This window comes from Abramis brama, assembly GCF_963993115.1.
Source record: "Abramis brama genome assembly, chromosome: 2".
Classification (NCBI taxonomy): Eukaryota; Metazoa; Chordata; class Actinopteri; order Cypriniformes; family Leuciscidae; genus Abramis; species Abramis brama.
Window position 1 is genome coordinate 287341 of NC_139964.1, and position 72089 is coordinate 359429.

General features: G+C 41.8%; 3 protein-coding genes across 7 annotated transcripts in view; all 3 read left to right on the forward strand.

The window, feature by feature from the left end:
• LOC311069693 (integrin alpha-M-like) overlaps positions 1 to 13869 on the forward strand; it is a gene marked incomplete at its 5' end in the record, with an annotated part of 19821 nt that extends 5952 nt beyond the window's left edge. Inside the window, 11 exons of the mRNA XM_084093049.1 lie at positions 4559 to 4657; positions 7221 to 7303; positions 7750 to 7830; positions 11754 to 11832; positions 11927 to 12031; positions 12112 to 12144; positions 12544 to 12657; positions 12734 to 12835; positions 13029 to 13049; positions 13130 to 13240; positions 13330 to 13869. Coding sequence (XP_083949175.1) covers positions 4559 to 4657; positions 7221 to 7303; positions 7750 to 7830; positions 11754 to 11832; positions 11927 to 12031; positions 12112 to 12144; positions 12544 to 12657; positions 12734 to 12835; positions 13029 to 13049; positions 13130 to 13240; positions 13330 to 13455 — 954 coding nt within the window. The 3' untranslated portion in view covers positions 13456 to 13869. The remainder of the gene's footprint in view (positions 1 to 4558; positions 4658 to 7220; positions 7304 to 7749; positions 7831 to 11753; positions 11833 to 11926; positions 12032 to 12111; positions 12145 to 12543; positions 12658 to 12733; positions 12836 to 13028; positions 13050 to 13129; positions 13241 to 13329) is intronic.
• A 13959-nt stretch (positions 13870 to 27828) lies between these two features.
• Positions 27829 to 32251, forward strand: wfikkn1 (WAP, follistatin/kazal, immunoglobulin, kunitz and netrin domain containing 1). The gene is made up of 2 exons (XM_084107006.1): positions 27829 to 28327; positions 29461 to 32251. Exons 1-2 carry the CDS (start codon positions 27956 to 27958, stop codon positions 30961 to 30963), a joined length of 1875 nt encoding a protein of 624 aa, XP_083963132.1. The 5' UTR covers positions 27829 to 27955; the 3' UTR covers positions 30964 to 32251.
• Positions 32252 to 33641: 1390 nt separating this feature from the next.
• Positions 33642 to 60054, forward strand: LOC311077440 (integrin alpha-M-like). Of its 5 annotated transcripts, XM_084105914.1 has the most exons (32): positions 33642 to 33745; positions 33780 to 33923; positions 34691 to 34823; positions 35011 to 35105; positions 35526 to 35593; positions 40713 to 40827; positions 41096 to 41226; positions 41336 to 41478; positions 41716 to 41866; positions 42318 to 42453; positions 42556 to 42629; positions 50509 to 50638; positions 50716 to 50858; positions 51617 to 51793; positions 52185 to 52376; positions 52565 to 52695; positions 52951 to 53099; positions 53179 to 53345; positions 53420 to 53542; positions 53698 to 53768; positions 53907 to 54048; positions 55993 to 56091; positions 57380 to 57462; positions 57609 to 57689; positions 57913 to 57991; positions 58086 to 58190; positions 58271 to 58303; positions 58712 to 58831; positions 58908 to 59009; positions 59197 to 59217; positions 59298 to 59408; positions 59498 to 60054. In XM_084105914.1, exons 2-32 carry the CDS (start codon positions 33890 to 33892, stop codon positions 59801 to 59803), a joined length of 3645 nt encoding a protein of 1214 aa, XP_083962040.1. In that variant the 5' UTR covers positions 33642 to 33745; positions 33780 to 33889; the 3' UTR covers positions 59804 to 60054. The 5 variants fall into 5 exon arrangements, with proteins under 5 accessions (XP_083962040.1, XP_083962039.1, XP_083962041.1 ...); XM_084105913.1 differs by lacking the exon at positions 33642 to 33745 and having other exon boundaries at positions 33763 to 33923; XM_084105915.1 differs by lacking the exon at positions 33642 to 33745 and having other exon boundaries at positions 33763 to 33923; positions 34709 to 34823.
• The last annotated feature ends 12035 nt before the right edge of the window (positions 60055 to 72089 follow it).

The window sequence follows — 72089 nt, forward strand, 5'->3', positions numbered from 1 at the left end:
AATATAGTTTTTGTGGATATTTGGTAGTTTCTTATCTATTTACTGCACAATTACTTAACTACGCCATAAATTGGCTCATGAATTTTTTTTCTCGCTTTTTTCTTATCACATTTACATTTTTACATTTAGTCATTTAGCAGACGCTTTTGTCCAAAGCGACTTAATATTTAGGACTAAATTAAGCGAGTCATCGTGAAGAGGCAAAAACAACACAAGGAGTGCTCAAAATACGAAGTTCAGGCATTGCTCAGAGTAGCATAAGCCAGACAATGGAGGATTAAAGGAAAAGGAAAGATTTTTAAAAAAAATGTATGAGGTTAAGTGCTCACGGAAGAGATGGGTTTTCAGCTGTCTTTTGAATGTTGTCAGGGATTCTGCATTCCGGATGAGGGAGGGGAGAGCATTCCTCCAGCATGGAACTGTGAATGAGAATGTTCTGGAGAGTGATTTTGTGGCTTTCTGTGATGGAACCACGAGACGTCGCTCTTTGACCGATCGTAGGCTTCTGGTAGAGATGTAGACTCGTAGGAGTGAGTGAAAGTAGGAGGAGCTGAGCCTGTGATAGATCTGTAAGCAAGCGTCAATGCCTTGAACTTGATGCGAGCAGCGAGAGGTAGCCAGTGCAGAGAGATGAACAGAGGAGTGACGTGGGCCCTCTTGGGCTCGTTGAAGACAAGACGAGCTGCAGCATTCTGGATCATTTGTAGAGGTTTGGTTGCACATGTTGGAAGTCCGGCCAGAAGAGCATTGCAGTGATCAAGCCTAGAGATGACCAGGGCCTGGACGAGAAGTTGTGTTGCATGCTCAGTTAGGAAAGACCTGATCTTCCTGATGTTGTGCAGTGCAAACCTGCATGATCGAGCTGTCTTTGAAATGTGATCTGTGAAGGTCAGCTGGTCATCAAACGTTACTCCAAGATTTCTGACCGACCTTGATGGGGTGATTGATGATGAATCTAGCTGGATAGTGAAGTCGTGCTGTAGAGACGGATTGGCAGGGAGGACGAGAAGCTCAGTCTTTGCCAGGTTGAGCTGCAGGTGATGTTCCTTCATCCATGTCGAGATGTCCGCCAGACAGCTTGAGATCCGTGCAGCTACTGTGGGATCATCTGGTGGAAATGAGAGGAAGAGCTGTGTGTCATCAGCATAGCAGTGGTAGGAGAAACCATGTGCCTGTATGATGTGTCCCAGTGATGTGGTGTAGATGGAGAAGAGGAGCGGTCCCAGCACTGAGCCGGGTTAGTTTGGGTTTTGGGTTAGTTCACCCAAAAATGAAAATTCTGTCAGTAATTACTCTCCCTCATATTGTTCCAACCCCGTAAGACCTTCGTTCATCTTCTGAACACAAATTAAGATATTTTTGATTAAATCTGAGAGCTGGATCACTCCTCCATAGGCTTCTAAGGGACTGAAACTTGCTGGCCCAGAAAATGTATTAAAGACGTCGTTAATATAGTCCAAGTGACTCCAGTGGCTCAATCTTAAGTTTATAAAGCGACGAGAATACTTTTTGTGCGCAAAAAACAAACAAAAATAACAACTTTATTCCACTTTTCATTTCCTTCTCTCTGGACCTTGAGTCTTTTCACATAGTGTTTTAGCGCAGCGCTTCTATGTTGCACGTCACCACGTAGGCTCACTATTGGCCGACGCTGGTCATGTGTGTGATGAGTGTGATGTGCAACACAGACGCGCTGCGCTAAAACACTACGTGAAAAAACTCGAGGCCCAGAGAGAAGGAAATGAATAGTGGAATAAAGTCGTTATTTTTGTTTTGTTTTTTTCCGCACAAAAAGTATTCTCGTCGCTTTATAAACTTAAGATTGAGCCACTGGAGTCACTTGGACTATATTAACAATGTCTTTAATACATTTTCTGGGCCAGCAAGTTATAGGGCCCTATTTTAACGATCTGAAACGCAAGTGTCAAAGCGCAAGTAACTTTGTGGGCGGGTCTTGGCGCTGTTGCTATTTTCCCGGCGGGATAAATGACTCTTGCGCCAGGCGCAAATCTAAAATGGGTTGGTCTGAAGAGCTTCATTACTCATAGGTGTGGTTTGGGCGTAACGTGAAATAAACCAATCAGAGCGTCATCTCACATTCCCTTTAAGAGCAGGCGCGCTTGTTCTAAAGCGGATTCCTATCATAACGGTGGATTTGCCAGGCGCGCGCCAGGAGCGGTTCACAGCCGAGGAGAGCAACGCTCTCGTCAAGGACGTTGGGGATGGAGAAACCCACCCAAATTAACTTCGGTTAAAAGGCGTATGATAATTTGGGTAAATGTGTAAGCTAGATGTATGCTTTTATAATAAATTATCTATCTATCTATCTATCTATCTATCTATCTATCTATCTATCTATCTATCTATCTATCTATCTATCTATCTATCGTAATAATGTATGATTTGCAAAAATGAAAACTGCTGCTTCTGTGTAGATGAGAGAATCAAAGTGCGCGTTGTGCACACGCTACATTGATTATGGCCAAGCATGCGCCCTTAATATAGCATATGAATAACATGCGCAACGCGCCACTGACTTTAAACAATGGGCCCTATTTTAACGATCTGAAAAGCAAGTGTCAAAGCGCAAAGCGCAAGTAACTTTGTGGGCGGGTCTTGGCGCTGTTGCTATTTTCCCGGCGGGATAAATGACTCTTGCGCCAGGCGCAAATCTAAAATGGGTTGGTCTGAAGAGCTTCATTATTCATAGGTGTGGTTTGGGCGTAACGTGAACTAACCCTTTAAATATGAATTGCGTGTCTGTGTGTGAATGAATGAATGGTACAGATGTTTACTTCAGCTGTAGTAAACAACAGCGCACATCTGTGCCGTTCATTCACACTTGCACTTACAATAGTAAACGTTATTTTAACATGAACACATGTACTAGTTTAGCTTTTACCAAACTATATTGCTATACTGAGATGAGTAAAAATCGACTGAAATATGTTGAAATAAAATGTCTTTGTATAAGCAACGTATTAAACTGCAAATTAACATTTATATGCAAATATATCATAAAAACGATATGTTGCAGACGAAATATAAATGTTTAGACAATATTTTGTTGATTAGTTTTGGATAGATTATAAAGTTTTTACTGTAAAAAAGATTACTGTCACATCAAATAAGCTTTTGTTCGCCAATTTCTGCTCGTATGTTAAATACATAGTATGGGATGTTTTGTCAAAAATAAAGTAAATATATTGAATTATCAACTAAGATGTTATTATAGTGTTTGTTCCAATATTCAAACTAATGAATCCTTATCTTTGAAATACGTATGGTAAAATGTATGTTTTTTACAAAGAAAGACACTTGAAATATTGTTAAAATTGTTGTTGTAATTGTAACTTTTTTAATAAAATAGCAAAAAATATATTTACAATGTAAATCTAAACAAAACAAAATCTAAATCGGTCAATATAAGCCTTCTCATTAAATTATTTTTATTGTGTTTTATTAGTGACAAATTTGGGGAGAGGATATATTCCAAAACTTTCTGAATTAACTGCACAATTATTAGAAATGTTTACCTTTGATATTATACAATTTGCATGCATACAAAATTTGTGGAAAAAGACACATTTTTTTCAAGATGTTTCCAACTCTAACTTTGAACCAATTCTGTAGAATATATATATATATATATATATATATATAAATATATATATATATATATATATATATATATATATATATATATATATATATATATATATACTCTCAGTGACACACCTGAATGAAAGGCTCATTATGCAGCTCATTGTCTTCTTAGGTGTGAATCACATAATTATTCATGATAATTCACGGCCCCACGCATATTGTCTTTCCAAACAAAAAGTGTCTTACAAAATTTAAATCAATGTATTGTGTTATGTGAATGATTAGGCAGGATGATTTTCAGATCATTTTGAAGCAAAAACTCTAGGCGACAACACCCATTAGTCAAAAGTCTTGTGGACACATATTGAGTATGTGTTTTGTGGCCTTATTTCAGAAACTTTAATTTTTAGTTTTTTTCAATAACCATGCATAAACATTATTCTCTCAAAAATACAAACATGTACATACATATTGCTCACATATTATGGTAGCCCTGTTTGTGCTAAATAGAGTGTAATTACTCCTTGTTTATAAGCAATGGAAAAAAGCACAAATGTCAGGGCATGTCAAAATAATCTCAAGGACCCCAAAAACACCTTAGACCCCAGAGGGTTAACCAGCAAGCCAAACAAACTACACATACCTGCAAGGCGGAAGGGAGGCAAAAACCTGGAGGGGTGGTCCACAGTATCCCCACTAAAGACATGTGATTGGACGACTTGCGCACCTTTGGCTTGTTAGAAAGCAAACACCACACTCAATGCACCGTTTTCCCACTACACTGTCATTTCTACTTCCTGTGAGATGTGGCCAGTTCAAATTCCAAAAGGAAGGCAAATCTATTATTAAGATACTTGTCAAAGAATAAAAATATGAAATATAGAGACTCTAAAGAGACTTCTCTGAATATCTTATGTTGTTTTAAGGATTTTATAAATGTGTGTGTGTTCAGCCCAGCCGGACTCGAAGCAGCTGTGGTGATCATGACAGCGGTGCTATGAACAGAACCACCTGCAGTATCAATCTACCAGTGTACCGCAGCGGCACCACGGTAAAACACACACACACACACACACACACACACACACACACACACACACACACACACACACACACACACACACACACACACAGAGAGAGAGAGACACAGAGTCAGACAGACACACTGAATAGACAGATAGACACACTAACAGACAAACAAACTGACACACAGACACGCTCATTGTACATATAAAATATCAGAAGTTTGTTTCAGTAGTCCCATATTCATAATTGTGACCAGTCTGTTTACAATGTCCAACCAACTGCCAATGTAACGTGTACATCTACAAATGTCTTTATACAGTGTTTACATACAGTATACACTGAACAAAATTATAAATGCAACACTTTTGTTTTTGCTCCCATTTTTCATGAGCTAAACTCAAAGATCTAAGACTTTTTCTATGTACACAAAATGCCTATTTCTCTCAAATATTGTTCACAAATCTGTCTAAATCTGTGTTAGTGAGCACTTCTCCTTTGCCGAGATAATCCTCCTCACAGGTGTGGCATATCAAGATGCTGATTCGACAGCATGATTATTGCACAGGTGTGCTTTAGGCTGTCCACCAGGGTGGGAATTATACCGCGGCCACGCGGCCATGGCCGCCGTTGCCCTACACTTTGGCCTTCATGCCCCGTGAAAAAAAAATCATCGTACGGCCACAGTGGCCTGTGTGCCCTGGCCCTGTCCAAGTTCCATGTATACAGCGCCAGTGCGGCATAGAGCGCTTGCTTTGAATTACAGTGAGCAGGGATCTGATTGTTTCACACGGACCGTTGGTCAATGTTCAGGAAGCACACCATATCGCGTGATACATTTTGAATTTAGTTGGCGCGATGGCGGAGAGTAAAGATGTCCATAAACGGCAGAGAATGTCTAAAGTTTGGGATTGCTTCCTTTCAGCGTCGCTGAAACAAGGTAACGATTCTGTCCCTCGCATTTTTTTTTTAACCCAGAGCCAATATTTCCGCCCGTGCCGAAGCCTACATTGATGTTCGCTGATTTTAATCCCATACTGTATTTGTAGTGATGTCGTGATGCGGTTTGTTTGACTAGATATGATGTTTAGCTTTGATGTTTTTAAGTAGTAAACGAACGTATTCACGTTAAATTGCAAGAGAGTATAGCCTAAAAAAAGAACCCATTCTCACACTCACACACACCCTCGTCTCTCTCACGCGCCAGTCAGACCAATTGCAGCAATATCACATATGCTTAAACTTTTATGTAGCCACGCAACAATAATTTCAGCATGCATTCACTGTATACACCGGGACGTGATGGAGGAACAAATATTGTATTGCAGTCTTTGCGAGACCTTGTTTGTAGGCTATGTCACAAAAAACAACAAAAAATTAAACTCCCCAGCCTGCTTCTCCAAATCCACTCGTACTTTTGGGGAAGACATAATCGGCTATAGCAAAGTAATTGAGCATAGAACATTTTCAATTAACAAAAAAAATATAATACTACAAAACGTGCTAATATACTTCAACTAGCCTAAGTGAGAAACAAAATGCTGTTCTTTTTCTATTTAACAAAATGCATATTTGCAATAAAACATTCCCCTTTTCAAAGCTACACTTATTTTATTTTTTTATAAATTGTATACATTGTGTACCTGTTTGGCTTGATATTTTATATTCATTTCATTTATTTTTGTTCTCCGGTGGGTAATTTGCAGAAGGTGCAATCCTTTTTTTGTAATGTTGTATTAAGAAGACAAAACTAAGGCCAAATGGCCTTTACTATTTAAGTTTGTATTCATAGTTTTACATGTTATACATGTTTTACAATATAAAGTTGACTTAACTGTATTGTTATATAATTGTTGGCACTGGCACTTATAAACACTAAATGGGTAAAAATTACAATAAATAGGCTTAGTTTTGGAACCAAATGTTGGAGTTGTAATAAATACCTCTGTTTTTTTTTTTTTTTTTTGAGAAATAAAAGCCAAATGCTTGATCATTTTACAGCCACATAATTTTCGTTATGCATTATTTGTTTTGGTTGTTTAAAAACACACTCATTTTCTTTTATCCGATTATCCACCTTCTGGATGAAATGGTTCTCTCTCTCACACTCACATTCTCACATGATATAGAGGACTGAATGAATATTTTGAATGCTTTTAATGGCATTTGTGTTGTTTCTGAATGCTTTTATTGGCATTTATGTTGTTTCTATTGTTGTGTGAGGGTGTATACCTTCTGGATGTAATGGCGCTCTCTCTCTCTCTCATTAAAAAATGTTTTTTTTTATTAAAAAAGTCATAATCCATGTCTTATTCCAAATTAGGATGTTATAGTATCAATCTGAATGGGAAAACCATCGAATTGTACTCAATGGCCTTTGTGCCCTGTCATATGGCCTTGGTGCCCCTAAAAAAAAAGAAAAGGTGGAGGCCAAATGGCCTTGCCCCTAAAATTACATAATTCCCACCCTGCTGTCCACTATAAAAAGGCCACTCTAAAATGTGCAAATGAACAAATAATTTTGTTCAGTGTATAAAATAAATTTTCTCAATCATTCTCTTGCCAATGCTACCAACATCTGTGTCTTCTAGACTCAGTTTCTGGCAACCTTTCGTATGGCGAAATGGGATTACGACTGGTCCGACAGGATGGAGATGATGATCACCGCTAACAGGTGAATGAGGCTGAATTTGACAGATTTGTTTGTTTTCAGGGCTGTTTCATATCAGTAATGTTCAGCAGAGATGTGCGCTCACAATATGAAGTTTTATGTAACAAAGTTCGGGAGGAGCATGTTCAGGTAATCATCCAATCAGCACAAGAAGAAGCCAGTATAAATAAAGCCTTCCCTTACCTCCTGTCTCATGACAAATTTCTCAGCATCCCGCCACCACCCCATCACCTCACATTCAGATGGGCCTGCTCATAGATACCTATGATCTATACATTCATAGGGGGGAGTACTCTGGGGTCGGGCCGAATTCCGAGCTCGGAGCCCTCCCCCCGGACAGCAAGCCAAATACGCATTATAATATTACATCAGATTTCATTAACATGTGAACTCGTGAAACACGTGACTTCATGTTCAATCATGAGTAAATCCTGTATGTTTGTTCACAGTGATAATAATGGAAACATCAACGGTGCGGAGGTGAGGAGGAGTGTCCCGGTTCTGTTCGCTGTTGATCTGGTGATCAGTCTGTGAGTGGCATTTGTTTAACTTTTCTCTTCTTCTGTTCACAGAACTCAACAAAGGACATTTAATGAATTTTTTTTGGCTTTGTCTGTTCATTTTTTCTCTCACTCGTTTTCTGTTTTAATGGATTTATTGGAAAGACAAACAATGTTATTACCAGAAACCGGTTGTATTATCAGCAGTTATTACGCGGCTCTGCGGAATACTTGATTCTGATGGGTCAATCACACATCCAGCAGTATCTTATTCCTCGATAACAACTGCTGAAAATAGAAACACAGGCTCATCCGGGTCACTGAAGTCAGTAGTGCTATACGCAAGTTTTGCTTTTGGTGAGCTAATAAAATATTAAAACTCAGTCAAATCAATTTTTTTGTATACAGTTATTTAATTATGCCATCCAGTATCGTGGACTCGCTCTCTCTTGTTTCTGTCACGTACCCACACAGGAAACAGGGGATCCAATCACTGTATGTTTATTAGGGAAAATCCGTACTCACAACTAGTCCAGGCAAGGGTCAAAATCCAAATGAGGCAATCCAAAAACACAAAACAATAAACAAGCAAAAACAGAGCAAAGAAGTGGTGTAACAATAACAAGGACTCCGTAACACATACTAAAACAGACAGGGTTATATACACAGGGAAAACAAGCTAAACAAGATAACAAGGGGGTGTGGTTAAACTGAAACACCTGGGAAGACTAATCAACATAACGGGGAACAGTTGAACATGGGACAAGACACATGGCAGGATCACATGACAAGCAGGGAATTACATGACAGACAAGAAAAAGGAACAAGACACAAAACCCAAACCGTGACATAACCCCCCCCTCTACGGAGTGGCTACCAGACACTCCAAGACTACAAACCCAAAACACAAAACAAGAGTCCAGGGTGGGAGGTGGACTGGTGAAGGATCAGGGGGAGGGAAGGGGGGCCAGGTCCATGGAGGGAAACGGGGACAGGGAGTGACAGTTCCTCTGGCGGCCTGGGTGGAGCAGACAGTCCATCGGGCGGCCAGGGTGGAGCAGACAGTCCATCGGGCGGCCAGGGCGGAGCAGACTTTCCCTCGGGTGGCCAGGGTGGAGCAGACAGTCCATCGGGAAGCCAGGGTGGAGCAGACAGTCCATCGGGCGGCCAGGGCGGAGCAGACAGTCCATCGGGCGGCCAGGGCGGAGACTTTCCCTCGGGCGGCCAGGGCGGAGACTTTCCCTCGGGCGGCCAGAGCACAGGAACAGACACCACCGGCTCAGGAACTGGAACACACACCACCGGCTCAGGAACAGACGACACCGGCTCAGAAACAGGAACAGACACCACCGGCTCAGGAACTGGAACACACACCACCGGCTCAGGAACAGACGACACCGGCTCAGAAACAGGAACAGACACCACCGGCTCAGGAACTGGAACACACACCACCGGCTCAGGAACAGACGACACCGGCTCAGAAACAGGAACAGACACCACCGGCTCAGGAACTGGAACAGGCACCACCGGCTCAGGAACTGGAACAGACACCACTGGCTCAGGAACTGGAACAGACACCACCGGCTCAGGAACTGGAACAGACACCACCGGCTCAGGAACTGGAACAGACACCACCGGCTCAGGAACTGGAACAGACCCCAACGGCTCAGGAACTGGAACAGACACCACCGGCTCAGGAACTGGAACAGACCCCAACGGCTCAGGAACTGGAACAGACCCCAACGGCTCAGGCACAGACACCACCGGCTCAGGAACTGGAACAGACACCACCGGCTCAGGAACTGGAACAGACTCCACGGGCTCAGGCACAGACACCACCGGCTCAGGCACAGACACCACCGGCTCAGGCACAGACACAGGCACCGGCTCAGGAACAGACACAGGCACCGGCTCAGGAACAGACACAGGCACCGGCTCAGGAACAGACACAGGCACCGGCCCAGCGGCCATCTTGTCCGGAGACACAGGCTCGGCAGCGGCCATCTTGTCCGAAGACGCAGGCTCGACGACGGCCATCTTGTCCAGAGACACAGGCTCGGCGGCTACCATCTTGCCCTGAAACACAGGCTCGGTGGCGGCCATCCTGTCCGGAAACACAGACTCGGCGGTGGCCATCTTGTCTGAAGACACAGGCTCGGCAGTCGTGACGTGAACAGGCTCGGTGGCGGCCATCTTGTCCGAAGACACAGGCTTGGCAGGCGTGACGTGAACAGGCTCGGCGGCGGCCATCTTGTCTGAAGACACAGGCTCGGCAGACGTGACGTGAACATTCCTGGGAATTTCTAGGATCTTGAATAGCGTCGAAAAATAATCCAACAACGTTTCAGCAGGCATCTTGTCAGGGGACACAGGCTCTGCGGCGGCCATCTTGTCCGGTGACACAGGCTCGGCAGACGTGACGTGAACAGTCTCTGGATCGGCAGACGTGACTTGAACAGTTACGGAGGGAGCCTTTCTCCTCCTCCTGTGTTTAGGAGCCACTGGACTCTGGACCACCGGCACTGGGACCACCGGCACTGGGACCACTGGACTCTGGACCACCGGAACTGTGACCACCGGATTCGGGACCACCGGAACAGTCACGGAGGAGGTCTTCCTTCTCCTCCTCCGATGGCGATGTGCAGGCTCTGGGCTGGGCGAAATCAGTGGCAGATGGAGCTCTGGACTGGACATCACCAGCCCAAGGTTGAAGAGGGGCCAGAGTGGAGAATGGTGTCGGGATTCCTCTCGACCACCTCCTCCACTGCGGCCTCCACGGGTCCCACGAAACTTGACCAACCGGGTCCCCTCAAAAAACTGTCTTCTCTCCTGCTCGGTGGTTGGGGAAGAGATATTGAGAAACATACCGCTGGATCCTGTTTGTGATGGTGTCCTTCTGTCACGACCCACACACACAAAAAAGGAAAAGGGAAAATCCAAGTGCAGTATGTACTGTTTATTTTAAGGGATAATCCAAATCATAAACGTCCAGGCAGGGGTCAAAAATCCAAAAAGCAGACCAAAACATAAAACAATAACCAGGAACAAAGCAGAACAGACCTCACGAGTGGTGTGATGAGTAACAAGGACACCGTAACACATACTAAACAGACAGGGTTATATACACAGGGAAAACAAGCTAAACAAGATAACAAGGGGGTGTGGTAAACTGAAACACCTGTGAAGACTAATCAGCATAACGGGGAAAAACTGAACATGACAAGACACATGGCAGGATCACATGAGAAGCAGGGAATAATTTGACAGACACTAACAAGGAACAAGACACAAAACCCACACTGTGACAGTTTCAGACAAACGCTGTGTAATAAGTGGTATGACTGTATACCGTATCTCTTAAATGTCCATCTAGTTTGAACTTCCTGCTGAAACTGCTCTCTCCGTAGAAGCTTTGCGTTTAAAGACCTAATAAAATATTTAGACTCAGATCAATATTTCGTGTCTAATTATTTACTTATGTGTGTGTGTTACAGAGTGTGTGTGGAATAAGCAGAGTGGAATAAGCAGAGTGTGTCTTTAATAGGCAAAGTGTGTGTGTAATAAGCAGAGTGTACTCGTGTTGTGGACCCGCCACATAAAAAAAATAATATTGGCATTGACTTTAGAGCAGGTTTCAGTCGGTCAATGGCTCAGTCTATTTCAGTTCCTCAAAATAGCAACGCTCCAACAATGCGCCAGAACACACCTCATTCTCAGACCAGCAGCCCATGGGCCACAGATGGATGCAAATGCATTTGCTATTTAAACAACGTAGCGCAGGACGTGAAAATGATAACTGCGTCTGGCTGAAACTAGCAGAAAACACTTGCGTCACGCTTGGTGCTGCATTGCGCCGGGTGTATGATAGGGCCCTAAGACAGTAACATTATATTAAAATGACAGAAAACCATATGATTGACTGAGAAGTTATTGAGTTATTGTGTGTTTGTCAGAGTGGCTGAAGAATCTGTGACGTATCTGAACTTCTCTCTGGAGGACAGAGGTCCAAAACCTCTCAACATCGTCTACAAGGTCAGAGAGTCAAACACACATCTGCAGCTTCACCGTGTTGTTTTTGGGCTTCTCGTGATCAGATTGCTGTGTGTCTGTGTGTTTGTGTCCACAGGTGGAGAATCTGGGTCTTAAAGGTCTGCCGGTGTCGCTCAAGCTCACCCTGCCCTGTCAAACTACACATGTGATTTTAACTCCTCAGAACTTCAGCATGCAGGAGGTGCGTCACTCGTTCATCAGCTCATACCATCAGACCAGCATGTGTTCTGCTGAATAAACATCTTCTGTTCTTCTCTACAGAACTCAGTGCCGTGTGAATTCATCAAACCGCAGGTAAGAGATCATAGACCCTTTTACAGCTGCTGTTGAAGTGATCGTTCTCACAAAACATGACCGTTCTGTCATTTACTCACTCTCATGTCATTCAAACCTGTATGACTTTCTTTCTTATGTTGAGCACAAATGGGATGTTTTGAACTTGTGTTTAAACAACAGTGCAGCCCAAAAACACATTTCTTAAAATATCTTCTATGTTCCACTGAAGAAAGAAAGAAAGGTTTCGAACAACATCAGGCTGAATAAACAAAGGTGAACGAGCCCTTTAAGATTCGATCTCAAGCAGTCACAGTAAACGCATCTTCTGTCTGCTGGATTCATCTCTGTTTAGTTCAGTTGATTCTCTGGTTTATTGGTGTCAGTGTTTCAGTTCTCAGTGTTGTGTCGATGTTTCAGGACGGTCACTGCGGGAAGTTCGAGTGTGGTCAGTTTGATCTGCAGAAAGCTTCAGCAGTTCACTTCATCCTGACGGCAGACGCAGCTCTCCAGAACGTGAAGGAATACGAGAGCGTGAGTGACGAACACAGACAAACACCAGTTTAAGATGGAATAACTCTGAAATCAGACTCTGTTTCTTCTGCTGTAGAAACACTCCTTCCACGAGTTCAGAGAGGATTCTGTCTTGGACATCAGCGCCGAGCTCCACTACAACAGAAGCCGCTACAAACAGACATCGACCGGCCTGAAGGTGATGAGTGAAAGCAATCTGTCCCTTTGCCATAACTGATGTTGTGCTTGTGCTGATCAGCGCGTGATCGTCAGTGTCGGTCTGAACTCACACCACAGACCTGCAGGAGTCCATGACTGACCTCACTCTTACAGTATTACAGATACAGACACTGTTCCGTCATATTTCTAACTATTTCTTCTTCACTCTGCAGGACGACCCTCACACATCACAGGTATCTCATTCCTTCATCCATCATTCAAAGATGATCAACGTTTGTACAGTTGGTGATGACTTTCTCTCTGTTCCTCTCAGATTGCAGTGAAGGCGGAGTTTGTCGTTCCACCCAGTGAAATGCATATTGTCGGCTCTATCGTAGGGGGCGGGGTCATCCCGCTCATTATCATATTGATCCTGCTGCTGAAGGTAAGAACCAATCAGATCACCTCACACCTGATGTCATCATTCACCTCTAAAAGTCTCAAGCCAATCTGTTCATCTGTGTTTGTGTGTAGAGTGGGTTTTATGAGCGAATGCGTCCCAAAGATTTTTTCGAAGAGGATAAACTGCAGTTGAAAACACACTTTCGTCTCATGAGCACGAATGCTAACGAAACGGAGGAGTCAGTGAAAATGGAGTGAGAGAGACGAATCCCAGACCTGAACTTCCAAACATTTACTTTTGATCATTTACTTTTGTTGTGCTGAAAATAAAGATGTTTGTTTGGAAGGAGCTGAAGATTCTTTCATTGTTAACGATGTGTGCTCTGTTGAATGATAATGTTTGCTTGAGGCTCATTGGGTGTTTAGTATGTTTAGTTTAATGATCTTCAGCTTGTGTTGTAATAGCTGGTCCTCATCTTGTTATTTTGAATATTAATATTTTTAAAAGAAAGCAATGAATAATCAATCAGAGAACAAATAAATTATGATTAAAATGTGATTTTAGTGACTTTCATAAGCTTCAATAGGTTCCTATTAAAGACACCTACATTTTAGACACTTCTTTGTTGATTCCTTTGTTATACCCATTAAAATCCAAGAACATTAAGTTGATCATGGTTTGTTTATTTATCTTGAATGTTACAATCATCAAAACAAACTGATGTAAATAAATATTTAAAATAAAAATACAAATCAATTCAAACTGTAAATTATAAGAGCATTAAATGCGCTAAAAGGGAGAAAGAAGGTAGAGGTCTGCAATCCTCTACTTTACGGGACAAGTTTTGAATTGCTGAGTGCGGATGTGGGAGGGAAGATACTGATATGTCCCAGAGCCAAGCCAGGCATCACCTCACACCACGGACACAACGTCAGAGCCCACAGCAGACAGGGAGTTAATGCCTGCCTGTGAGTAGGACAGCACAGACCATTGCCCGGGAGCCTAAACCCCAAAAAAAGTCTGACCAGGTATGTAAGCTGGCTACATCCGTACCAGTGGGGGATCTGGTGGAGCTGGAAACTGAGGAGGAAGGGCTTATGGATTGGGAAACAGAGCTAGTGGTCCCCACCCCATCCTACTTCAACCAGTATCTTCTGTGTTAACAACAACATTCTGGTCCTGCCCAGCCTTGAATCATCTGTGCCTTCTTCGCCGCTGCTCCTTCCCAGCTTAGAGCCTGTTTCATTATCCTGAACAGAGTCTGGGTTGTCTTCACTGATCCCGCCCAGCCTCCCTCTCCAGCATCATCAAGATTCAGCCAGTCCTTCCCTTGTGGACAAGCCTCTGGTCTTACGGTAGCCAGCTTCGACCAAGCAAGTGGATCCCCCAGCTCTGCTTCCAGCCACTGATCCTGTCACTCCACCTCGGCTCGTTATGTCACAATTATGTCAAAAGTATGTTATTGATATTGGAGGGATGAAGGTTGGATGGAGCAACTTTATCCTATCCTACAACCTTGCTTCAGGTTGCAGTTTCTGATTGGCTAAGAAATAGATAAACATAGTAATTTTCCACACATATACAGATAGACTGAAGCATATCTCCATAGATTATGCTGCTGAGTGTGTTGAAAACAGCGCCATCTTGTGGCAGGTATAATTTATAGCAGCCATGTTAATGAGCAGCTGAGTGCGAAGCGCCGTTGTTTTATCCAGTAAGCACAAATAAAAGCCTGACAACGCTAAATATTCAGTTTTCTGATAATATAATTCACATATTAAAGTGTGGCAATAAATTAAATGTAACAATTATTAAATGTACAAATATTAATACTAATTATAAAAATACCAACAGAGTTGTTGGTCTAATTATTTTATGGTTTCTATGCTGATTATGTGTCAGAATATATGATCATGTAACATAGGCTATAGGCTTATTTATAAAAAATAAAATAAAAAAAATGGTGTCTATATGATTGGTGTTGTGTTTCCACCAATCATATGGATTTCCACTCTTTCTGTCAATGACAGGCTCTCTGAAGTACCGTTCTAGCTCTTCGATGATCCTCTGGTTCCTCTGCCTCACTGGTGGATGGAAGGAACACAGTGTCATAAAGCGGGTCAAAGAGACTGGGCACTTTGTATTTTTATATACAACCCCAAATCAGAAAAAGATGGGACACTGTACAAATTGTGAATAAAAACAGAATGCAATGATGTGGAAGTTTCAAATTTCAATATTTTATTCAGAATAAAAGATAGATGACATATCAAATGTTTAAAATGAGAAAATGTATCATTTTAAGGGAAAAATAAGTTGATTTTAAATTTCATGGCATCAACACGTCTCAAAAAAGTTGGGACAAGGCCATGTTTACCACTGTGTGGCATCCCCTCTTCTTCTTATAACAGTCTGCAAACGTCTGGGGACTGAGGAGACAAGTTGCTCAAGTTTAGGAATAGGAATGTTGTCCCATTCTTGTCTAATACAGGCTTCTAGTTGCTCAACTGTCTTAGGTCTTCTTTGCCGCATCTTCCTCTTTATGATGCACCAAATGTTTCTATGGGTGAAAGATCTGGACTGCAGGCTGGCCATTTCAGGACCCGGATCCTTCTTCTACGCAGCTATGATAATGTAATTGATGCAGTATGTGGTCGGGCATTGTCATGTTGGAAAATGCAAGGTCTTCCCTGAAAGAGACGATGTCTGGATGGGAGCATATGTTGTTCTAGAACTTGGATATACCTTTCAGCATTGATGGTGCCTTTCCAGATGTGTAAGCTGCCCATGCCACACACACTCATGCAACCCCAAACCATCAGAGACGCAGGCTTCTGAACTGAGCGCTGATATCAACTTGGGTTGTCCTTGTCCTCTTTAGTCCGGATGACATGGTGTCCCAGTTTTCCAAAAAGAACTTCAAATTTTGATTCGTCTGACCACAGAACAGTTTTCCACTTTGCCACAGTCCCTTTTAAATGAGCCTTGGCCCAGAGAAAACACCTGCGCTTCTGGATCCTGTTTAGATATGGCTTCTTTTTTGACGTATAGAGATTTAGCTGGCAACGGCGAATGGTACGGTGGATTGTGTTCACCGACAATGTTTTCTGGAAGTATTCCTGAGCCCATGTTGTGATTTCCATTACAGTAGCATTCCTGTATGTGATGCAGTGCCGTCTAAGGGCCCGAAGATCACGGGCATCCAGTTTGGTTTTCCGGCCTTGACCCTTACGCACAGAGATTGTTCCAGGTTCTCTGAATCTTTGGATGATATTATGCACTGTAGATGATGATAACTTCAAACTCTTTGCAATTTTTCTCTGAGAAACTCCTTTCTGATGTTGCTCCACTATTTTTCGCCACAGCATTGGGGGAATTGGTGATCCTCTGCCCATCTTGACTTCTGAGAGACACTGCCACTCTGAGAGGCTCTTTTTATACCCAATCATGTTGCCAACTGACCTAATAAGTTGCAAATTGGTCCTCCAGCTGTTCCTTATATGTACATTTAACTTTTCCGGCCTCTTATTGCTACCTGTCCCAACTTTTTTGGAATGTGTAGCTCTCATGAAATCCAAAATGAGCCAATATTTGGCATGACATTTCAAAATGTCTCACTTTCAACATTTGATATGTTATCTATATTCTATTGTGAATAAAATATAAGTTTATGAGATTTGTAAATTATTCCATTCCTTTTTTACTCACAATTTGTACAGTGTCCCAACTTTTTCTGATTTGGGGTTGTATATATAAAAATGAACACCAGGTTTGTTGTGCCTTGTAGGCATATACGTGTAGGGCTGCATAAAATAATAATCACAATAGCCTATAGCAGGCGGCCTATCAATCGTTAAAAAGGAACACTTCAGTAACACTACACTAGAGAAAAATATATTGATTATCATATGTGACTTCAAATGTTTCCATTCGTTATGACGTTATGATATGAGATTGGAGTAAAAACATTAAGCCTAATGTTGGGCGTGTTATGTCAAACGCACAGCGCGTGCAGAGAACATTTACTGAACCTATCGAGCCGCTCCAAACTATGCAACATTTTTGTTACCACATTATGCATATCTATGTTTGAGCAGATATCCACAAACACAGTATATAATCTGTTAGCCGGCAACCCCACTTTTGAAAAATCTCCAGAAATGGCATACCCAAACAGAAACAGACACAGTTCATGAACCCTTTGTACTAAAAGCACAAGTATGATGTCATTTGAAAGCTGACACCTGGCAGTTTATTTTACGAAAAACACAACATTTTGTTTTTATTATGAGTGTACACAAATAAAAGAAGACATTTAACAGTTGAATGATGTATAACACTTATATGTAAGATCTTTTTTACTCACAATTTGTACAGTGTCCCAACTTTTTCTGATTTGGGGTTGTATATATCAAAATGAACACTTTTATTTGTGTACACTCATAATAAAAACAAAATGTTGTGTTTTTCGTAAAATAAAGAAAATAAACAAAATCAACAGAGTATTTTGAGTCTCTTTTGCACTAATAAGAAACAAAGCGAGCTGGTCTCGCTGACCGCCGACCGCCGACCCCAGAGGGTTAAAAGATAAAAATATGTAAATAAATGAGAAGCATTTATTTATTTGTTTTGTTTATAGATCAAAGGTTTTTGGCAATGCTTGCAATGTTTAGAGCTAACTTACCTTATTCATTGTTCTGTTGTGCCTTAAACAAAGTGCAGTTAGTGGTTCCATCGCTATAAAACAGATTTATATAACCAATTATTATTATACCTTTATTTAACCAGGAGGTCCCATTGAGATTCAGAATCTCTTTTACAAGAGAGACCTGGCCAAGGTAGCAGCCAAATCACATCAAATGCATACATAACAAACACCAAATTACATTTTCACGATAAAAGAAGTACAAAAATGTTAAAAATAAAAATATAAAACACAATGAGACTCTTAAGAAAAACAAGAACATGTCTCCATCACAACACTCTTTACAGTAGTTTTAAATTCATTTATGGACATAAGGGTTTCTAACTTTAGCTCTTTTTGTAGATTATTCCACCCCCAAGGTGCTAAATAAGAAAAAGCAGTTTTTCCCAATTCGGTTGTAACTCGTGGCACATTAAAAAGCAACCACTTTGAGGAGCGTAGCTGATAGGTACCAGAGCAAACAGAGAGGAGGTTACAGAGGTACAGTGGAAATTTGCCAAGTATAGCTTTATAAATAAAGATATACCAGTGCTGTTGTCTATGAATTTTAAGTGATGTCCAACCACCTAAATCATAAAGAATGCAGTGATGGGTAAGGGACTTTGTATTTGTTATGAATCGTAGTGATGCATGATAAACTGAATCAACATGACGCAGGACGGAAAATGCAGCATGCATGTACAATATATCTCCATAATCAATTACAGGCAGAAAAGTAGCTTCCACAAGTTTCTTCTTAGCACTAAAAGTAAAGCAAGATTTGTTTCTGTAATAGAAGCCGAGCTTGACTTTAAGTTTCTTAACTAAAGCAGTAATATGTTCATTGAAGGAAAGCTTATCATCTATCCATATCCCCAAGTACTTGTATGAAGACACTCTCTCAGTTGAGTTCCCATCTAATGACAAAAGGCCACAATTGTCGAGTAGCTGTGCTCGAGCTTTTGAGAAGACCATAAACTTTGTTTTCTGTGTATTTAAAACCAGTTTTAGACTCAGTAATGTGTATTGCAATGCCTGAAATGCAGTCTGAAGTTCCTGCACTGCTACTGAAATGGTGGAAGCCTGGGTGTAAACCACTGTATCATCAGTGTATAAATGTAATTTGGCTTGAACATCTCTATCCAAATCATTTATAAAAATTGAAAACAGAATGGGTCCTAAGATTGATCCTTGAGGGACACCTTTAGTTATCTCAAGAAAATCAGATTTATAACCTTCAGCATAAACACATTGAGTACGAGCTACCAAATAATTCTGGAACCATGCAACAGCCTTCTCACTTAAACCAACTGAGCGTAGTTTGGTCAATAACAATCCATGATCAACTGAATCAAATGCCTTAAAAAGATCAACAAATAATGCAGCAGGAATGTTGCTTCTTATCTAAGGCCCCGATAATATCATTTGTCACTAATGTAGCAGCAGTGATAGTGCTATGGCCACTTCTGAACCCTGACTGAAAACTATTTAAAATATTTTTGTCAGTCAAATACTGTTTTAACTGTACATTCACAAATGATTCCAAGATCTTTGACAAAACAGAAAGTTTTGATATTGGACGGTAATTATTCACTTCTGATGGGTCTCCACCTTTATGTAAAGGGAGAACATAGGCTGCTTTCCAACTTTTAGGAATGGAGTTAGAAAGAAGACTCAAATTAAAAATATGCGCTATGTGCTCAGCAATAATATCAGCTGCCACTTTTAACAGAAAGGGATCCAGATTATCTGCTGACTTTTTGTGATCAATGTCTCTGGGGGCTTTATGAACTTCTGAAACTGAAATCGGTTTAAAATCAAACAATTCCCGATTTACATTTTCAGATGCTGACATGGCAGGACATGGGACAGATTTATTTACGGTTTGATTAAATATGAATCAGCCTGAATAAAGTGTTTATTAAACTGATTGGCTATGACTGCTTTGTCTTTTATTTCATCTGAACCAATAAGAATCTGTTCTACGAGGTTTGAGGTCACACGTGCACCCGACAAAGATTTAATTGATTTCCAAAACTTTAAAGGATTGTTTAAGTTTTCTGTGGTTGACTTAAAAAAACCCTCAGATTTGGACTTTCTAATCATCAAAGTACACTTGTTTCTTACAGTTCTAAATGCAGTCCAATCAGCAGAAGAGTCGGAAAATCTGGCTTGTGTCCACATTTTATTTCTCAAACAGATTAGCTCTGATAGGCTGTCTGAAAACCAATGATTGTCCTTACCACTGATCCTTAACTTTCTGATTGGTACATATTTATTTACAATGGAAATAAAATTTGAATAAAAAAAATCCCATGCCATTTCAGCATCCGAAAACAAAGACACCCTGCTGAGTTCACTATGATACAGATCATGCAGAAAAGCCTGTTGTTCAAAACTTTTAAAATGCCTTTTTAGGATCATGCGCGGTTTTACCTTAGGGATTTTTGTATTTCTTACACAAGCGACTGCATAATGGTCACTGACGTCATTACAAAATACGGCAGTTGAGGTATATTTATGAACTGAGTTTGTTACGCTTTGATCCAGGAGAGTAGATTTTATTTCTGCTTTGAGATTTATTCTTGTCGGTTCATTAATAAGTTGCACTAAATTTAAGTCATTACATAAGTCTTTAAAACAATCAGAGTTCCCAATTCATATCACCAATAAGAATAAATTCAGAGTCATTAATTTCATGTAATATTTCGGATATAGATTGGAAAGCATCCTTTGAAGCAGATGGAGGTCTATAGCACCCAACTACTGTAATATCAGCGTCTTTTGAAATATTCACTTTCACGGTCAGAATTTCAAACTGTTTAGCTTTAGTTAGTGACAGGGTTACCGAGCTTATAAACTTGGATTTCACATATATGGCAACCCCACCTCCTTTGCCAACCCGATCAGTTCTATAAACTTTAAAACCTTCAATAGAAATAAGTTCATCAGATACAGATTTTTTAAGCCAGGTTTCAGAGATAATAATGATATCAGCATTGGTTGTATTAGCCCAGATCTTAATCATATCCATTTCAGGGACTAGGCTAACGTTTAAATGTATAAAACCAAGGCCATGTCTGCTTTTGAAATCTGAAGGAGTGGCTAAGGATTGCAAAGTATTAAGAAGACCAAGAACAGGACCAGGATTGGGCTGAACATTACCAGATAACATCAATATAAGCATAATCAAACAACGTAGTTTTTATTTGGCTGGGTAATATTTATCATTACCACTGTCCTCTATGAACTGAGAAAAAGAGTAATCTGAGACAGTAAAATGATCATTTAACAACAGTAAGTTCTGGAGATACAGGGTGTTATTAATTTGTGAACAATTTTTTTGGTTACACAGGTTGATTTTCTGGCGGTACATCTCATAATGACTTGTAGATGAAATTGAGAAATGACCATAATTTAACTGTATCAGTATACTACTTCTCATTTTGGGCATATTAAATTCATCTAGTATAGGGCTGGACTGTAAAAGTATGAAGAGTATAAACAAATGCATGATGTCAAGTTACCAGGTTTAGTTGAAGACAGCCTTAACAGGAGTGAACAGTAGCTTGGAGTCAAAAACTCAGGGCTATAGGATGGAAGCTAGCAGGGAGGCTTCCAGGTGATAGCTAGCAAGCAAGGCTAATAGTAGCAGGCTAGGAGTAGGGCTATCAGTAACAAAACTAGCAGCAGGGCATCCAGGTGGTGGCTGGCTAGTGGGGCCAGCAACAAGGCATCCGGAAGGTGGCTAGCAAGGGCAGCTAGCAGCAGGATCCAGGTGGTAGCTAGCAAGGGCAGCTAGTAGCAGGGCATCCAGGTGGTAGCTAGCAAGGGCAGCTAGCAGCAGGATCCAGGTGGTAGCTAGCAAGGGCAGCTAGTAGCAGGGCATCCAGGTGGTAGCTAGCAAGGGCAGCTAGTAGCAGGGCATCCAGGTGGTAGCTAACAGCAACAGGCTAGCAACAAAGCATCCAGGTGATGGCTAGCAGGCAAAGCTACCAGCAGCAGGCTATGAAGCAAGGCCACCAACAGCAGGCTAGCAGCAGAGCTACCAGTAACAGGGTAGCAGCAGGGCATCCAAGAGGCGGCTAGCAAGCAGGACTACTGACAGCAGGCTAGCAGCAGTAATTCCAGCAGCAGGCTAGCAATAGATCATGCAGGTGGTGACTAGCTGCAGGGCTAGCTGCAGCAGGCTAACAAGCAGAGCTACCTGTAGCAGGCTGCTAGCAGGGCATCCAGGTGGTGGCTAGCAAGCAGGGCTATCAGGTGGTCAATGTCCAGGTTTTAAGTTCAAAATTCAGCCTTTTCCGCTTTTAAAATAATCCCAGTATGGAAGAGAATGTCCTGTTTCTCGAGAATATACTCATTTGAGTTTAAAAGACATAAAACATCACAGAAAAAAACCCTAAAATCTTAAGATCTCAAACACTGAGATCCACACATAGGTCTGGCTCGGCTGCCATCTTGGATTGGAAAAAATTATGTTTTTAGACACATAACCAATGCTTTAGTGAGATCAAGGAAACGGTTATAGTATAGAGTGCTTGCCTTCTTAAGGTTGGTATGTTGGTATGCATCAAGCTTAAGGCAGGCATACACTGTGTGAATTCAGCAAGGTTACCTACTCACACTGAACGAGTAGATCGCATGCGATGTAAAGCCACAGCTCAGGATTTCTGTGCTCACACTGTACGGTCCGAACGTCGAGCTGCGACTTCTCACACTGTACGTGTGAAATATATGCGATAAACCACCGTGCCTGCTAGCGCCAATAGACAGTATCATGTATCCAGAGATATTGTCAAAACAAGCATCAGCTTGATCAAGATGATTTAGCATTTACAATTTATGTATTGAATTATTTTTAGTATTTTTGTATTATTGTTATTATTATTATTAGGAAAGGCCTAGGCTACTTTTATTATTAAACTGATAGGCTATTATAATTAATTTGCCACGCAATAATTTCGTTGTGAGGATAATAAAATATTACATAGAAGCTTCCTCCTTATTGAATATTGTCTAAAACATTTAGGTCGATTACAATGAATTATAGGCAAATAAATAATTATTAATAGTCTATAATATGTCCGAACACTGCAAAAATTAGTCATCAATGAAAATTAAAAACAGCTCTATTTCAAAAACATTGTTTAACAAATTAATACAAGAGGCACGGTGTAGACACAGGTGGCCTGGAAGACGTGGGTAATGGTTAATCCATTATGCAACACGAACTGGAGGTAAGCAACAGTGATTTGTAATTTGAACTACAGAACTTAAAGATCTCCCTCTTTTCGTTTTATTTATTTATTTATTTATTTATTTATTAGCTGCAGGTGAAATGGTTAAACTTCTGTTTTGGCGCAGGCGCAGTGAGGGAAAAAACACTGAGTTTAGGGCAATCGGTTCATAGCTCTGCTTCAACTGTGCGATATAGTCACGAGGAGCGACCAACATTTCTGACATGCCAGAAATTCATCCGACCATCCGATTGCCTAGCCTGGATGCCAGCCGAACTTAGCCCCGCCCACAGCATTTTAGGTCGGGAAGTTCGGTCTGGACTTGATCCATTGTGGATGTATTATGCCCAAACAAAAGATGTTCGGACCAATCAAATTGTCAGGACGGGCTTTATACGATGATGGACAGATGATCAACAGTAACATAATCATCCACGTCACCAACGAGCGCTTGGGTTGAATTCGTTTACAACAAAGATGGCTGCCGCTGGAGAATTGAGATTTCACAAGTTCACACTTACAAATAAGTCAGAGAGAACAAATGCATGTTTGGCGTGCTGTCCGAGGAGAGGCTCCGGGCTCAGTATTCAGTATTCGGCCCGAACCCAAAGTAGCCTACTCCCCCCGTATTCCTGGCTGTGGAAGAACAAGCCGAGAGTGGGTGGAGGGAGGCTGGAAACTGTCAAGGAATGTTAGGAGAGTTGACAGAGTGAATAAATAAATGCTTTCTCTCATGCTGATAGGGTGGACCTGGTAATTGTTTGATGACAAGTTGATTGGATTGATTATTTGAACGCGCTCCTCCCGAACTTTGTTTATGAAACATCATGTGTAGGTTCTGTCATCTTCATGTTATAGAAGATATCGACAGCGCATTAATTTGAAAAGGCATTCAAGGCATTTGTCGATCGGAAACATGAATGAAGAACATACGTCACTTACTCCGTTGCTCTGATTGGTTGTAGGTCTATCCAACTGAGTGCAGAGGCATTTTCTTTCCTGGTTCGGTTCAAACACGCCCCATTGTTATGATGATACACGCTGTCTCATCATAACAATACTGTCAAAAATGGCGGAGAGCAATGTCTCCACGGAAACGGAGATCAATTTGAGAAGCGATGTGTGGAAGGTATTTGGATTTCAAACCATAAATGGAAAAATTACAAATAAAGAAGTGGCAATCTGCAGAATATGAAAAATCCGAATGAAATATCACTCCTCAACCAGCAACCTGAGGACACACCTGACAACGCTACACCCTGACAAGCTAAGCGATCTGTCCGAGGAATAAACAAAAGTTTAGACCAGGGGTGTCAAACTCAGTAACCCATGTGATAATGAGCTGATGAGTTGAATCAGGTGTGTTTGATGAGGGAGAAAAAGAAAACGTGCAGTGTTGGGGGTCCTTCAGGACAGGTTTGGGAACCACTGCTCTAGATGCTTTGCTCTGGGTTAGGTTAGGTGTTCACTGACAGGCATGGAGGTTTGTGCGTGCATCTTAAAGCGCAGTTAAGTTGTTCTCATGTAGTGCACTCACTTCCAAACCAGGCACCACAAGACTGACCTCTGGCTTTTCTTCATGTCCTAGTCCCAGCAGAATGTTGGTCCTTTTCCCAGTCAGATCCAGCAGATTCATGAGGTCCACGACTCAAAGTGTGGCAGAGCTGCCGGGGTCCAGGAATACATACGTTTGCACCCTTTTGTTTCCTTCGTTTGCCTTAACCTTGACTGGCACACTGGATGGTACACTTGTTCCTCACCGGCCCCAATGTGAGTTTTGGTTTGTCATGATCAGGACTCGTAAAATAATGGATCAGGAGCATAATGCATTTCGGCTGTTGTTCAGCTGAACTCACTAATAACTATATATATATATATCTATATCTCACTAATAACTCAGTTCAGTGTTGATTCAGTTCTGTTGTAAAGATCATCAATTATTAAATTAGTTCATTTCATCTATAAAGCTGAAAAAGTTTTTTGTTTTTCAGTTCAACTTAGAAAATCTACAATAACTGTTTTTGTTGAAATGAAATACATTATTTAATTTGACTTATTATAACTGAATTCAACCAACCTGAAAAACAGGGTTTTACTGAATCATAACTGTCAGTAGATATAACATGATTTCTCCAGCTAGGTAAAATTACTTAAGTTCGATCAAATCTTTTTTGTTTTATATGATGAATGTTTCCCACTTCTCCACCTTGATGTAAGTACACTCAACAAATAATTCCTTAACCTTGTTTAATTAAATTGAAGACACTTTTACACACGATTTCCTTCATCTTCGTGACAGATGCAACATGATGTGTATATTGTTGGAAAGTTTTCTTTCATCGAAGCAGAGACCAGGAGACAGTTCAACGGAAGTTGTTCTTTATTGAGAACTCCGCTGTACGTGGCTGCTGTACTTCCAACATGATCTGACTGAGGGAACTTTACATGGTATCTGATAGGCCATTCAGTGGGCTGTCCTTAAAGGCGCTGAACTTACACACAGCCTTAGAGATGACTACTGAATCTAATCATCTAAAGACAATAGAGGCAATTACCCCCAACTGAGATAATGGTACCCCCAAATTGTATAAACAACACATGGTCTCGAGAACTAAGACTAGGTAAACATTCACACATAGTTCAACTCTTAGTAGAAAGATCAAAGACTAACAAAAACCCTTCAAAGGAAACTGTTAAATCTAATCAGTAAATGGATGCCCTCATGTTCACCTTGAATGCCCAATACAGTATAGTTCACCTTAGTTTGTATGTGATGTTATGTAAGGAAATAGGATAAGCAGATCTAAAACATATTTGAAATAGATTCTTAAATTTGTAACCCTTCAATATTAACCCCAAATCACAAATTTGCATTGAAGCTAAATATGCCGGTCAGCAAGGAGCAGCCACACACTCACTCTTTTCTTCTTTGTCCTTCAGAGCAGAGGTCCTGTAGCTGACAGGAGTCACGACTATACTGCCCTCTATAGGCCTGGTGCCGTCACAGTTAAAGGGTTAGTTCACCCAAAAATTAAAATTCTGTCAGTAATTACTCACCCTCATGTTGTTCATTTCCTTCTCTCTGGGCCTCTAGTTGGTTCACGTAGTGTTTTTGCACTGCGCGTCTGTGTTGCACATCACACGCATCACACACATGACCAGCGTCGGCCAATAGTGAGCCTGCGTGGTGACGCGTAACACAGACGCGCTGCGCTAAAACACTACATGAACCAACTAGAGGCCCAGAGAGAAGGAAATGAATAGTGGAATAAAGTCATTATTTTTGTTTGTTTTTGCGCACAAAAAGTATTCTCGTCGCTTGATATACTTAAGATTGAACCACTGGAGTAACTTGGACTATATTAACGATCTCTTTAATAACTTTTCTGGGCCAGCAAGTGTCGGTCACCTAGAAGCCTATGGAGGAGTGATCCGGCTCTCAGATTTAATCAGGAATATCTTAATTTGTGTTCAGAAGATGAACGAAGGTCTTACGCAGTTGGAACAACATGAGGGTGAGTAATTACTGACAGAATTTTCATTTTTGGGTGAACTAACCCTTTAAGTTAAAACAGAATTCCCTTGTTTTATGTTACATAAACCAGACTGAATAAGGTTACAGCAACAAAATTAAAAGCAACTTAAAAGCAACAACTGCACATGTTCCCTTTTTACAGTGTACAGTCAAATCAATAATGTTGTTGAACACTGAGTGAAGAACACACACACACACACACACACACACACACACACACACACACACACACACACACACACACACACACACACACACACACACACACACTTCTTACATCTGGTATTTTGCAGAACTGAGAGACGGCTGCCTAGGGAGGGAGAGTGTTTTGGTCAGAAGACTGAGAAACTGGTCATTATCAGAGCTTTACTGTAATGCAGTTTTTTACTGTACTGTAATTGACTATAATGTATTGTATTGCAATTCCAATGTTATGTTCAATTCTTTGGTATTTCAGCTTTTCTTTTCCAGTGTTTCTCATCTACAGCGAGATCTCTTTACAGTAGTGTAATGAAAAGCTACTGTTCTTAAGTTGGATATCTTTATGTAGTGTACTGTAATAGACACTGAGCTGTACAATTCCTGATTGCCAAAAGATGATTTTTGTAACTGTTTTGAATTGATCTGACTAGTGTGCAAGATTATGGTGTAGTGTGTGTGTGTGTTTTTGAGGGCTTGTGTGTGTCATGTGTGTGTGTGTGTCATGAGGGCAAAGTGTCGAGTCTCCTTCATCTATACAGCGCTTTTATAGAGTGTTTTCACAGCAGCTTTACAGTGATAGCAGGAGATTTCAGTAACAGAGAGTGTTCAGGCTTTACAGCAGATCTAGAATAAAGTTATTGTCCAGATAAAGTTAGTTTGATTGATTCACTTCAGTCACAAAGATCATTAGTTATTAACTTAGCGGCCTCTAACACACTCCGCTCTCACAGGAAACCCTAAACACACTCCGGCCGCTCACTCGCACAACAGCAGTGCCTGGAGCAACACACTCGCGGCGACTCTGAGAGAGGAGGTAAAGGGAAGGGGAGTGGAGAGCTTCATCTTCATACTTCAGCCACACACACACACACACACACACACACACACACACATTGAACACTAGTGTGAGAAACCAGGATAATGCGAGACCCGTTCTCGTGTGTTTGATCCGGTGCAGGAACTGGGCTTCCACACGCCGGTGACCCCGCCGGCTGCTGTGAGACGAACACTGGTCCTCATAAATCACAGCTGCGGCTGAATGGAGGTCTGAGGGGTCGTGACCCGCTCAGGTCAAAGGTCACGGCCGCGGCCAGCCAATGAAAGGCCTGGGGCTCCTCACAGGACAAAGAGTGTGTGTGAGAGTGTGTGTGTATCACGGTGAGATACTGGGCTTCACTCACTTTCCCAGCGGGCTTTGCATTGGAGAGGATCTCCGAGAGTCTCCACACACACACACACACACACACACACTCCTCCTGAAGCCCAGTGTTTGTGCAGCTGAGGGACGGGATCGTCTGCACGCCTCACTCATGCGGATCTCCTGCTGCTCGTGGGTCTCTCTGCTCCTCGTGCGCTTCTGCCTCGGCTCTGCCGCTCCGGATCATCCCGGCGTCTGTCCCAATCACGTGAGCCTGAACCTGTGGGTGGACGCGCAGAGCACCTGTGAGAGGGAGTGCCGCACCGACCAGGTGAACACACACACTCTTCTCAGTCGTCAGTGTCACATGATCCTGCATCATCACTCTGATCTGAGAAACATGATTATGATCAGTGTGAAACAGAGCCGGTGTTCAGGATGCACTGATGAACAGGAGCTGAAGAACTGCAGCTCTGCGGGGGTTTTGTAGCTGTTCTCCTGAATTCACACCCTGCTGCACTTTTCACACACACTCACTCACACACACACACACACACACACACACACACACACTTAGACACAGACAGGAAGCCGCTTGCAATTGTTGCTCATTTTAAATAACAAGCTTTGCCGTTTGTCACGTCTGTGTGCATTTGTTCACAGGATCTTTCATCAAACACTGATGTGTGTGTGTGTGTGTGTGTGTGTGTGTGTGTAGGGGGGTGTGTGTGTGAAAGACCTGCACTGCATTTGAGAAGAACTAAATCAGTCAGACTGCATGTACTCAAATAACCTAACACTAACACACCCGTTTCCTGCACACCCTTTCATTCTGCAGAGCTGTCAGATCACTGAGATCCAAAGATGAAGTATTTTTTGGGTGAACTAGACCTGAGTGTTACAAACTCAGCAATGCTGTGTTGCTTATAGTGTGTGTGTGTGTGTGTGTGAGAGAGAGAGAGAGAGAGAGAGAGAGAGAGAGAGAGAGAGATGGGTAGGTTTAGGGTTAGTGTGTGTGTGTGTGTGTGTGTGTGTGTCTGTGATGGATAAGTTTAGGGTTAGTGTTTGTGTGTGTGTGTGTGTAGTGGATAGGTTTAGGGGTCGGGTTAGTGTGTGTGTGTGTGTCTGTGATGGGTAAGTTTAGGGTTAGGGTTAGTGTGTGTGTGTGTGTGTGTGTGTGTGTGTAATGGATAGGGGTCGGGTTTGTGTGTGTGTGTAATAGATAGGTTTAGGGGTCGGGTTAGTGTGTGTGTGTGTGTCTGTGATGGGTAAGTTTAGGGTTAGAGTGTGTGTGTAATGGATAGGTTTAGGGGTCGGGTTAGTGTGTGTGCGTGTGTCTGTGATGGGTAAGTTTAGGGTTAGTGTGTGTGTGTAATGGATAGGTTTAGGGGTCGGGTTAGTGTGTGTGTGTGTGTGTGTGTGTGTCTTTGATGGCTGTACTAACTGGTGTTTGTGTTTCTGCAGGACTGCGCGGGCTTTGAGAAGTGCTGCACTAACGTGTGTGGCCTATTGAGCTGCGTGGCGTCCCGCTTCTCTGACGGAGATGAGGGCCAGTCGGGGGCGGGGCTTCCAGCAGGGGGCGTGGCCAGCTGTGACGGGTTCGAGTGCAGCCAGCAGGGGGCGGTGTGTGACGTGTGGGAGGGCCAGCCGGTGTGCAAGTGCCAGGACCGCTGCGAGAGCGAGCCCGGCTTCACCTGCGCCTCGGACGGCCTCACGTACTTCAACCGCTGCTACATGGACGCGGAGGCCTGCGCTCAGGGCGTCGCTCTCGCCGAGGTCACCTGCCGTTTCCACCTGAACGCCAACCCTCTCACCACGGCTCAACCCACACCCACCGCCGCCGACTCCGAGCCGCTCCCGCCCGCTCTCTACTCCAGCCCGCAGCAGCAGGTCGTTTACCAGGGCGGCACGGCTAGCTTCCACTGCGACGTGGTCGGCCACCCGAAGCCACACGTCACCTGGGAGAAGCAGACCGAAGCGCACGAGCGGATCGTGATGCGCCCGGACCAGATGTACGGGAACGTCGTCATCACCAACATCGCTCAGCTAGTGGTGTACAACGCACAGATGTGGGACACGGGGATCTACACCTGTATCGCGCGGAGCTCCTCGGGAGCGCTACGAGCCGATTACCCGCTCTCCGTCGTTAGGCGTGACACTGAGGAGTTCTTCGACGATGCTGAGGCGGGCTTGCCGTTGGGACGTCCGTTCTCGCCGGCTGACTGCGTGGCGGATGTGGAGCGGGGCGAGTGCGGAGAGAAGCGGGTCGACTGGTTCTACGACGCGGCCCGCGGGGAGTGTCATGCGTTCGCGCACGGAGGCTGCGAGGGCGGCCGGAACCGCTTCGAGACGTTCGAGGAGTGCCGCGCGTCGTGCCAGCGCTCAGGGCTAGCCGTGTGCTCGCTGCCCGCCGTCCAGGGCCCCTGTAAACACTGGGAGGCTCGCTGGGCCTACAACCGCCTCGTGAAGCAGTGCACGCCGTTCGTCTACGGCGGCTGCCGCGGAAACAAGAACAACTTCCGCACGCGCGACGAATGCGCCGCCGAGTGTCCGCAGCCGAAGCGGCGTCCGTGTAAAACCTGCCGGCCGGGAGGAAAGATATTTGCGAGTCTTTGCCGCAGTGACTTCGCCATCGTGGGGCGGCTCACGGAGCTAATCGAGGAGCTGGACTCGGGGATCGCGCGGTTCCACCTGCAGCAGGTCCTGCGTGACGAGAAGATGGGCCTGGAGATCTTCAGAACGCAACACCTGGAGGTGCTGCTCACCCGCATGGACTGGAGCTGCCCCTGCCCCAACATCACACAGCACCACCAGCGCCCCCTGCTGGTCATGGGAGAGGTGCGGGACGGCACGGCGCTGGTTCTGCCGCACAGCTACGTCAGACCCGTGTCCCATCGACGCCTGAAGAAGATCCGCGAGCTTCTGGCCAGTAAGACTTGTGAGATGCTGCTGAGATCACAGGACTAGTCTTACTTAAGACTCAAGTCAGTCATCCAGACTGTTCATATCTTTTCCAGGTCAGTTACATAGAAAACGTAGATTGATCTAATTTGATTCCGAAAGTCAAGTCAAGTCACATTTATACAGCGCTTTTTACAACACAGACTGTTTCAAAGCAGCTTTACAGAGATAACAGGAAAATGATGCAACAAAGTTTGTTTCCAGAAGAAAATAGCGTCACAGTCCAGCTTAAGTTCAGTGATGGTTCATTTCTGTTGTAAAAAAGTTATTAATTTAGTTAATTTATGTAAGGGATAATGTAGAGCGAGGCGGTTATCGCGAATACAACTGATCAGGACACCTACAGGCGGAGCTTGAATCCTGAAGGGGGTTATTCGCTATAACAACCGCCTCGCTCTACATTATCCTGCTTATTACATGGCTACCTACCAAATAAATCAATAATTTGACACAAAATATTGATTTAAAAACGATTGTATTGCTTCCGCTAAAGAAAATAGTCCGTTCCGTCTCTACGGTTAGAATCCTGCGTCCATAGCAACGCTCTGTTTACCATTGCAACGGTGTGTTATACTCAGCAGCGTCTGATATCAAGAAACACACCGCACTCTACATTAGAGTTCAACCAGGCCATGTAATATATATATATATATATATAGCCGTTCTGGAGAAAACCGCGATGTCATCGTCCAGCTCAGTTCTCAAGTAATGGTGTCAATGCAGGAGATAAATAATATTGTTGATTATTAAATGAAATGTCCCCAAGAAAAGTAAGACCCCTAACTAACTGCTGTTCGTACAAGTTCTTCAGACACAGTCTTGACATAATGGCTTATGCAACCGGGCCCTGGAGGTGTAGCATGGTCTAGATTCAGCTGGAAGACATACACACACACACACACACACACACACACACACACACACACTATACATGATGCATATATATATTTATGTGCTACACTGTGATCTTAAAGTTCAGGACTGCACTAGTTCTCACATAATGTTCCTCACATCTGCCTTGCTGATGGTACACACGCAAACTAACAAAGTGTGCAAGAGTTTCATCTCTTTATCTGTTGCTCTAGAAGTGTAGCATGGTCTGGATTTAGTTGGAGGACACACACACACACACACACTATACATTAAAAGTTTCTGTTTCCCGTGAGAACGGTGTCGTGTTAGCGGCTGCTAAGTTAATAACTAATGATCTTTGCAACAGAAGTGAATCAATCAAAACTAACTTTATCTGGACAATAACTTTATTCTAGATCTGCTGTAAATTTCCCATACACAAAAGAAATATATTTTCAGGATATATTTTGGAATATATGCAAATATTTGAAATTGGCCCAATAAATATATTTCATACTTATATTTCATATATTTTTGTTATATTTCAGAATATATTTCAATGTATTTATTTCTGTATGGGTCCCCAAAAGTGTCAAAAATATATGTGGCATGTATTCCAAATACACTGAAATATATTCTGAAATATAACAAAAATATATGAAATATAAGTATGAAATATATTTATTGGGCCAATTTCAAATATTTGCATATATTCCAAAATATATCCTGAAAATATATTTCAAATATATTTATTTTGTGTATGGGAAGCCTGAACACTCTCTGTTACTGTAATCTCCTGCTATCACTGTAGAGCTGCTGTGAACAACGATTTTCAGTGTGAATAGCTGTCTGTGCCTTACACAAAGCATCATACGGCGACTGCAGACGACTGGAAAAACAGCACTCGAGTCTGTCATGACAGTATTAATGTGCTTATAAAGGCTGATAGGAGCTTGATGCTCACAGAGGCCATTCTCATCAGTTTTACATGGGAGGAAGAAAGTCTTTCGGGTGAGTCAGTGATGACTGAACTTTCATCTTTTGAGTCAGAGTTCCTTAAATATTGCTTTTTATTTATTGTTTTTTCCCCCTGTTGCATATTTCTTATAATTAGTTTACTCGATTCTATAATTAATAATTGATTAAAGCAATGAAAATGTTATTCTACAGCCGAAAGAAAGAAAAGTTTATTTTTCAATAAAAATGATTAATGTAACTTCACGGTTGATATAGTGGCTCGTTTGCTACAATGTTTGTGTATTTCTTCATTTTTATGTGGCTTTATACAAAAGTGTCTGCTAAACAAGTTACTGTACATGATGTACATGGTTTTATTTTGGGAAATTCAGTGGCAACAGCAGCATCATAAAACTGATCGGATAATAATGTTCAGAGTACTGGAGACACACACGTCACTGGCTAAAGCGTCTGCTAAATGATTAAATGTAGGATGTTCCAGAACGTTCAGAGAAGATTCAAAAGTACCATTCCCATAATGACTGAAGAAAGTGTTCCCTTAACGTTTGCTTTTTTCAGGGAACATTCAGAAATAATGTTTTCATTATGGGAACATTAGCAAAATGTTCTTAAAACATGTTTTTGTAGTTGTTACCCCCCCCCCCCCCCCCCCCCCCATATCTTTATTTCTGTGTATGTGTGTATTAAGGTTTGTGTGGATATTAGTTGCACAACATACATGTTTGAGAACTTGCTAAATAACATCCGAGTGTGTGTGTGTGAGAGAGAGAGAGAGAGAGAGAGAGAGAGAGAGAGAGAGCGAGAGAGAGAGAGAGAGTGTGTGTTAACTACACCCTTCCTGTGATGTGCACTTGTTCTACATGATCTTCAGTTCAGATGTGTGTTTCTCAGTGATGATGAGTACGATTGCAAACATCATGACTTCATCTAAAAGTGTTGCTGTTCGACCTGTGAGAATCACACACACACACACACACACACACACACACACACACACACACACACACACACGCCCTGCGAGGGTGAGAAACACTGTGTTAATGAGGAAATGAGTTTGTCATGAAGAAATGAACAGGAAGATGTGTGTCAGAGGCGAGCAGCGATGAAGACGCTCGGCTGGATTCTGCTCATGTGGGGTAAGAGTCTCAGACACTCAGAAACTGCATTAGCATTTAGAAAATACTGAGAAAAAGGTACATATATTACACATATATTAAATATATAATTTGTTCAGTTCAAGTTTTTGCATTTGCATTAGTTTGTAATCCTTATAATGAACTTTATAAACAACACAAGGCTGATGTGTTCATTTAGATCAGAGAGTGTGTGTGTGTGTTTGTATGTATGAGTGTGTGTGAGAGACGTGTGTTTGTGGAATGCCTTCTTTAAACTTACGTTAACTTTTACATTAAGTTGAGATGATGTGTGTGTGTGTGTGTGTGTGTGTGTGTGTGTGTGTGTGTGTGTGTGTGTGTGTTGGGAACAGGGTGTGGTGGTTTTGTGGTGTGGCTATACATATGTTGGCAGGAACTCACACTCACACACACACACACACACACACACACCACACACACACTGCTCTTTTCTCCTGATGTTGCTGCACATTGATGGTAGTGATTGTGTCTTTAATTAATGTCAGACTCAGATGAATGATGCTGATGTGTGTGTGTGTGTGTGTGTGTGTGTGTGTGTGTACACGCTTCTGTCCGTTAGACAGACAGACTGAACGTTCAGAGCTACAGTGAGTTTCTATGGCTCTGGTTAGTGCTAGTGAAGCTGGTCATTCAGTTAGTGGTTCTAGTTTTGGCTGTTTCAGCGTCTTATGAAACACCATCAAACAGGAAGAGAAACTCAGTGAATCTTTTAGAAACATTCTCACAAACGTGTCCTGATGTCTCAACAGTCTCTCTCGCTTCTCCAGCGTCTCTTTCAGAGGCCTTCAATATCGACACCGAACATCCCCTGAGATTTAACGGCACAGCAGAAGATTTCTTTGGTTACAGCGTTTCTCAGTCGGAGTTTGAAAACAGGAAACAGTGAGTGAAACGCACACACACACACACACACACACACACACACACACACACACACACACACACACACACACACACACACACACACACACACACACACACACACACACACACACACACACACTGGTTGCTAGCGTGTTCTACATGTGTTTTCTGAGGGTGTGATTGATTGTGAGGGTGTTTTTGGCAGGATCATCGTTGGAGCCCCATTAAAAGGAAACTCAGCGGGTGAAATGTACAGTTGCACAGTAGATCTGCAGTCCTGCACACCACTGCTCTGGACAGGTATCACCGTCACACACACTATCTGTCACGACCACTGTCACACACACTATCTGTCATGACCACTGTCACACACACTATCTGTCATGATCACCGTCTCTCTCTCCTTCCACCCCCCTCTCTCTCATCTGTCTCTCTCTCTCTCTCTCTCTCTCTCTCTCTCTCTCTTTCTCTCTCTCTCTCTCTCTCTCTCTCTCTCTGTCTCTCTCCCTCTCTCTCTCTCTCTCTCTCTCTCTCTCTCTCTCTCTCTCTCTCTGTCTCTCTCTCTCTCCCTCTCTCTCTCTCTCTCTCTCTCTCTCTCTCTCTTTCTCTCTTTCTCTCTCTCTCTCTCTCTCTCTCTCTCTGTCTCTCTCTGTCTCTCTCTCTCTCTCTCTCTCTCTCTCTCTCTCTCTCTCTCTCTCTCTCTCTGGTGATGATTGACAGGCTCAGAGAGCGCTCGGTTCTTCGGCATGTCTTCTGCTGTGTCGTCTGATGCTGGTGGACGCTTGACTGTAAGTTCAACTGCTTCCTTCATTAGTCACTTCAGTGATTGACTTCTCATCACAGTCTCTTCTGTACTTGTGTCCAGTGAACTGCAGGAATCTTCTCTGCTTTTCTGACTGTCATACTGATTGTAGGAGAGAAATTGACAACTCTCTAAAATTTCTTAAACAGTCCCTGAAATTCTTTCTGTCATCACTTACTCTCCTCCGTGTCCTTCCAAATCCACATTACTTTCTTTCTTTAATGAAACACACAAAGGGTGAATGTGAAAATGTGGTATTCTAGGAATTTCCAATGAACTCAGACTGAAGCTAATATGCTTTAAAAAGATCATGACTGAATAAACACTTCAACTTCAGTCTGCTCCCCATACACAAAATAAATATATTTCATGTTACATGTTCATATATGTTTTAACTTTTGCAAATTGTTACATTTGAAATATATTTTGAAATTTAAAAAGTTAACATTTTCACAAACAAACAACACATTTTCAAGTTATTTTTTAGATAGTCCACTTCAGCTGTGGATGTGGGCATGGGAGCTCAGTCCAGCGCAGTGCTCTCCCACTTCCCCCACCCACATTTTTCCTACTGGTCGGGGATCGAACCGGCAACCCTTCAGTTACAAGCCCGAAGCCCAAAGCCCTAACCAGTAGGCCACAGCTGCCCCTTTACTGACTTTATTGGCCTAAAATGACAATTTTATGTAGGAAATAACACAGAATGCAGAGTTTTTACAGAATTGAATACAGTTATTTAATAGTGTGTGTATGCAGTGTTAGACACTGAGTTCTATCTATTGTTTAAGTGCACTTCACTGTTGGAGTGTCACTGTTATACTTGCATCATAAATATTGTGCATATTTTCAGTATTTAAATGACTTCAGGAAAGATGTCAATAAAACACAACAATAAATCTAATAATTGCACTTAGTGTTAGGTACGTGCCACCTAATATGGCCTAATAGTCCTAGGAAAGCAACTATCTGTCATTTTACATTGCAGTCATTTAAATGTAAGTACAGTATTTATTATAGCTGTGTGTCATAATACAGTAGTGAAATATGGTAGCCTATACTGTTGTGTATAGGACAGACTTAAAGTGTCTCTCTTTGAAGACTTTGCTGATGATTTCACTGGCCTCTATCAAGAGGGTAGGGGGCCTGCAAGCATTTTCGGACGACGAATCGTGCCTAGATTTCTGGCCAGGTGACAAACATGTTGTACTGAGACCCCGGCCTGGCTATGTGCCCAAGGGTGCCCATCACGGAACAACAGTGACAGATACACTCTGTGTAAGCCCTTTCCTATCGTCCTTCCAGGCAAGAAGGGGTACAGGCTTACACCGGGCACTGGATGCATCAGCTGTGGCGCTTTGGTAGGGATTCCTATCAGTCGGTCACGATGTACGTCGAGAGTGACCGACCGATAAGGGAATGTCTCGGTTACATATGGTAACCCTCATTCCCTGAGGAAGGGAACGGAGACGTACATCCCATCCTCACATCTGCTACTGCCCGTCGGGCGGCCAGCTTACCAGGCTTGGCTCCTCAGCAAAAAAGGAGCTCACCTCGCACCTGCTGCTCACTATATACCTGCGCTGCGAGGCTTAACAGCTGATGCAAATGGTTGCATGCCAATGTGTACTGGCTCGTTTCACTCGAAGTAGATTGGCCTCTCCAGCGAGATTCCTATCAGTCGGTCATGACGTACGTCTCCTTTCCCTCCCTCAGGGAACGAGGGTTACAATATGAAACCAAGACGTTTCGCCATTTGGCTGTAAAGTCATCTTCATTTATATAGCGCTTTTAACAATGTAGATCGTTCCAAAGCGGCTTTACAGAGATACAAGGATAGTTTAAAGTAACAGAGATTGTTTTGGCTTTATAGCAGTTCTTGAATAAAGTTATTTTCCAGCTAAAGTTAATTAGATTGATTCAGGGGCCGCTAACACAACACCGTTTTTACAGGAAACTCTACACAGACTTTAAACGTCAAACCTGTGAGAACGCTGATGGCATGCACATGCATATTACGAGTTCAGTCTATTGGTATGCGCGTTTGAATATATGTGCGCGGGTTTGTAATACCTTACAAACCAAGCCTTAAAAAACTACTTGTCTGGCCTTAACATTTTGATACAGAATTTGATCACTTCGGATGCAAACCGAATTTTCCCGACAACGCATTATCTGTAGAGTGGTAAAGGGATCCGGGTCCAGGCGAAGGTCCTTCATCAGATCTGGATACGGCCTGGATCCGGCAGGCTGCAGGAAAACTTCGGGATAAACAAAGACACTAAAATTAGCGTAGATGCCATTCTTCTCATGATGTAACGAGTACATCAGGATTTATGGGAAGTGTTCCCGGTTCCGGCTGACCTGATCTATGCAGCCTAACATTGAATTATAGAAGTCTATAATGTGTTATGTGAAAGCTAGGTCAAAGAGATGTGTTTTTAGTCTAGCTTTGAACTGACAGAGTGTGTCTGCTTCCCGGACAATGGTAGGAAGACTGTTCCAGAGTTTTGGTGCTAAATAGGAGAAGGATCTGCCGCCAGCAGTCGATTTAGATAATCTAGGTATTATCAATTGAGCTCGCTCAAGCACTGCGGAGCTAAACCATTTAGTGCTTTGCAAGTAATCAGCAATATTTTAAAATTTATACGATGTTTAATAGGGAGCCAATGCAGTGTTGACAGAACTGGGCTAATATGGTCATACTTCCTGGTTCTGGTAAGAACTCGAGCTGCTGCGTTTGGACCAGCTGTAGTTTGTTTATTAAGCGTGCAGGGCAACCACCCAGCAGAGCAGTGATCTCAAACTCAATTCCTGGAGGGCCACAGCTCTGCACAGTTTAGCTCCAACCAGCTCCAACTCACACCTGCAAGGAAGTTTCTAGTAATCCTGAAGACCTTGATTAGCTGGATCAGGTGTGTTTGATTAGGGTTGGAGCAAAACTGTGCAGAGCTGTGGCCCTCCAGGAATTGAGTTTGAGATCACTGCAGTAGAGCATTACAATAATCTAGCCTAGTCTTGAGGTCATGAACGCATTAACTAATTGTTCCGCATTTGTCAATAAGAGCATATGGCGTAATTTAGATATATTTTTATGATGGAAAAAAATATTGACTTTCAAATGAAAGAATGTTTACCTGTACAGAAGGTTACTAACATTTACTCTATTGAAGGTTGGCTTTTTGATAACAGACTGCACACTAGGGTCATCTTTATTCCTTGTGTTGTGAGGACTTTGTGGACTTTAATAAATCTCACATTTGGTTAATTGATTTTGTGTGAATGTACCCTATGTTGCACCCTGACCCCAGTCCACATAGGGGCATAACATTACCCACTTTTCATGCAATTCACTTCATATAGTATAGCAGTACATAAGTCAAGTCTCAACTCTTGTTTAAGACATTGTTCGTATGCAAAAAATAAGCTTAATCCCTTATGGAATGGTAATGCTTGAAAGTTCTGTTTTCTCCGATTTGAGGTAGAGTGGAGAACTTTGGTTATACCTGCTGTAATCCTCTAGATAGAAAGGTCATCTTGGACTTAAATTGAAGCTTATAAACTTGGGAAGTTTTTCATGTACATTTGAGGCAGTGATATATATAATAAAATGCTTGAAAATGATCACTTTTGATGACAATTTGCCAGGCGGACAGACATTTGTTTGTCTTTTGGGGTATGTTGAGGGTGATATTTGACAGCAAAAAGGCAGCAATGCCCAGAATCTTTTTCTGCTAGTTTCCCCTATGTGTCAGGATACACCATGCAAAATATTAGGGTTATATGACCATTTATGTAGTTGCAGTACCTTAATATTCACAATTGCATCATTCCGCCAAAGGCTTTTCCCAAAAAGGGTGTTTTTTGGCCCCTGAGACCAAACGGGGCCGAGTTGGGGGTGGTCATTATCAACTTGTGATGGCCCAAGGTATAAGATAATAGGAAATAATAGTGAAAAAAAAGGTAGCAAAAACATCCTGAGGAGTGGACCTGGCTCCCGGCCTATTAAGCCTGAAGAAATTAAATATAGTTTCATCTTTCTTAAAGTTTTTTTATTTTAGTAATATTAATAATGACACAGACAACAGTAGGAATATTGGGTCTGCTGTCACTTTAAGACTGAATGCATGGACCGCAAAAAATGACAAACATGACATATTACAGAGAAAATACTTGCAGAGACGGGTATTTAGACAAGTTTTTAACTTAATTTTGTGTGCATGTGTGTCCATTCAAGGGCAAGGAAACGATTCAATTCGGTGTTCGAGCACAGTCTGAAACGCGACCCCCCCCCCTCTGCGTGTGCATATGCACTTCGAGTAACGCGCAAGTCCCGATTTTCGCCTCTTTTGCGTTTAAAATAGTTTGAACACGTCCAAATGATAAACTTTCACTCTATGATGGTTAAATTGGGGGGAAACAAACTTGAGTTCGATTCAATCGAACCAAACAAGTCAGGTGTGAATACACCCTCAGTCATCGCTGGTCCTATCCAGTTCCAAGTCATTTCCGTCATCCAGCATCATGTCTTCGTCGTCCAACCCCTTCATCACAGATTTTTTTTTTTTTATTTCACCGGGAAGGTCCCGTTGAGATACAATATCTCTTCTACAGGGAGTCCTGGTAAAACTCCGTCCAGTTCCTCGGCCTGGTCTCTGCTGTCTCCCTTCAGGGGTTGGGGGAGTTATGTCACGGTCATGTTTAGTTCTCTGCCTTCTTTAGGTTCTGGTCATAGCTGTTCTTTAGTTATCATCATCTGTGAATATAAGCTCTAAGTTTCTTCAGTTGAGTGTCTCGTGTTAATGTTATGTTAGTTGTGTGGTGTACGTTTATCTTTTGGTGTTCATTAAAAGTAACTATTCACTCATTCTGCATCACGCATCTCATTTGTTGGATTATCACACAGCAACCCCTGACATAGTGAGAGTAAATGATGACAGAATTATAATTGTTGGACAATTCTTTTAATTGTTAATGTTAATATTAAAATTTGGCATTAAGTAAATAAAAGATGGGAACTGGATTTTTTAAAGTTTATAGAAACGTCTAGATCATCTTTTGTGTGATTTGATCCTCCTGTTGTCTCAGATATTGTGTCTCTTTCTCAGAGCTGCAGTCCGTATCTTCCTCATGAGTGTGATGGAAACTCGTATCTGAACGGCGTCTGCGTCCAGTTCAACAGCCGTTTACAGGCCGTCTCAAACTTTACCGCCGCTTACCAAGGTCTGACGAGTCTGACACAGAAACCAGCGGATAACGACACTTTTAGCACTGAATGCAGTTTAACTATTTCAGTCTTTAATACTGTACACCATGTGTTGGGTTCTTAGTAACATTCCAGTTGGTGTTTATTGACAACTCAATTAAAGATATTACGTTAAATACTTGATAAATATGGATTTATTGGCCATCTTGTCAATAATTTATGGTTTGATTGCTAAAAGAAGTTGGCGTAACAGATGTGTTTCCATATCTTGTGGTATTTCTGCAGAATGCACGAAGAGAGAAGTCAATCTGGTGTTTCTCTTTGACGGATCTAAAAGTTTGGTATTGAACGAGTTTGAAATGAACAAAAAATTCATTTTAGATGTTATGAAAAAACTTTCAAACTCATCCATAAAGGTAAATCAGCCCAGCACTATTAATGTGGAAATATGGACATGTAATGGTCTATGGTTTGCTAATGATGTTAACGGCACGTGTGCTTGTTGTTTGTCCTTCTGTGTGTCAGTTTGCTGCTGTCCAGTTTGCAACTATATTCAGAACTGTGTTTGACTTCAACGCGTATAAGAACGGCTCCGCTGAAGACAAACTCATGAAAGAGCCACACATGCACAGTCTCACAAACACACACGGAGCAATCGACTATGTCTTGTGAGTGAAACCTTCATATGCTTATGAATGTTCACTGAATTTACACTTCAAGAGAAACAGTCTTGAAATGCACTAAATGAAAATTATAGATGGCTCCTTCTGTAGATTTGCTCTTTTGTTCAGGTCTGTTAAACACACTGGAGTTGGACATTTGTCGTTCTATAAATTATAAGTTAAAAACACATTGGTGTAGAAACAAATGTTTGTGTCATTATTTCTGATTTATCACACCACCAGAAAGAATCTCCTGAATGGCGTGTCGTCTGGAGCCGATCTCAGCGCTCAGAAAGCCCTGGTGATCATCACAGATGGAGAACCCACTGATTTTGATGATGAAAATGCCCTCAACAGATGCGATGAGCAAAATATCCTCCGCTACGTCATTGGGGTGAGTTTACTTAAAGCTCAAGCTTGTCATTTACAGTTTGTGGTGTGTCAGTTTCATGTTCAGAGTCACTGTAATCAGTCACTGGTAGTTTGATTACTAAGGGTTGAAACACTGTGACTGTGGTTTGTTTGAGCTGCCTGACATGTGAACTTATCAAACAAACACGTGAGGTTTGGGCGGGAATATCTGATTGACTGACCAATGGCAAACTAGGAGAGTGTTCAAGAAACCTGTCTGGACACAGTCATTATTTGTGTAATTTGGTGTCTCTAGTTGTGCAGAAATGACACACTTCAGCTTTAAATGACAAGTGCTACAAGCACTAATTTATATCAGATTTATCAGTTTGTTTCCATTTTTCAAGAACAAACATAAATAAATTATGTTTTAATTCATATGTGATCAAAAGTGTTTTTGCACAGACAGACTTAATGACAGTTTTGTCTGTCAGGTGGGAGATGTTAGCTTAGCCAAACTCCATGACCTGGCTTCAGAACCAAAAATAAACAACACCTTCTACATTCAAAACTACAATGGACTCCAAGGACTTCTGGACGACCTGCAAAAAAAGATCTACAATATTGAAGGTAAAATGCAAGCGTAAAGAAAATAGACATACTGTATAATGTTATTAATAAAAGCAGCTAATGAAGAATCCACTGTTAAGAGTTCTTCTTCTGTGGTTTCAGGGTCAAAGGACACAAACAGCAAAGACAGACCGAAAGAGTTATCGCAGAGTGGATTCAGTGTCCTCTACCACAAGGTCAGGAAATGGGTGATACACTATAGCAAGCTGATTGAGAAATGTACAATACAATAATCAATACTGGGTTGCCACTTGATGTAAAACCCGGGTCCTGAAGTAAAACCAGAGCACCACTGATCTGCTTCATTTGCTGCTAAACATAAAAAACAAAAACTCTGGACATCTTTCAAAGACTCAATGCCACTAACCACGCCGCAAATATAAACCTGCGCACACAAACTCCTGGAAATGCGAGACTCCTGAGCACAATACAAACTTTTTAAATGAGTTTGCAGACTTCTTGGGGGAATGTATACCCAAATATGATAAACTGTTAATTCTTGGTGACTTTAACATTCATGTGTGTTGCACAACGGACTCATTAACTAAAGAATTTACTACTTTGTTAAATGCATTTGATCTCGAACAACATGTGAATGCCCCGACTCATCAGCTGGGACATACACTTGACCTTGTGCTATCATATGGCTTTTCTCTTTATGATCTTGAGGTAGCTGATAATGGGTTTTCTGACCATAAATCTGTTATGTTTTCTGTTCCCTGGGTACCAAATTACTCTAAAGCCACTAAATATGTCTGTAAATCTCAAATAATTAATTCATCTACAGTACTAGCAAATCCTTTTCATTAGCTTTTTGTGATGCTATTCAATGACTGGAATTATTATGAGTCAAATTATATTGAGAACGTCATACATAGAAAACATGCTGTAATGTACCCTGAGTGTAAACCTTAGACGCATTCATTGTGAAGCGTGCAAGTGATTTGCAAAGATTAATATAAAGATTAATATAAATATTAATATAAAGGTCAATAAAACGTTACACTCACTTCAGTTCTTCTGGAGGTGCAGCAGGAACACGTACCAATCTTTTTTCAGGAGCAGCTTCTTAGTGTGACCCCTAGGGGGCCTTTTTAAATCAATCACAAGTGGATAACCAACAATCTAAATTTTAGATGTTTACCAGCAGGCTATCCCAATGAAGGGAAATGAAAGGAGAATTATAAAAATATAAGCAGTTTATTTTATTTCTCAAGTTGGACACACATGAAAAACAGACTTAGGCCTCTGGGCAACAAATTCAGGAACGGGGACAATAAAATGCAAAATCAAGGTGTTTGAATAAATAGCACTCAATAAAAATTCAGCAAGACTCAAACACAGAATAAATAGAGCACATCACAAATCACATGCACAAAAAAAATAAAAATAATTTACACTCAGCAAACCAGTGAACACACAATACAATTGTTACGCCCCAGGATATTGCACCAACCCAATGGCCTAAGATACAAACATTACATACACAAACATGAAACATACAACAACGCACACTGAGAGAGACTGATGGGCAACACAGTGGGCCTCCCTCCCTCCCACCCACCCACACACACACACACACACACACACACACACACACAAAACTAAATACTAAAAACAAGGCACAGGAACAGTTACAATACCATACAAGTAATTATACAGGTCAAATCAAAGCTATGCTTAGTTTGTAGCCTGTGCATCAATGGGCTGAAAGTTACTTAAAAAAAAGGTCTTCAATTAAAAACAAGCTGTCGGAACAGGGCAAAGTGCTAAAGTAGCCTACTTTACCAACCTGTATGAATGCAGACCGCAGCGTCGAGCCAAGAGCTTGTTTAGTTGTAATATTGTAGCGATCGCTTTATTCCGTCTGGTTTTTACTCGTACATTCCCAGGCCAAACTATAATACAGACATGGCGAGTCAACATGACTACATACATATGAACAAGCGTTCCGTGATGAAAATGTACACACGTGAGGGAGAAAGGAAGCCAGTGAACTTATATTCTCAGCACAACAAACAGCACTCAGCAAACTCTGTAGTGGTCACACTCTAAACCCCTAACTAATATAAACAGAACACGAATCAATGAGAGTTCATTACGGCCAGTGCCTAAAGAAAAAAACTGAACGCTGCTCACGAGTAAAAGCAGAAAACTTGCATTTCGTTGAAACGCGCAGACACAATTCATAGCCAGTGAGGGCTCGTGAAGACAGGAAGCTGGATGTAACCACGGCACTGAATAACCGCACAAACACCAGATCACGCTACAAAACAATGCAACCATGCCAAACAATGCCAACCATGTTTTCACAAGGAGGCTAAAATACATTTAAGCATGAACTCACATTAACTCGACAACCAAACAAGAGTCCAAGGAACCAAGAGTCTGTAGCAAAACACTAATGAGAGAGACCGCAAGCTTGCTGGATTTAAAGGTGCAGCGCCAAATGACCACCACCTGATTCAATCAAGGCACAATTCCCACTGCCTACGTCCTACCCGCTACATTAGCAAATAACCAGCTTTACTGACCCTCGTTTGTAAAGCAGTCTGGTGAAATGATTCGCACAAACATGAAAGCATTGATGTTGATCATGCGGAATACTCCCTTCAACAACAAACTCAGCCACTGTGTCTTTGGCGGTTCAGATTTAAGAACATCAACATGATGCTGTGTTCCTTATTACACCCAAGAACAGAACACCACAATTGCTTAGACACCATTCTGCTTATAGACAGTGCTCCAGCTATCAACAATGACGCGCAGACTATGATTGACAGCTCACGAGCCAGCGAGGGCGGGTCTGTGTTGAAACGCTGCTGTCAATCAACAATCGTGGGAGGGGCGTCCGACCGTGTGACGTCACTAGGTCGAACAGCTTGATTTGAGACAGGGGAAAACATACAAGGAGATAAAAAAAACACTGAATGGATTTTTAGCATTTTATGATGGTTGTGTACAGGCACTGCCAACACACATTTCAGTACAATCAACTTGTAAAAGTGCATGTCCCATTATATGACCCCTTTAAAACTCAAATCTAGATCATCTGAGCCCTGGATTGACGATAATCTGTAGACGAGCAAAGCGTAAGTGGAAAAAGGACAGGCCCCAGATTTCTTTTGAACTATAAAGATATTCATTATCCAAATTCCAGATGGCAGTGAAAGTAGCAAAATCAAGGCATTTCCAAGCGGCAACATTCTGATCTGAAAAATGAAGCCTACCCGGAAGTGCGAAAAACTGCATCCATCCATCCATCCATCCATCCATCCATCTTCTACCACTTATCCGGGGCCGGGTCGCGGGGGCAGCAGTCTAAGCAGGGATGCCCAGACTTCCCTCTTCCTCCAGCTCTTCCGGGGGGACACCGAGGCGTTCCCAGGCCAGCCGGGAGACATAGTCTCTCCAGCGTGTCCTAGGTCTTCCCCGGGGTCTCCTCCCAGTGGGACGCGCCCGGAACACCTTCCCAGGAAGGCGTCCAGGAGGCATCCGGAAAAGATGCCCGAGCCACCTCAACTGACCCCTCTCGATGTGGAGGAGCAGCGGCTCTACTCTGAGCTCCTCCCGAGTGACCGAGCTTCTCACCCTATCTCTAAGGGATCGCCCAGCCACCCTGCGGAGAAAGCTCATTTCGGCCGCTTGTATCCGGGATCTTGTCCTTTCGGTCATGACCCACAGCTCATGACCATAGGTGAGAGTAGGAACGTAGATTGACTGGTAAATCGAGAGCTTCGCCTTGCGGCTCAGCTCCTTCTTCACCACGACAGACCGGTACAGGGACCGCATTACTGCAGAAGCTGCACCGATCCGCCTGTCAATCTCCCGTTCCATCCTTCCCTCACTCGTGAACAAGACCCCAAGATACTTGAACTCCTCCACTTGAGGCAGGAGCTCTCCACCAACCTGAAGCAGGCAAACCACCGTTTTCCGACTGAGGACCATGGCCTCGGATTTGGAGGTGCTGATTTTCATCCCAGCCGCTTCACACTCTGCTGCAAACCGTCCCAGTGCATGCTGGAGGTCCTGGTTTGATGAGGCCAACACGACAACATCATCCGCAAAGAGCAGAGATGAAATCGCGTGGTCCCCAAACCTGACCCCCTCCGGCCCCCGGCTGCGCCTAGAAATTCTGTCCATAAAAATTATGAACAGAACCGGCGACAAAGGGCAGCCCTGCCGGAGTCCAACACGCACCGGGAACAAGTCTGACTTACTGCTGGCAATACGAACCAAGCTCCTGCTCCGGTCGTACAGGGACCGGATAGCCCTTAGCAAAGGGCCCCGGACCCCATACTCCCGGAGCACCCTCCACAGGCCGCCGCGAGGGACACAGTCGAATGCCTTCTCCAAATCCACAAAGCACATGTGGATTGGTTGGGCAAACTCCCATGAGCCCTCCAGCACCCTGTAGAGGGTATAGAGCTGGTCCAGTGTTCCACGACCGGGACGAAAACCACACTGTTCCTCCTGAATCCGAGCTTCTACTATCGGCCGGATTCTCCTCTCCAGTACCCTGGCATAGACTTTCCCAGGGAGGCTGAGAAGTGTGATCCCCCTATAGTTGGAGCACACCCTCCGATCCCCCTTCTTGAAAAGAGGGACCACCACCCCGGTCTGCCAGTCCAAAGGTACTGTCCCCGACCGCCACGCGATGCTGCAGAGGCGTGTCAGCCAAGACAGCCCCACAACATCCAGAGACTTGAGGTACTCAGGGCGGATCTCATCCACCCCCGGTGCCTTGCCACCGAGGAGTTTATCGACCACCTTGGTGACTTCAGCTTGGGTGATGGACGAGTCCGCCTCCGAGCCCTCAGCCTCTGCTTCCTCAATGGAAGACGTGACAGCGGGATTGAGGAGATCCTCGAAGTATTCCTTCCACCGTCCGGTGATATCACCAGTCGAGGTCAACAGCTGCCCACCTCCACTGTAAACAGCGTTGGTAGGGCACTGCTTCCCCCTCCTGAGGCGCCGGACGGTTTGCCAGAATCTCTTCGAGGCCGACCGATAGTCCTTCTCCATGGCCTCACCGAACTCCTCCCAGGCCCGAGTTTTTGCCTCCACAACCACCCGGGCTGCAGTCCGCTTGGCCCGTCGGTACCCATCAGCTGCCTCAGGAGTCCCACAAGCCAGCCAGGCCCGATAGGATTCCTTCTTCAGCTTGACGGCCTCCCTTACTTCCGGTGTCCACCACCGGGTTCGGGGATTGCCGCCTCGACAGGCACCGGAGCCCTTATGGCCACAGCTCCGAGTGGCCGCGTTGACAATAGAGGTGGAAAACATGGTCCACTCGGACTCAATATCTCCAGACTCCCTCGGGATCTGGTCGAAGCTCTGCCGGAGGTGGGAGTTGAAGATCTCTCTGACAGGAGAATCGGCCAAATGTTCCCAACAGACCCTCACAGTACGTTTGGGTCTGCCGAGTCTGTCCAGCTTCCTCCCCCGCCATCGGATCCAACTCACCACCAGGTGGTGATCAGTTGACAGCTCCGCCCCTCTCTTCACCCGAGTGTCCAAGACATACAGCCGGAGGTCGGATGAAATGACCACAAAGTCGATCATCGACCTCCGGCCTAGGGTGTCCTTGTGCCATGTGCACTGATGGACACCCCTATGCTTGAACATGGTGTTCGTTATGGACAAACTGTAACTAGCACAGAAGTCCAATAACAGAACACCACTCGGGTTCAGATCAGGGGGGCCGTTCCTCCCAATCACGCCCCTCCAGGTGTCACTGTCGTTGCCCACGTGGGCGTTGAAGTCCCCCAGTAGAACGACGGAGTCCCCAGTCGGAGCACTTTCCAGCACCCCTCCCAGAGACTCCAAGAAGGCCGGGTACTCTGCACTGCCGTTTGGCCCGTAAGCACAAACAACAGTGAGAGACCTATCCCCGACCCGAAGGCGTAGGGAAGCGACCCTCTCGTTCACCGGGGTAAACTACTCCAACACATGGCGGCTGAGCTGGGGGGCTATAAGCAAACCCACACCAGCCCGCCGCCTCTCACCATGGGCAACTCCAGAGTGGTGAAGAGTCCATCCTCTCTCGAGGAGTGTGGTTCCAGAGCCCAAGCCGTGCGTAGAGGTGATCCCAACTATCTCTAGTCGGAATCTCTGAACCTCACGCACAACCTCAGGCTCCTTCCCCGCCAGAGAGGTGACATTCCATGTCCCTAGAGCTAGATTCCGCGTCCAGGGATCGGGTTGTCTAGGCCCCCGTCTTCGACTGCCGCCCGATCCACTTAGCACCGGCCCCTTACTGTCCCTCCTGCAGGTGGTGGTTCCACGGGAGGGTGGCCCCATGTCACTCCTTCGGGCTTGAGCCCGGCCGAACCCCATGGGGGGAGGCCCGACCACCAGGCGCTCGCATACGAGCCCCAACCCCGGGCCTGGCTCCAGGGTGGGGCCCCGGCTGCGCCATACCAGGCGATGTCACGGTCCTCGTTTTTTTTGGCATCATAAGGGTTTTTGAACCGCTCTTAGTCTGACCCGTCGCCTAGGACCTGTTTGCCTTGGGAGACCCTACCAGGGGCATATAGCCCCAGACAACATAGCTCCTAGGTTCATTCGGGTACTCAAACCCCTCCACCACGGTAAGGTGGCAGTTCAAGGAGGGGCGAAAAACTGCAATACATCGAAAATCCGCTAGGGGAAGGTCCCAAAAGGGAGCAAATGTCCATAGCCCCCATGTTAAAATGTCCGTTTTCACAGCATAAATTCATGTTTGTACAGGTTGGTCCCATGGACTTTTATTGTATTTTTCGATAGGTTCCGAGTGCCTGACAACCATGAGGGCTGTGAATTTTTTTCTAACTCGTTAGTTTAGATCGTATTTAGATATAAAATGAATGACAATAAGGGCGTGGTTAACTTTGATTGACAGCTTGATTGACAGCTGACAAGGCAGAGACACGGAGAATGACAACATAAGAAGCGCCATTTTTTAATACAGTTGACATATAATACTACTGTTTCTGGATCATGAAATGTAGTTTTAAGAGTTTTTCAGGCGAGAATGTAGTTGTCTAAAGCTCAAATCTGTGGTTTATTTATAAAGATTTATGAAAATTGTATCCAGTTTTGAGATCCAGCCATGACCGGGCGCTCGGCGTTTATGTACCCCGCCTGGAACAGCCTTTCCTCGGCTAGACGTTCTGAGGTTTGCGGCGGACTCTGGCATCTCTGTAGTGGTTAAACATGAGATATAATTTGTCTTTTGTATATCTAACAGGCGATTTTTGGTCTTGTAAATCTATAATTTGTTCCCTGGCCAATCGTTTTGGCTGAGGGGAAGTTTCATAACTTTATAAGCTATTTAACTTTACCGATGTATGGTTAGACTCGAGTGCTGACTTTGTATGTTTGACTGAATTGTTTGCTTTATTTGTATAGCTTCTTGTACCTTTTACTTATACTTTTATACATCACTGGCATATATACTCAACATCACTGGCACCGCCCTTTCCTGGCTCCAATCGTATCTCACCGACAGACAACAGTTCATTCACATTAACAACTGCACCTCCTCCAGTGCTCCGCTGTCCCAAGGTGTCCCCCAGGGTTCGGTGCTTGGCCCTCTCCTTTTCATATTATATCTGCTTCCCCTTGGCAACGTCATTCGCCACCATGGTCTATACTTTCACTGTTACGCCGATGATGTTCAGCTCTCCACCAAATCCATTTCCTCCGTTACCCACTCCACTATCTCCAACTGCCTCATTGACATTAAATCCTGGATGCACACTAATTTCCTTCAACTTAACTGTAAAAAACAGACATGATCATCATCGGTCCCCAATCCATCACCAAGACCACTCACAGTTTCTCTCTCACTGTCGATAATTCCACCCTGTTTCCATCCCTTCACAGTCGCAACCTCGGAGTCATCTTTGACAATAACTTCTCCTTTGAACCGCACATAAAACAAATCACTAGAACTGCCTTTTTTCATTTAAAAAACATTGCCTGACTCCGTCCTTCACTAGGTTGTGGTTAATGGTGCTATATAAATAAAATTGATATTGACATTGACATTGACTGCTGCGTTTGTTTCAGGACTCTGCGATTGTGGGTTCGGTTGGATCTAATGACTGGCGTGGATCTCTGTATGAAGTGACGGGATCAGGATCTGGATTTAACGATACCGAGATTAAGGATCCATCTGTCAGCAAAGACTCGTACATGGGTGTGTTGAAGCTGTTGGTCCTTCCTTGTCTGATGTGAAGTGTCTGTGCATGTTTTAATGATGCTGATGATGTTCAGGTTACTCTGCTGTTCTGGGAATGAGAGGCGGCGTCTCTCTTCTGTTCTCTGGGGCGCCGCGGGCCGAACACAGGGGTCTGGTGACCCTCTTCACCAAGAATGAAAGCACATGGACAGTGACGAGGAACATCACCGGAGAACAAGTTAGTGAAGAAGAACCCTCTGACACGATATTAACACTCTCCATCAGCAAGAGCTGGGCTTCCCAAATCCTACGGAAGAAGCAACCACTTAGAAACACTCTTGCAAAACCACTGAAACCATCTCGAAAACCTCACCGGCCACCTACCAACCACTCAGTACCTGCCTAGCAACACCCTAGTAACTGCCAAGCAACCACATAGAAACATCCTTACAAATCTCTAGGAACTCCCTAGAAACCACTTATAAACACCCTACAAGTTTCCCAGAACATCAATCACCTAGCAACACTCAGCTAGTTAGCAACCACTTAGCAATGCCCTAGCTACCACTTACCACTTGTAGCAGCTGTAATGTTTTAATAATAGTAAAGTTAACAGAATTAAAGTATTACATCTAGGCTATTTTAATAAAAAAAAAAAAAAAAAAAAAAAAAACTTATTCTGAATATAATAAATTCAACTGACCTCACATGATTTTTTAGCATTTCTTAAGTTTTAATTATCAGTAATAAAAAACAGTTCACTTAGGCTACATTATGGGCTCTACATTGGCATGTAAAACAAGGAAAATAGTCAAATCATTTCTGCAGAGACCGCTTCAGTTTCTAGTGTTCAACATGAAGGCAGTAAGTTGTGGGACTGTGTTTGTGAAGTGTTATTGGAACATGTTGTTTTCATATTTCTTCTGTGAACATCAGGCTATAAAGATCATATGCTAGAATGCAATTACATTCATTTTGATTAATTTCTGGCATCAGATTGGCTCGTCTTTTGGTGCGTCTCTGAGTCTGTTGGATGTGGACTCGGATGGAGAGTCAGATTTCCTTCTGGTCGGAGCTCCGTTATTTCACCAGTCTTGGCCGAGGGCAGAAGGGAGGCTGTACGTCTACACTTTATCAGAGGAGGTATGGACAGATTCACAACATTCTCCATTAGTAAGTACAGTGTGGTTAATGTTCAGGGCCTGTGGCTGGAAGGTTGCTAGTCATCACCATTAAGTTACTCCAGTGCAGCGATGGACAACTTCAGTCCTGGAGGGAAACTGTCCTGCAGAGTTCAGCTCCAACCCTGATAAAACACTCTCCTGCCTGGAGCTGTCTAGTTATCCTGAAGACACTGATGAGCTGGTTCAGGTGTGTTTGATCAGGGTTGGAGTTGTTGATAATGGCCCTTAAGGAATGAAGTTGCCCAACCCTGCTCTGAGGGGATTGCCATTGTAATAGATTCCCGGTGACGGACTATCGCATTAAAGTCATGGAAATACATTGCACTGGCGCTGGTCCTCTGCAGACGAATAAAGGCTCTGTCCTGTTTCTCTCTTTGTAGTATTTTCAGAAGACACTGAATGAGTCAAACACCGGCAGATTTGCTGCATCTCTGGCTTCACTAAAGGACCTGAATGGGGACGGCCTGTCAGATGTGGCAGTCGGGGCGCCGCTTGAGAACGAAGGGGAGGGAGTCGTCTACATCTACCTGGGCGACAGGACACAAGGAATAAACACCGAACACACTCCTCAGGTGAGAGTCTGCTTTAGTTCCCTCAATCCCAAACACTGTGTTTGTGCCCAGTCTAACCCAGAATCCCAGATGAGCCCAATGTTCTCAGATAAACAGGCAGACATGGCAGGATAAACGTGCACAATGATGAACCGCTCTAGCTCTGTGTGTGTGTGTGTGTGTGTGTGTGTGTGTGTGTGTGTGTTTAGCGGATCCCAGCGCGCTCGGTTCTGCCCGGTCTGCAGCAGTTTGGAGTGTCTCTGTCCGGTCAGATGGACATGAGCGATGATAAACTGACAGATGTCGTGATCGGAGCTAAAGGAGGGATCGTGCTGCTCAAGTAGGACATTTCACAACACATTCACAAAATAATGGAAAGATTCTCTGACAGTCTAAACACGAGGTCTCAGTTATGAACTCTGGCTCTGCTTGAGTACAGTCACTTCAGTGGCCGGTTTGTAAGTGAACCTTTAGTTTGGAGAATTAATGCAATGATTTGAAGAAACTAACTATCAGTTTGAGTTGGTCAAGTTGTTCTAGGCCCAGTTAGTCTCACTGTATAATTAGCTATTTACTCTCTTCTCTCTCTTCTCAGGGCTCGGCCTGTGATGTCTGTATCTGCGCAGCTCAGCTTCAGTCCCAATGAAATCAGTCTGATCGACTTTGAATGCCCGAGTGACAAAGCGTTTAATGCGTTTAATCTCACTTCGTGTTTCACAGTGAACGAGCGGACCAGTAGCAGTGGTAACGTCAAAGACATCTCAGAGTCTCTGTCACATGAAGAGCATGGCCTCCGTATGTCTGACCCTCTCATCTCTCTCAGGATCTCTCGAGAAGAACCTGAATGTTTCTCTGAACCTGAATGTGGATGTGATGAGAACAATCAATCGAGGATTCTTCGATCAGACTAATAAGTCCTCCAGGACTCTGCAGAAGTTCGTCCTGCTGGATTCTAGGAGCTCTTGTTTTGGATTCCCAATCTTCATGCCGGTACGCTTCATCTATCACAGCTTCAGCCAATCCCAGCAGCTTCGGTTTAACAGCAAATGTTGTGTTTGTTTTAGATCTGCATTACAGACACTGTGTCTCCGCTAAAGATACGAATGAATTTCTCACAAACCGAGATGCTTTCTGGAAACTCCACGGCTATTCTTGACATCTACAGCAGGACAGAGGAGTATGTCGAGGTGAGCTGAGCTTCTGACATTACAATTTATACACTCTAGGCTTGTTAAATTCATGTCTTTCTCTGTCTAGAAATATCAGGTCCTTCAGCTTTTCTGTATGAAGTTTCTGCAACATTCAAAAGCTCTATGAAAGTTTCTGTTTTGTATGTGACTAGGTGCCGTTTCAAAGGAACTGTGATTCAAACAACAGCTGTGTGGCCAATCTGACGCTGAACTTCAGTTTTACGTGAGTAACAACCGATAAATAAATCAGACATGATACTAATGTTAAACATCTGTAAATGCTTCTGAATATTTCCATTCTTCTTGATTTGAAATAAACATGAGAATGTGATGAAGGTTCTGCGTTTGGTTTGTTCTTCAGGAACGACACGTTAGTGGTGGTGAATCAAGCTCATTTCACTGTCCTCGTATCGCTGGCCAACCCAGGCGACGACTCCTTCAACACCAGCATAGTGCTGCACTACCCAGAAGGCCTCTCGCTCTCAAAATTTGACACCGTTAAGGTACCGCTCTCAACAGACAACACAACTGATCAGATTTCATTCTGCTACTCAAATAAGTCTTGTCACTTTTAAGTATGATGTGCATATAGCTTACTGCAATTTTTAAAAAATATATTTCTGTCATGACAACTCTCGGGAGATTGGTATGGTAATAGAGATTGCAATGGTAATGGTAATGGATATGGCAATGTTGATGCAATTGGTCTTGGTGGAATAGATCTGCTATACTGCTGTAGAGCAAGTACCGAGCTACTGCGAATACATTCACAGACATTGTCTTACATGCTCAATGGGTTAGGGTTAGTAAACTAACCCTAACCCATTGTTGTGAGCATGTAAGACATGCTTCTGCTGCTCCTACACATGTAAGACACATTAATTACACCCCCCCCCCCCCCAGTTAAAGGAGTAGTTCACTTTCAAATAAAAAATTCCTGATAATTCACTCACCCTCATGTCATCCAAGATGTCCATGTCTTTCTTTCTTCAGTCGAAAAGAAATTAAAGTTTTTGAGGAAGACATTTCAGGAGTTTTCTCCATATAATGGACTTCAATGGCAACCAACGGTTTGAAGGTTCAAATGTCCGTCTCAATGCAGCTTCAAAGTCTCGGCACAATCCCAGCCGAGGAATAGGGTCTTATCTAGCAATTTTTTTTTTTTAATAAATAAAAAATATATACTTTATCTTTAACACACTTTAATGTTAACACACACACACGCTCACACTCACACATACACATATTACTCTCTCTTTTGTGTTTCGCCTTCCTCCGCTAACAAGTTCGTATGCTACGAATGATGTCAGAGAAACGTCAGAACTATAATCGATTATGGTTTATTACTGCATCGACGCAGAATCATCCACACATGCAGTCTGCGCATAGTTGTCTGCAACATTGAAAGCTCCGTCTCGGTGTTTAGCGCGAAAGCTCACGTGATTGCTGCCGGCTCGGGCTAAAATTTGTGCAGGACAGTTGTGCCGTGTACCAGCTGCTTTGATGCGATTATCAGTTTAACTGACTCGTAACGTGTGCAATATCTCACAACCTCCCAAGTGTCCGAACTCGCACTGTGTACGCCCGCCTTTAGACAGCATATCCTCATAGCAATGACAACAGTCCGCTCGCTGCAGCATAAACACAACTGAGTAAATGCTGCAGCTTATATGCTTAGTAAATCACTCCACAAGATTGTTAACGAAACGCTGAGATTACACTCTTATGATGCTCATTTGGGAATTAATAAGCAAACCACACAATATGTACAGAGATGAGGAGTAAAAGAGTGTGCACTTATCTCAGATGTTGATTTCAGATGCGTTCAGAAAGCGCGCTGCAGACTGCTAACTGCTAAGTGCTAACAGCTAACAGCAACACTACAGTTGTTTGTTTGCTGAGCCTCATTGGCCACCATGGCAACAGCAACCAATCAGCTGCACTATACAGATGATGATGCGATCGCTACTAAATAAGTTAAAGACCTGTTAGTCTGCGCCATCTAGAGTTTCATGACAGATCAAATTTAAATTCCAATTTTGAAACTGAAACAGTGCCAATTCTACAATCTGAAGTATTCAGTTTAAATTTACAATAAAGATATCGGTCAAAGAATCAAAGATATAAAATAAGTTTCTAAATATCTAAATATAAGTCTAAATAATTGATGTTGTGCTGTTTTAAGTCTAATGCGGACTGCATCGACCAACATCGACCAACAGCTACAGACACTGTCGAGTTCTGTTGAATCCGTGTGTTATATGTTGCCAGATGTTTTTTGGGTCGAGGAATGTCTGAAGAGTGTCGTACTGTAATCTGGTGGTGATTGTCTGTGCTGTGTCTGTCGGTGCAGTGTGAATTGGCCTTTAAGGATTATGTCAATTGTGTGTGTGTGTGTGTGTGTGTGTGTGTGTGTGTGTGTGTGTGTGTGTGTGTTCAACAAACAGCCCAGCCGGACTCGAAGCAGCTGTGGTGATCGTGACAGCGGTGCTATGAACAGAACCACCTGCAGTATCAATCTACCAGTGTACCGCAGCGGCACCACGGTAAAACAACACACACACACACACACACACACACACACACACACACACACACACACACACACACACTGTAGTATCTCTCCTCATGTAAGGACAGATTAACATGCAGAGGCACTTAGTTTCACATCTCTGTCAGCATGGGGAGATGAATGAACACACACAGAAGACAGTGGCAGAACTGAAAAATATATCCTTATTTTACTTCCAACGGCAGTTATTAACATTTATAAGGGGAGAGTTGTTTAACTTTATTAAAGCTATGTTTCATATTTTATGTAAGATTCTTAAATGTAATCAATTACTTAAATTAAAATGCTGTTATAAAATGAAATTGGTATCAACATAATCCATGTTTGCGCTGTAGAAGTGGCTCAGAAGTGGCATTTATATGCATTTACCCAGACTGTTTAATGCAGCTCAAAGGTGGCATATGCAGTTACAATGGCATAATTAAAATGATGAATTTATGTTTGAAAAATAACATTTTCAATATAGTACTTTGAAATGGAACAAAAACTTACATTATACTCTTTCGATCTAAAACTAAATCCGCCATTAGGTGGCGTCAAGTCGCTGTCTTAATGAGTGATTCATTTAATCTTTGATTCGTTCCAAACCGCGATTCATTCGAAGCCAGCTGTGTTGCTAGGAGACCTGCAACGGTTCTGTGACTTTGTTTTGAACGACATTCGTTTGTGAAATAGATCAACATTAAATAATATTGACAATATTGTGTTTAAAATATAATACATCTTTTTTGGAACTCTCATGTTATATTGCTTAAATAGATGTGTGTGTGTGCGTGTGTGTGTGTGTGAAGAGAACTAATACAGGGGCATTTTTCACCTAATATTTTGAATTTTGGAGCATTTGTGTTGATTTTGGTGGTATTTGTGAACGTTAATTTCCGCTCCTGTCACAGAGTCAGTGCTACTGGGTCTCGGTCACATTTAATGCCATATATTATGTCTTTCTCAAGTATTTTACTCTGTAAAAAAATAAACAGATATATATGTAAATCAAAGGAATATATGTGTAACTTACCTGTGAAACTAGTAACGGATCCTGCGGAGATTCTCAGGGGAATAACGGCTGTTTTTGTTTCACGTGAACGCGCTCGCTCTCCGGTCCGCTCGCTTCTCTTAAAGGGACAGTTCACCCCGAAAAGGACCATTCTCTCTTTACCTGCTAGAGGTCAAAAATATGTGAGAGATAATAACGAGGTGGTTAATGTTTTTCAACCATTGTCTTGGCAATGCTACCAACAGCTGTGATTTCTACTGTCTTCTAGACTCAGTTTCTGGCAAACTTTCGTATGGCGAAATGGGATTACGACTGGTCCGACAGGATGGAGATGATGATCACCGCTAACAGGTGAATGAGGCTGAATTTGACAGATTTGTTTGTTTTCAGGGCTGTTTCATATCAGTAATGTTCAGCAGAGATGTGCGCTCGCGATCCAGGTTATGAAGAATGACTTCATGTTCAATCATGAGTAAATCCTGTATGTTTGTTCACAGTGATAATAATGGAAACACCAGCGAGGTGGAGGTGAGGAGGAGCGTCCCGGTTCAGTTCGCTGTTGATCTGGCCATCAGTCTGTGAGTGGCATTTATTTAACTTTTCTCTTCTTCTGTTTCAGTTTGATCTGCTCTTCATCTCTGAATGATTGAAAACTCAACATCTAAATGTCTTTCTGTTCTGATTATTTTCTGTTCTGTTTTATTATCAGCAGTTAATAGACTGAGACAGTAACATTATATTAAAATGACAGAAAACCATATGATTGACTGATAAGTTATTGAGTTATTGTGTGTTTGTCAGAGTGGCTGAAGACTCTGTGACGTATCTGAACTTCTCTCTGGAGGACAGAGGTCCAAAACCTCTCAGCATCGTCTACAAGGTCAGAGAGTCAAACACACATCTACAGCTTCATCGTGTTGTTTCTGGGCTTCTCGTGATCAGATTGCTGTGTGTCTGTGTGTTTGTGTCCACAGGTGGAGAATCTGGGTCTTAAAGGTCTGCCGGTGTCGCTCAAGCTCACCCTGCCCTGTCAAACTACACATGTGATTTTAACTCCTCTGAACTTCAGCATGCAGGAGGTGCGTCACTCGTTCATCAGCTCATACCATCAGACCAGCATGTGTTCTGCTGAATAAACATCTTCTGTTCTTCTCTACAGAACTCAGTGCCGTGTGGATTCATCAAACCGCAGGTAAGAGATCATAGACCCTTTTACAGCTGCTGTTGAAGTGATCGTTCACACAAAACATGACCGTTCTGTCATCATTTACTCACTCTCATGTCATTCAAACCTGTATGAATTTCTTTCTTATTTTGATGTTTTAACTGGTGTTTAAGCAACAGTGCAGCCCAAAAACACATTTCTTAAAATATCTTCTATGTTCCACTGAAGGAAGAAAGAAAGGTTTTGAACAACATGAGGCTGAATAAACGATGACAGAATGATAATTTCTGGGTGAACAAGCCCTTTAAGATTCGATCTCAAGCAGTCACAGTAAACGCATCTTCTGTCTGCTGGATTCATCTCTGTTTAGTTCAGTTGATTCTCTGGTTCATTGGTGTCAGTGTTTCAGTTCTCAGTGTTGTGTCGATGTTTCAGGACGGTCACTGCGGGAAGTTCGAGTGTGGTCAGTTTGATCTGCAGAAAGCTTCAGCAGTTCACTTCATCCTGACGGCAGACGCAGCTCTCCAGAAGGAATACGAGAAGGAATACGAGAGCGTGAGTGACGGACACAGACAAACACCAGTTTAAGATGGACTAACTCTGAAATCAGACTCTGTTTCTTCTGCTGTAGAAATACTCCTTCAGCGAGTTCAGAGAGGATTCTGCCTTGGACATCAGCGCCGAGCTCCACTACAACAGAAGCCGCTACAACCAGACGTCGACCGGCCTGAAGGTGATGAGTGACAGAAATCTGTACCTTTGCCATAACTGATGTTGTGCTGATCAGCGCGTGATCGTCAGTGTCGGTCTGAACTCACACCACAGACCTGCAGGAGTCCATGACTGACCTCACTCTTACAGTATTACAGATACAGACACTGCTCCCTCATATTTCTAACTATCTCTTCTTCACTCTGCAGGACGACCCTCACACATCACAGGTATCTCACTCTTTCATCCATCATGTAAAGATGATCAACGCTTGTACAGTTGGTGATGAGTTTCTCTCTGTTCCTCTCAGATCGCAGTGAAGGTGGAGTTTGTCGTTCCACCCAGTATAATGTTGATCGTGTGCACTGGTGCAGGGGGCGGGGTCATCCTGCTCATTATCATATTGATCCTGCTGCTGAAGGTAAGAACCAATCAGATCACCTCACACCTGATGTCATCATTCACCTCTCAAAGTCTCAAGCTAATCTGTTCATCTGTGTTTGTGTGTAGTGCGGGTTTTTTAAACGAAAGCGTCCTGAAGAGTTTCCCTCAGGGTTTGGAGGAGCCCCTCCTTACATTTACGTTAGTGAAGACGGCACAGTGAGCTTGGAACCGCAGAAAAACAGCAGAGTGACAGACAGCGCAGAGGAAGATGAAGTTCTAATTGCGTCTGGAGCCCCTCCTCGCATTTACTTCAATCATAACGATAAGAGCATGACAGCAGAGGAAGAGAACGGAGTGACAGACAGCGCAGAGGAAGAGAACGGAGTGAAAGAGACGAATCCCAGTCCTGAACCGCCAAACACTGACAAATAAACCCACAGTTTATTTTCAGCAAGTAAATAAAGGTTAAGATGTTTGTTTGGAAGGATATGAATGTTGTTAACAATCTTTAATGCTCTATTTGTATTATGTTTCTTGAGGATTATTGTGTGTTCAGTAAATTTAATCTAATGATCCTAAGCTTGTGATGCAATAGCCAGTCTTGTTATTCTGTACATTCAAATTTTTAAAAGAAGATAAATTAAAGGTAAATCATAATTCAAATCAAATTTGTTTATTATGTATGATATTGGTGGGTCTGTTTATTGTTAGACTGATGTTTTTGGCACTATTACGAGACATACATGAAAACTAATTAGCAAAATGCTTTAAATTTATGTAAACTAATTACATATCCTCACTACAAATCTCGAGATTACAGTCACATAAAAACTCACACACAACATCTTTTAGGTAATAATCAGAGAATGAAACACAAAATGTAAAAATATAAATACAACTAAAGATATAAATGCATTACATTACGTGTCACATGATAATGCAACCTTCTACAAATCATTTACTAATGTGAATATGGTTTGCATTTGTCGCTATTAGAGTGCAGGCGGCTCCGTTTGCTCTTGTAGATGAATCTAGCCAGTAGTGGTATTTTATGTGTTACAGCCACTGTTTATCGTTATTTATACTACAGGAATGCTGAATGCTTGATTCTGATTGGTTGACGAATGTTCTAAGGTGTGTGCAGTTATTTTCAGGGAAACGCACGGCTGAAGTAGTTCCAGCAGGTCTTGACCGCATCACAGCTCCATATCACTACGCCACATGATTTCAGTTATTTCAAAGGTCTTTACAGCCGACAGAACAGAGAGAGAGAGATAGAGAGATGATTTTTTTTTGGTGAGATTTCACACCGCTTTATTTTTTCAAAACAGAGTTCTCTACAACATAAAAATCTCTATTTCCAAAACACAGGAACATAAATAAATAAATTAGCATGGTTTAACTCAAAACAGTCCCAAAACACAGAACATTCTGCACAACAGAAAATTAAACATTTTTAAAACACCAAATGTTTATGACCTCTGGAGGGTTCTCTTCCGTTGCCGGCCAGTTCTTGATCTCTAGTAAATCCCCTTTTTTGGGGAGAAGAGTGAGGATTGCTCTCCTGCAGCTCAATGGTAAATGTCCTTTACTTAAACTGTCTCTGAGAACAAGCAACAAATCTTTGCCAATCACAGGCCAGAAAACTTAATAAAAGTCCAAAGGAAGGCCATAAATGCCTGGATCTTTACCGCTTTCTAGACTCTGCAACTCACTCTTGAAGAGCTTCTCTGCGTTAGCCTCCTCAGGGACCTTAGGTAAGCCCTCATAGAAGGACTGCGCCCCCTCTGGTCTCTCCTGGAACTCACTCTTGAAGAGCTTCTCTGCGTTAGCCTCCTCGGGGACCTTAGGTAAGCCCTCATAGAAGGACTGCGCCCCCTCTGGTCTCTCCTGGAACTCCCTCTGGTCTCTCCTGGAACTCCTGAAGAGCCTCTCTGCGTTGGCCTCCTCTGGGACCTCTGGTAAGCCCTCATAGAAGGACTGCGCCCCGTCTGGTCTCTCCTGGAACTCACTCTTGAAGAGCCTCTCTGCGTTAGCCTCCTCTGGGACCTTAGGTAAGCCCTCATAGAAGGACTGCGCCCCGTCTGGTCTCTCCTGGAACTCACTCTTGAAGAGCTTCTCTGCGTTAGCCTCCTCGGGGACCTCTGGTAAGCCCTAATAGAAGGACTACGCCCCCTCTGGTCTCAATACAATAAAATGCCAATAGGCACTTTTGCATTTCACATCCTTAAACCTCTGAGGTCGCCAAACGTGCCCTTCTTTTTTTTTCTTCTCATAGTAGCACAATAAACTTAAATTTCTCCGTCATTTATGGTCATTACCTTTATAATCATTTAAGTGTGTAATTTTAAATGATCGGATTCAAACTGAAAACAAATATTCTCTGTTTAAGTAATTTGAATAAAACCAACTAGATGTCCAGCTTCTCACGTGGAACGCGAACCTCAAAATTACCTCAAAAACAAAGCACCAACAAACTTCACAAGTGTCTGCTTTTCGTCGAGTTTGAAAGATGTGCCGTGAGCTTACATTGGATTTACCTCAGAAGAAGAAGAACGAGATTTGAAGACAAGAAAGATGTTAGGTAAGAAATTCTTAATTATTAGTTCATGTTATTGTTGCATAAACTTCATATTGCAGTTGAACCGTTGCTAGATATATGGTGAATATTATAATATTTGGACCTGTGTTTACTGTTACTTTGTTTGATATCTGCTCAAACGTAGATATGTATAATATGGTAACCATAATGTTTCATATTTTGGAGCGAGCTCTGGTTTTGAATGTATCGCGATCGCGTTTGAAACGATCGCGTTTGAAAAGCAAAACGCACCAAACAAAGTCAAGTCAAGTCAAGTCAAGTCAAGTTTATTTATATAGCACTGTTCACAACATAGGTTGTATCAAAGCAGCTTCACAGTAATAAATTAAAACAATACATCAATGTTTGTTTCTAGTGGAACGTCTACGTTTGGTAATGCTGATCAATAGTATCGTTGATTGATTAATTAAATTAAATATCCCCAACTGAGCAAGCCAAAGGCAACAGTGGCAAGGAACCGAAAAACTCCATCAGGTGACCTAATGGAGAAAAAAAAAAACCTTGGGAGAACCCAGGCTCAGTCGGGGGCCAGTTCTCCTCTGGCGTTTATGAAGTAGAGACCGGATTTAAGTCAAGTCAAGTCAAGTCAAGTCATCTTCATTTATATAGCGCTTTTAACAATGTAGATTGTTTCAAAGCAGCTTTACAGAGATAAGCGTATAATTTAAGGTAACAGAGATTGTTTTGGCTTTATAGCAGAGTTAAGTTATTTCCCATCTAAAGTTAGTTTTGATTGATTTGCTTCCATCGCAACGATCATTTGTTATTAAATTAGGGGCCACTAAGACGACACCATTCCCTCTACACAGACTTTAAACGCGAACCTGTGAGAAATGCTGATGGCGTTCACATGCGCATTTAGAATGGGTTCTATAGTTATGTGCGTTTGAATATACGCAGGTTTGGAATTCCCTACAAGCCAAGCCTAAACAAAGTACTTGTCTTTCCTTATAGATTTTGATAAAGAATTTTATTTTATTTTGTTGCTTTGGGGTAGGAACGCGAAACGAATTTTCCCGACAACGCCTTATCTGTATAGTGGTAGTGGGATCCTCCATAGGGAGAGACTAGTTGACACTTCAGCACTGCGTTGTCATCGGCCCAGGCGAAGGTCCTTCGTCAGATCTGGATACGGCCTGGATCCGGCAGGCTGCAGGAAAACCTCGGGATAAACACAGACACTAAAATTAGCGTAGATGCCATTCTTCTCATGATGTAACTAGTACATCAGGATTTATGGGAAGTGTTCCCGGTTCCGGCTGACCTAATCTATGCAGCCTAACATTAAATTATAGAAGTCTATAATGTATTATGTGAATAATTGTAAGTGAATAATTGTAATAATTGTAATTGTAATTGTAATTGTAATTGTAACTGTAAGATTAAAAGTATTATATGAATGCCTGGCTGAAGAGATGCGTCTTTAATCTAGTTTTAAACTGGGAGAGCGAGTCTGAGCAACGAACAGTATCAGGAAGGCTATTCCAGAGTTTTGGAGCTAAATGTGAAAATGATCTCCCTCCTTTGGTTGATCTGGATATCCTAGGTATGACCAAAAGCCTAGAATTTAGTGATCTTAAAGAGCGCGATGGATTATAGGGCAATAGAAGATCCGTTAAATAGACTGGAGCTAAGCCGTTTAGGGCTTTATAAGTCAGTAGCAATACCTTGTAATTAATACGGAACTTTATAGGTAACCAATGCAGTGATGATAAAATCGGTGTTATATGATCATATTTTCTTGATCTAGTTAGAACTCTAGCGGTGGCATTTTGGACTGACTGTAGCTTGTTTATTGAGGATGCAGGACAACCGGCTAATAAAGCATTACAGTAATCTAGTCTCGAGGTCATGAACGCATGAACTAACTTTTCTGCATCAGAAACAGATAGCATATTACGTAGCTTAGCAATGTTTCTAAGGTGGAAAAAGGCTGTTCTTGTAACATATGAAATATGATTTTCAAAAGACAGGTTGCAGTCGAGTAGAACACCCAGGTCTTTTACTGTAGAGAATGAAGTAACAGGGCATCCTACTATGTTAAAGTTGTATTGTGAGAGGTTTTGTGGGTGGTTTTTTGAACCGATAAGTATTACCTCTGTCTTGTCTGGATTTAATAAAAGAAAATTGCGCGTCATCCAATCTTTTATATCTTTAACACACTCTGTCAATTTGGATAATTTAGCGTTTTCATCCGGCCGTGATGAAATATATATTTGAGTGTCATTAGCATAACAATGGAAACTAATTCCATGTTTCCTTATAATATTTCCAAGTGGCAGCATATATATTGAGAATAATAGAGGGCCTAACACAGATCCCTGCGGCACTCCATAGTTTACTGGAGTTATGATTGATTTTTCTCCATTTAAATAAACAAAATGGTAGCGGTCAGATAAATACGATCTAAACCAGCTTAATGCTTGTCCTTGAACACCAGTATAATTTTGTAGTCGATCTAAGAGTATTGTATGATCTATAGTATCGAACGCAGCACTAAGATCAAGTAAAACTAATATTGAGATACAGCCTTGGTCAGAAGCTAAAAGTAAATCATTTGTGATTTTAACGAGCGCAGTTTCAGTGCTATGATGCGGCCTGAACCCAGACTGAAACTTTTCATAGATGTCATTTTCTTGTAAGAAAGAGCCCAGTTGAGCGGACACAACTTTTTCTAGTATTTTAGACATAAAAGGTAGATTTGAAATGGGTCTATAATTTGCTAGATTATGTGGATCTAATTGTGGTTTCTTAATGAGAGGTTTTATAACTGATAGTTTAAATGTTTTTGGAACATGACCTAAAGTTAAAGATGAGTTAATAATATTGAGGAGAGGCTCTTCCACTATAGGTAACACTTCTTTCAGTAGTTTAGTGGGTATAGGATCTAGTAAACATGTTGTTGTTTTAGAGGAAGTGATAAGTTTATTTAACTCTTTTTGTTCTATAGTTGTAAAGCACTGTAATTGTTCTTGCGGGGTGATAATCGAGGCTGAGTTATAAGGCGCGATTGAGGATTGAACGTTTACAATTGTGGTTCTGATGTTTTCTATTTTCTCAGTAAAGATGTTCATGAAATCATTACTACTAAACTGTAACGGAATATTTTGTTCAGGAGACATCTGTTTATTTGTTAGTCTAGCCACGGTGTTAAATAAGAACTTAGGATTGTTATGGTTATTTTCTATTAGTTTGCGGAGATGCTCAGCCCTGGCCTCTTTTAGGGCCTTTTTATAACGTGACATACTGTCTTTCCACGCGATTCTAAAGACCTCTAAATTAGTTTTTTCCCATTTACGCTCTAAATTACGGGTTTCTCTCTTTAGAACACACGTAGTATTGTTGTACCATGGTGCTTTACTTTTCTCTCTGACCTTTTTTAATCTAATGGGTGCAACAATATCCAATGTTCCAGAGAGAATGGTGCTCATAGTGCTAGTTAATTCCTCAAGTTCATCTGTTTGTTTAGGTTCACTGAGCAGCTGAGACAGATCCGATAAGCAATTTGAAAAATTATCTATGGTGGATGGAAGGATTGTTCTGCCTAATCGATAACGCGGCGCAGCATGATATATTACAGGAGTACGTAATATGCAAATTACCATGTAATGGTCAGTGACATCGTCACTTTGTGGAATGATATCTATATCGGTTGGATCGGTTCCATGTGATATAATTAAATCGAGTGTATGATTAAGACGATGAGTTGGTCCGGTAACGTTTTGCTTGACCCCAAAGGAGTTTAATAAATCTGTAAACGCAGCCCCTAACGCATCATTTGAATTATCTACGTGGATATTAAAGTCTCCAACAATTAATGCTTTATCGAAATTAACTAATAGGTCTGAGAGAAAATCTGCAAACTCTTTTAGGAAATCAGCGTAAGGCCCTGGCGGTCTATATACGGTAGCCAAGGCTAAAGATAATAGGGATGTTTTTCTAGCATCTAAGAGCGTAACATTTAGTACAAGTACTTCAAATGAAATAAACTTATAACCCGTTTTCTGAGTAACATTGAGAACATCTCTATAGATTGTTGCAACACCGGCGCCACGACCAATCAGACGGGGCTCGTGCTTATAGGAGTACCCTGATGGAGTAGACTCATTTAGACCGAAATAATCATTCCCAGCAAGCAATAGCCGTCATTTCAACGTCTGGGTTAAATATAGACCCGATATAGTCTGGCTATGTGTAACCCACTTTTAGCCCAAATAACATTTAATCTGGATAAATGTATTTTTTTCCAAAATAACTTGTGAGATGTATGATATTCCATCATGTAAGCAAAGTCAACTGTGATTACAAGTTGTTTAGTTTGCTTTATTTTACATGTTATATGTGTAGGCTGTGCGTAGCCACGATTTAGCTCGTATTCAGACCCGGCTATTGTAGCCCACTTTTAGTCAAAACTGATTAATTGTAGTTTTTTTGCCAGGAAGTGCATGAAATGGTTGATATTCCATCACATTCGCATTGGTAATGATATCTACAAGGTTCAATGTGTCATTTCACGACATGGTCGAGTCACGATTTAGCTCCGAATTGGACGGGCTATATGCAGTCTGCTTTAGCCCACCTGGCGAAATCAAAGCAATCTGGTCTACGTACGGCTTGGCTATAGCCCTGATTCAGACCAGCGAGCTAATATAAGAATATTAGTCTTAAAAATGTTTTCGCTCACACAGCTTAATGTTTGCTGTCACACATAAACATAGGCTAACATATACACAATCTACGATATGACTGTCTATCATTTCAAATTAAATCAAATGCAATGGCATTTCTCAACCGCTAGATGGCACAATCGAAACACTACTGAGACATGACTACTGGGACTACTGGCATTGCGCGACTAGATCACTTTAGCCAGATCTCGCGAGACACATTTCCTCCATTTTCAATTTTATTTTACACGAGGCTGCTGTCAGAGAGCAACGGGCGAGCGACACTCTGAAAACCTTCAAATTTCTACTTCGATCTTGTAAGTATGCGTGTTATTTTTGTTATGTTCATTGTTTAAATTAGTTAGTTGTTATAATGTGTAGAAACCATGGTCCGTGACATTTTAACATTACCATTGCAAAGTACTATTTTTCTCCAACAAGTTAACGTTACCTGCATGTGTTATTGCAACTGTGTGCCCATATCTAAATTCAAGGTGGTAAGCATGAAACAATGAATATTATAATTACTATTTTTTATTATTATTATTATTATTAAAGATACCAATATATTTTTGTTTTTAGATTAGAGTAAGAAATAATCGTTTTTGATTTAATGCAAATTTTCAAAGTACTTTACATAAAACTTAACAGCAACATAGTGCAACATGAAAAGAAATTATAAAAAAATATATTTTTCCTTTCCAATTAATAAAAGGTAGTGGCAAACAGTAAAGTCTTTAAACTTGATTTAAAAGAATTAAAATATGCAGCATACATTCAGTTTTCAGTGAATTTGTTTCAGATATGGTGCATAAAAACTGAATGCTGCTTCTCCATGTTTTGTTTTGACTTTTTATTTATTTTATTTTGACATATAAATTTGATATAAAAGTAGCTGGCTACTGTCCCAGATGACCTGAGAGGTCTGCTCTGGATGGTTCATAATGCATCAGAAGATTAGAAATTTACTTTGGCCTTAAAATGTTAATTAATTTAATAACCAGCTGTAGTATTTTGATATGAATTCTTTGACAGACAGATAGCCAGTGTAAACACCTCAGAACTGGAGTGATGTTATTTGATTTAAAGACACTGTTTATTGCAAATTATCCAGCAATCAGTCAACAAAGTAGAGCAATTGAATATACAGAACACTTGTCAATGACTACCAATAAATGTCTTGTTACCAACATTCTTCAAAATATATATTTTTTGTGTGTGTTCAACAGAAGAAAGCCATACAGGTTTGGAACCAAGTGAAAGTGAGTAAATGCTTACATGATTTTTTTTTTAAGTGAACTACCCCTATAAGTATCTTTTTATGTTCATTAGAGTTATATGAGTAAGTGATAAAGAGTGATTTATAGGGATAGTTCACTTTGAAATTAAATTTTGGCATGTTTTAGCTTACCTTAAGGGAATCCAAGATGTAGGTGTCTTTGTTTCTGAAGTAGTTTCAATTTTGATATTTTTAAGTCAAACTGTTCTTGTCTGTTAGTCAGTCATATAATGCAGGTCTATATGGTCACTACCTGAAAGAGCACGATTGTTGTCACGATTTGTTATGATTTCTCTTAAATTATGAGCGCGCTTTTTGACGTGCCTACATTTGTAATTAAAAAATTTTGGTCAGCAGGAAAAATTGTCTAACGAACAGTTCTGTTTGTGTTTAAAAATCTGTACTGAAATTGAACCGAAAGCCTCGTACAGAATGTCTCAATACGTGTATCGTTACACCCCTAAAATATATGTATGTGTATATATATATATATATATATGTATGTATGTATATGTGTGTGTATATATATATATATATAATTAGTGCATCACCATTATGCAGGCAAAAATGTTCAATTATTGTTATTAATTTATTAATAATATTGATATAAATTATTGTCTATATTGATATAAATTATATAGTCTCAATCTATATTCCGTTAACTCTATATTGGCCAGCTCTAGTGTGCATCCTAGCAAAAGTGAATGACTGTAATTAGTTCAAAATGATTGTCATCAATGCTTTTCTTGAGCAATATTTTTTTTCTTATTTGGCAGACGCAGTGATGACCAACTTTCCTTCGGCGACTGAATGGGAAATAAAAAATGCAATTTCTGGTCATTTTAAACAAGCACCAGGGAGAGCAGGGGGTGGTGGTTATGGATATAAAGCTAACAATTAATTCTTAAAAATTTTAGTATCTTAAGTTGTTTTACATATTTTCCAATATTTTATTTGTTCATTTTTATGTTTGAATGTTGTCTAAGTTGTTAATATAATTGTTCTAAATAAATCCCTTTATAATCAATTAGTTTGGATGGATTTTCATTTATGAGAACCTGTTATATTTGAGTGAAAAGAATCCTTATGCCTCATTTTGTTGTCTATTACATGTATATGTAGTGTAATTGATGACTAGTCTATTCTTGGGCTATGGTTAGACGTCTATTAGATTTTCACTGACAGCCCCAAATCAGCCTTGTTTTAGCCTAGACCCATATTGCCTGTCTATTAGACGTATATATGTAGTCGTTTAATAGCGGTCTAATTGATGACTGGTCTATTTTTGGGCTATGGTTAGACGTCTATTAGACGTATAAATATAGTCATTCGATAGCTGTCTAATTGTCTATTCTTGGGCTATGGTTAGACGTCTATTTGACGTATATATGTAGTCATTCAATAGCTGTCTATTCTTGGGCTATGTTTAGACGTCTATTAGATTTTCACTGACAGCCCAAAATTAGCCTCGTTTTAGCCTAGACGTCTGGGCTGTGTTTTGACGGCTATTAGACGCAAAATTGCTTGCTGGGTTTGGTTTAAGCCAGGTTTCAGTAAGGCAAAGTACATCGAAGCTATTATCTGTGACTATTTCATTTACAATAACTGCCTTAGGTGTGAGTGATCTAATGTTTAAAAGACCTAGCTTTAGAAATTGTTTTTGGTTACTAATAGCAACATTTTCTGGTTTAATAACAATTAGATTTTTTCTAGATCCTGCAGTAGATTTATTATTTGATCTCACTAAACGAGGAATAGACACAGTTTCTATGCAATGTTCTACACTATTTATATCAGTTAAATTGGTGCAGCAGAGACTATGATTTGGACTTTTGGTTACTAGTCAAAAGGTATTTAACATTTTAGAGATGTTATCTGACAGGAGATCCGCTCCGAATCTGTTTGGGTGTAAGCCATCAGCACGGTAAAGCCTAGGACGCTCCCAAAACAGATTCCAATTATTTACAAAGAGCAATTTCTGCTCATTGCACCATGTTTTCTCAGATCACGCACAAATTCTAAGTTTGTTTGCAACTCGTCTTTTTTCTGCAATCGAAAGTGCTGTCTGTATGCTTCGGGTACACATTCATATGCCTTTAAAATGAGAGATTTAACTGTACCATAATCTTTACAATCATCAACGGACAACGAAGTGAACGCTACTTGTGCTTTCCAAGTTAACACACACTGCAGCAGTGCAACACGATTCTCATCTGACCAGTTCCTTAATTCTGCCATGCGTTCAAATAGAGTAAAGAAAGTATCAGGATCTTCCTCATTGAATTTGGGAACAAGTTTAAGATTAGAAGTGATCGAAAAAAAACACACTCTGCTCCTGACCAGAACTAGAAAGCTTACCTTGGTTGAGCTTGAGAAATTCCAAATCCAATTTTGCCTTTTCTAATTCCACTTTACCCTCTTCAGAACGCAGTTTTAACCTCTCGTGATCCATCTGTAAAAGTAGCAGCTCTTTTTGTTGTTCAAAAGACAAATTACTGGTAACACTTTATAATAATGTTCAGTTGTAAGTCATTTATAAGTGATTAGTTAATGATGAACTAATCATTTACAAAACATTCATAAATGAGTAGCAAGTGACATACTAACATTTTATGTATGTTTTGTAAATTGTGTTACAAGTCATTTACAATTGATTAGTTAATGATTAACTAATCATTTAAAAACATGACTAATCATTCATAAATGATTAATTAGTGATATGTTCATTATATGTTTTGTAATTCAGTTATAAGTCATTTACAATTGATTAGTTAATGATTAACTAATCATTTACTAAACATGACTATGCGTTTCATAAATGTTTAATAAATGATGTTACTTTTTTTGCATGTTTTGCTCACATCAGGTGTACAGTGGTTAAAGACTCCATGTATTTCAGAGAAGACAGCTGTCTATACCCTCACCAGTCAGCACTTACACTGCAGTACACACTACAGTACACTACACTACACTACACACTACACTGCACTACACACTACACCACACTACACTACACTACACAATACTACACTACACTACACAGTACAGAAGACAGCTGTCTATACCCTCACCAGTCAGCACACTACAGTACACACTACAGTGTTCAACACCTGTTATAGATGTGTAAACGCATGAATAAATCATTTACAAGTGATGAATAGTTTACACTTTAGATTAGGGGATGCAGAAAGTGTTGTAAATGATTTACAACACTTTCTGCATCCCCTAATCTAAAGTGTAAACTATTCATCACTTGTAAATGTCTTACACTTCATTTGTAGATTACCACTTCAAGAATCAAAAAGGCATAAGATCTGCGAGAGTTATCTACGAATGTATATGTAACACATTTACAAGTGATGAATAGTTTACACTTTAGATTAGGGGATGCAGAAAGAGTTATAAATCATTTACAACACTTTCTGCATCCCCTAATCTAAAGTGTAAACTATTCATCACTTTTAAATGTGTTACATATACCTACAAATGATCTGTATGTGTATTCAAGGCATTTACAACACTTGTTGCACCCTCTAATTGCTACATATATACAAAAAAAAAAAAAACGTTTATTAAACATTTATGAAACGCATATTCATGTTTTGTATATGACTAGTTAATCATTAACTAATCAATTGTAAATGACTTAAAACTGAATATACAAAACATACATCCAATAATTAACATATCACTTATTAATCATTTATGAACGCATAGTCATGTTTCGTAAATAATTAGTTAATCATTAACTAATCACATGTAAATGACTTGTAACGGAATTTACAAAACATACATAAAATGTTAGTATATCACTTGCTACTCATTTATGAATGTTCTGTAAATTACTAGTTCATCATTAACTAACCACTTATAAATGACTTACAACTGAACGTTATTATAAAGTGTTACCACTCAATTTTCAAAGCTATTTTAACATTTTCTTTGAGACTTTTATCTTTAATCACAATTTCATAACGTTCGACAATACTTAATAATTGCTCTTTAGTACACCTGTCCAAAAATTCATGCGACGGTGAACTAACAAACTCATCAATATCAGCCATGCTAAAAAAAAAATCAACAGAATAATTTAATTAGCACAGTGCAATCAAATAACGAGAGTTTTCCCTCTACCTACTTTTCCAAAACCTCTACCTAACTCAACCCTAG

Excerpts from the sequence above, each read along its gene's own strand:
- wfikkn1 (XM_084107006.1), top strand. The coding sequence starts at position 27,956 with ATGAAAGGCCTGGGGCTCCTCACAGGACAAAGAGTGTGTGTGAGAGTG. Across the intron at positions 28,328-29,460 it reads GGGAGTGCCGCACCGACCAG|GACTGCGCGGGCTTTGAGAA; the intron begins GTGAACACACAC and ends GTGTTTCTGCAG.
- LOC311077440 (XM_084105914.1), top strand. The coding sequence starts at position 33,890 with ATGAAGACGCTCGGCTGGATTCTGCTCATGTGGG. Across the intron at positions 42,630-50,508 it reads TCAGTGTCCTCTACCACAAG|GACTCTGCGATTGTGGGTTC; the intron begins GTCAGGAAATGG and ends CGTTTGTTTCAG. Across the intron at positions 52,377-52,564 it reads ACACCGAACACACTCCTCAG|CGGATCCCAGCGCGCTCGGT; the intron begins GTGAGAGTCTGC and ends GTGTGTGTTTAG.